The following is a 60750-nucleotide window of genomic DNA, read 5'->3' on the forward strand; positions in this document are numbered from 1 at the left end:
GCTGAAAGCGTTTAATGTGCATCAATATTTGAGGAACGCCGAAAGCGTAGTACCTCGATAGCCACAGGACTTCCATAGAACCAGCAGCCCGTTTAAATATATAATTGTTCGATTCGTTGTTCGGTAACGAAATGTAAAAATATTTTGTACATGAAGAGGAGAGTAGAGCGCGTATTTAATTTCGAGTCAATTTCGAACTACGACATTAATGTGTATTGATCGTCGCACATATAGGGTGAGCTATTTAATATTTATCGGAAAGTATTACCCTGAGAAAAAAATCGTCGGTATCACAATAATTGAACCACTGATGCAAACATATATTCCCGTACACATTTTCTCATATCGTTAGAAACAACGGAGATATTTCGGGTGAAAATCTTGGGTGACTCATTCTGTAGATAGAGGATGTATTTTTACTTTTATCGTGATCCACGAGCCTAAGCGTTCGCGATCAAAGTACCGCGGAGTGAAAATCAATCTTTACGAATCGTCTGGAGGCCGGTGAACCCGTTTCTCTCTATTATCGCCGGTTCTCCCGCCGTTCCTTGTCTTTCTGTTGAAACATATTGGACCCTAGCGATCGCACGCCATTCACCGTCATTTTAAGACCAATACCTTTGCCCAATGACCGTATTTCGATCGATCTTGACAGTGAATCGTCGTATACTTCCGTGATGTTAATGGAATTAACGGGAGACTGGTCTGAATTGGCGTTCCTAGTGCTGTTTTCGAAGAACTGACAAGGGAAGGACCCAAACTGTCCGACGTGTTGTTTAACTCTTTTAATACATAATTGACTTATATTCGTTATCTTGAAGATTCGTCACTTTAATTGTTTATATGCTTAAAATTACCAAGTGTCTACACCTAATATTTCATACATATCATTAGGAACCTTTATACTATTATCTTACAAAGCCCAATTAAAATTGAAGTCTGACAGTCTGGGTCTTTCCCTTGTGAGTGGTTCGTTTTAGGAACCTAGACTTCCTGAATATATTCCAACATCCATAATCCTGGGGGAGGTATTTGATCGGAATACAACCTAATCCATGTCTAAACACGATCCTGATCAGATCCAGATGTAACCGAGAGAGAGTATTTAGATCAAAGCCTAAACCAGATCTGATCATAATCATACTCGATAAGACCTCGTATACCTAAGACGCAACTATGTTAGTATTAAGCTATCCAATGCATGACTCAAGCCTAACCTCGTTATTCCCCTCAAGTCAACACAACCACAATTTGCCCGAGTGTTGTCTAAGCCGGCGTGCCTGATTCAGGGAAAGCTGACCCTTCCGAAAGCAAGCAAATACAGTGTATACATCGTGCTTCGCCAAAGCCCAAACGATCTGGCATCGCTCGATCGCTTCAGGAGGTAACTGGCTATATACTACGCGTGTGTAGTGGCCATGGTGGCCTGATTACTCGAGGAAATGCTGACTGATTCGCTACTAATGACGGGTGAACAGGAATCACAGGTGTCTAATTACCTTCAAAATTCTGATCGAAACGTATAAATGTCACTGCTGATCTATCTAGAATTTCAATTTCGTTTAAACTACTACCATTTAATATTAGTTTCATAAATAGACTGCGGATTTTATGAATTTATAGCCTATAGGGCTCTGTGAAATGTAATAAAAAACCAAATTTTCATCGGATCCAACGAGTTTTCGATTTTATTCTGAACGCAATAAGATACTTAAGAGAAAAAATAAATTTCTACATTTGCTCCTGTTTTTATAAATTACTTTAGAAAACGTCATTTTGCATAAAAATTCGCAGTCCATTCATAAATCATTAGTTGATTCGAAAGTACTGGTGCAACGAAACGGAATTAATGAGCGGTTTCTATGATCGGTTTCTATGGTCCCCTGAACCATGGAAAATCACTGCAGGTTCTCGTCTAGTTTCCCAGCCGGGGTAAACGCACGGAACGGTTCAACGACGCCTTTCGACCCCGACTTGATCGATGGTCTAATTTCTATTCAATTAAATCCGCCGCGGTACAAACTACTATTGTTCAAAGTCTGCCGCGGTTGGCTGGCTGGCTCGAAAGTCTCGCGAGTCAGCAAACTTCTAGGGGTTGCGGTTTTCCGATCACACGGGAAAAATCATGCGTTACCCCTCGTCACTCCACAATTTCCATCTTAATTAATGCCTGTTATCTACTAAATTTAATAATTTTTATAATACTTTTTATTTCATCCCATTGCAAAAGATTTAATTGAATTTAATATTGGTATCTCCGTTGAGATAGGCAGACATTCCGTTCCAAAATTACCCTCAGGAACCTAATTTTAGGTGTTGGATATTGTAGACCGGATAACTCGTTTCCGGGGAAGCAGTCGAAGAAAGAAACTTCCCGATAATTCACTTCCATCCCCACCGACGAGTCCCTATTGTCCCGGATTCATTAAATGTTCCCTATCGAGCGACTCGAAAATTCCATCTCGATAATGGGCCGTCGTTGTCCCGTCGATTTTCCACCACCCCCCACCCCCGTCCGAAAGAAAAGCGCGGCCACATCGAAAGGTGAAGGTCTGATTTTCTCGTCGGAAACCGCCCGCCAGTAAACTTCGAAATTTAATCTCCGGGGAAACTCGTCGGGGAATCGAACTCTGGCTCCGTAACTCACCGAAACTTAACTGGCTCGGGACTCACCCTTTATTATATCGGTACGTTAATTATAGTACACGGGTTGGACACCTATCGTGCTGCGCGAATGGTCGTCGATCGTAGGCTCTTATTATCGAATTACTTTAATATGTAATAATGTAATCATTTACTCGTAGCTATTTATAAAGAAGACATATAATAACACTGGTTGACACTTTGAGTGCCACGTCACTGAAATATGGGTGGCACGTAGATTGCAAAGAGGATTATAGAAATACCATTACAAAATTTTGCATAAAAATAATATTGGAGTATAATTTAAAAGAAGCCTGTATTAATTAAACCCATATATTTTCGGCGTTTTATGACTTAAAACATAAAGTAAAGTGTGTCTGGCTACGTACGACCCTTTTCACTGTGACAGTCAACGTGTCAGTTTGTTTAAACATATTACATACAAAGAGTTAAAATACTACATACATTAAATCTACTTTCTTACCTGTCAAACTCCTTCACTATATTAACAGTTTTCATCCCCCATCAATTATGTATTCCACATAGATCGTGCAACACATACTTTATATACATATTATATGCATATATTACGTACCTACTGTGACAGGTGTTATGTAGATTAATAAGTTTCTGAATAGAGGCCACGATGGCCGAGGTAGAATGAAAATCAGCAAGACTGCGAAGGGCTGGCCGAGATAAAGGGTTGAGATCTTCGGAAGGCATGGGTATAGCCGGTGGCTGCTGACAGAACAATTTCATCGTTCCATCGTGGTGGGGGTTAAACGTATCTTGCTTGCACCCTTCTGGTGTTTCAAGCTGCGAAGGAAGGGATGCAATCGATAACCTTGCGAGTTCTCGATCCCTGCCTTCGGCTATATTCCACAAGCCTTCGAGGTTTCTTGCATCTCGGTAAGAAGCGTGGCGTCCGAGCAATTAGAGAAATTTAGCTGACTAGCAAAGTTATCGGTGGCAACGGGGACAATGACAGTTTGCTCGTGGATCTTCGAGCCTTTGTACAATATTAAACGCACCGTCGATTTTTCGTAACTTCGTTTCGAAAGTTAGCCTCCCGAGACAGAGAGTGTAGCAAAGTTTTCTGACTTGCAGTCCGAAGGATGACTAGTTGGTGCTTGTATCAGGCAGGGAAAAGATACGATTACCTCGGATAAAGTATCGGTTATCGATCACGGGAACAAATCCCTCCCCAATTCGCCGGTGAAACGCCGGAAGGGTTGCAACAAAAGCGGAAACGGATGGCGGGGTCCGAGGGGGGAGGGGGATCAATGTCGGCGTGAACGGTAATTAGCTTTATCCGGAAGTCGATCGATCCCTTTCGAGGCGAAGTTGTGAAATACACGGGGGGAGGATAAGTCGATGAAAGGCTTGTCTGATCGAAGGCGTGGATAGAACGATCGGAAAGAAAACAGAGTTATCAAGGCAATACGATTCCCTGAAGTGTAACTGAATTCAGTAGTACAAGCCAGTGTTTGGTCGGGCATAAAGATCCTGCGATTTCTATCAGGATGATCTTAAAAGGATACACCTTCGGTTTATTTATTTATCAACTTTATTTCAATTTACTCCTTCAGGTTCTAGAATTTAATCTCGAACAAACTCCTTTGAATCACGTGTAACGCGTCGAGTTAGAAAAAGTACAACGAAGGGTAGGTTCGTTTTTGAGGAAATCGAATTTGGACCCACGGATACGGGGGGAGGATGAGAGTTAACGAAATCGAGGCCATCCCCGATTCTGCTACACCACTGGCCACCCTTATTCGATTCTTTCGTTAGGGGTTACGTCAGGTTGGCCGCGGGCCCAGCTGGAAAACGTGATAAAGGGAGGGACGACCCTTGTGAAATCATACACCCAGCCAGTCAGCCGTCGTTCGCTTCGCTACCTCCTATCCGAAATTTCGTTACCTTGAACCGGGTCCCAGTGGGTCTCTTACCATTGGACTGGACAGGTTGATAAGGGTCGAAGTGTTTTTGCGTATAACGCCGTACTACGACCCCAGGTGCTGGTATCCATTGTCATTTCTATCAATATCACTGCGGCAATTTTCTTTTTTCATTTAGACAGAGGTGTTCTAGCAACTGTCGATATAAATATACTAAGGTTTAGGGATGAAAAATATTAAATTTCTCCCTGCACCAGAATTTTTCTTCTCCCGCCATTGTTCTGCAAACAATTCGAACCCTCTGCAGTATAGGAAAAGAATAACAGGCAAAAAGTGACTAAAACTGAGGAATATTTATTGGATTATCGCAATATTCACAGACAGTACGTCCATTCGTCTTGACGAATTTCAGAAATACCCAAATTTTCTCTGTCTATCCAGGGTCCACGACAAGTGTTGCGGCAAATTTCCCGTCGGATAGATCGGAGAGGTAGGGTACCGCGAATTATCTCGTCCGTTCATCGTCAGCCTCGATCTATCTCGATGACGCCGTGCTAAATTAGTCCCAGAAGTCAGTCAAACCAGGCATGGCTAATAGAATTAATTTCCTTCCGCGTGCCGCGGCAAGCAGGCAGCCAGATCCTGTCGATGGGATCCTCGAGGACGTTTCGAAGCCATCGGAAGTCCTCGATCGGGCCGTAGTTCGTCGAGTTACATTGACGTAACTGCGAGACAGCCGGCTTTCGATCGAGCAAATTGATCAGCGAACAATGCTCGTTGATGGGACCGGACTGGGGGGAGCTGTTAGCCTTACTGTTCGGTTTTCAAAGATGGGCCAATAACGGGATCCTTCGATTGATCAGAACTGCTGATATTGGAGGTGTATTGACGACACGAATCCAATTAGACAGTACTAAAATTGAACTAGCTTTGACATACATATACTAGTAATTTGTTCAAGTAGCCTCGATTCATCATAACCCATTCTGTAAGTAGTCCAAGTCTACAGTAACTTTGTCCACAGTAGTATAAACGTATCATAAGTCAGCCAACGCAAGCTTCAGACATTCAGTAGTCTATGTATATTATACATCAGCCCTAAAGTCACGTTCGCAGTATATTCTACATTGAAATCACAATTGACGCGGACAATATATCTGCCCACAAAGAAAGAAAAAAGTAACTCGATTCTGTTAATGCTCGAACCTAAGGTGGACCCGAGAGCTGGCCACTAAAAAGAATTTTCCCGTCCCACGTAGCCGAGTTTCCCATTACCTACCCTTCGAACCGCAATTTCCCACCGGCGAGAAGCGTCGATGAATCGCCATTCAGAACCGGGTGTAATCTCGAATCTTTCTCGAATCTCGATTAAACCGACCTTCCCTTATTTTTCTCGCCGGGGGTTACAGACACACCCCCACCCACCCCAACCAGTTTGCCTCTCATTTTCGTGCACGATCGCGCGTAACAAAGTAGTCGACGGGGTTCGGATAATGAAATCCCAAGTCCGACTTCGATTGGGATCACGGACGACACTTGCATTATTAACGAACGGTGGGCCCTTGGGCGGAGCGGAAGGGATAGACTGATAAATCACGGAAATGGAATTTTTACCGTTTTCACTGTAACGAGAGAACTTGAGGAAAAACGATGGAAATAAGGCCGTAGAGTATTCTACGAAATGCAGCAGTGCAGCCAGTGAATTAATCTTTGTCGGAAATATCGTAAACTTATACTACTGTGGGATAAGGTGTTCGGTCAGTGCTGCCAGATTAAGCGATTTATCGCAATTTGGACGACCTCTGCGCTAAAATTGAAATGATTTTTTTTACAAGAAATCGCAAATTGCAAATTGGGCGATTATATATACCTATTATGTATATTTGAATGCATCATACCGAAAAAGGAATTTTATTTTCAAAGCACCTTCGAAATTTTTTCGAGGATCTTATAATAAATCTGGTGACATTGTCAATGTGTATGGTATACCATGAGTCTGACTAATGCAATGGCAAATCTAACAACTCGATCGCAAAGTTCACATAAGTACAACGCTAAATGAACTCAGTTCCATCTTCGATATACGTTAAACTAACTTTATAGGAAGACCTTAATTCGTATAGAGTTTCAGGTCTGTTCTTTACTGTTAACAAAATCCTGCTACGTCCGTTAATAAAGGACCACTTCGTCACCGTTAATATTACAAAGGACCGTGATCGTTCCTAGAAGCCTGTTTTATTAACGAACGTTTCACCGTTGAAACTTATTCATTATCTAAATGAGTCTCTACGTAGCGAGTCGGGGAGAGCGCGCGTCTTCCTAAACTTTCGAAACTCGAATTACCGATGTTCCTTCCGGCGGGTTGCCTGTCCTCTTTTCGTTCGATCGAAACTGTAATAAAATTCGGGAAGAACACTGCTCCGATTTCTCTAAAGGACAAAATTCCTACCCACACGTTTCCAGTTGCCATATAATCCACAATGAAGATCAGACAATTAGCTCGAAGAGATTCAGTAGTCGAGGTCCGTCATATCTCGAACGTATAAGGTAATTTAAAAATGATTTATTTATCCTATTTTTGTAGATTAAAATATGAGGCAAAAATCGTCGAATCAGCAACGACCATTTAAGCCCGAGGGGTTATCAATTTTTATACTTTTCGACCGCAGAACTTCGATTTCAAACACAATTCCCGTCCCCACGAAGCCGGTGAGTTTTCCGAGGGGCTGATCGACGTTAATTAACATTCGTTCGTTCGTGTCCGGAAATAAACGAGCAACACGGACGATGAATTCAATTAATTCCCGGTGTGATTTCGCGCTGACATTAATTAATGACGCCCTGCGGGATGAAAACCAGCTCGGAACTCTGGACTGCTGCCGCAGCGCGTTCGTTTATCGGACGAATACGTGAAAACGATCGTGAAACTGGGAGCAGGAGGGGGGTTGCAGGTACACAAATGACTATTAATAAAGGGATAGTTGGAAAAAGTTCGCACATACTGTTTGTGAGATGGAATGGATCGAATTTTCTGAAAAATAAAAATCGAACCCCTTCGAGTCACGTGATGCCTGCTTTTACGTATTATTCGGAGCCTGTATACATCGAAGACTACAAATCATTCTGTAATACGAATAATAATAGTTAATTGTTACTGTACATTAGCCGCTGAATGGTACATCGGGATTCTGTCACAGGCATTGTTGTGGTAATTCGCAAATAGTTCGAACGCTAACTATGCATATTCGTGCCGAAACGCTTGCATGTTCTTCTTGTATAACTTTCACTGTTCTTGAAAATATGCCTACATCTTCTATAATCAAGGCACTATCCTATAAAAAAGCGCACCCATTTTATTTCTATAATACCGTTGATTGACCTTATAAAAAAGAACTTTAGTCGCAAACAAAACAGAAAAATGTATATGATTTATGTATAACATTACATTATTTTTTTACATTTTCATAGCAGACAGAAGTGTTACTAATACTTTTCGATAGAAGAAACTTCCATAATAAAAAACTTATATTTAATTTTGTACTGGCATCGTTACAATGTAGGCCCATGGGATCGTTGGTTTATCGGTAGATAAGGTTAACACCGTTGCCGGTTTATCATGCAATAAAATCAATGTACACAACCGCATAGGCGGGTAATAAAGCGAGATGCGAGTATAGAGAGGCGTACTCGCATAATCTATCCAGCTGAGCCGGCTTGCGGCAATTACGCCGCCCCGAATCTATTCTCGCGTTTAACCGGATACCCCGTCCCCTCCCCCCCCCGCGTTCTGAATTTCGAACGATGAGTGTTGGCGGTGCCCGTCGTCCAACGGTGATTAATTCGATAGGGAAATTAGTGGAAAATATACGCGTGAGGGAGAGTCAATTGTTCTCCCGGACGCAGTTGGGTCCATTGTAAATATTCACCAATCGATCTCGACACGTTGTGGAATGTTTCTTTTTTGTTCAGGGAACAATACACTTTATAAAAGATACAGAATGACAAAGGAATAAATGCATAAGGTAGATTTCCTAATTACCGCCAGTGTCCATAATATTGTCACTCTATTTATATAGTATAAAGAACCGTGCACGAAAAATTTTGTTATTAAATTGGGAACTGATTTATATAATAAAACAGAAATACACCTGGTATAAGAAATTAATTGATATCGGTTAATAATTTGAGCGTCGACAACGGGTCTACGTAAGCAGGAAGTGATGGCGACATCGTACTAAAGAAAGATCCGTAATTTTACTGTTCAAGCTGTATGTATTGTACAAATTGAACTGGTGAAGTCTGAAAGAATTATTTTCATTTTTGTAGACATCGCAACTTACAATTAGGCTACTCTTAGTATCTCTAAAATACATTGTCGAATTTTGCTTCTAATATTAAATTTCAATGCATTTTATCTTTTGTCACCCCTACAATAGAATTACAGGAAGCACAATATCAATGTAAAAGAAATTTCTTTCACTTCATTGTGTTCGACAGACTTATTTGTTAGTCGAGCAAATGCATAGAACGTAGTCTAATCATTAGCATGACAGAGAATCCCGTTCGTTGAATCACCCTATTATATCCACACGGGGTCGAAGGCAACGGGATATTCTCCCGCAGGAAAACTTCCTCTTTCATCGAATTCACCAGCGATCCTTGATATTCGACGCCTCCTTCTCACCTATCGGCGAAAAACTCTTGCAAATTATTTCCGCTATAATGGCCGCGTAATGGAGGCGTTCGCGGCAGCTACCGCGAACTTGGTATCAAAAGATGGGGGGGAAGGGACGAATAAAGGCACGGTAATGGCCGATGGGTCGATTCTTTTTACCAGACGAAAAATCAGCCCTCTGATACGCTTGAAGTTTCGACCATCGATGCGTTTTCTGTGTTCCACCACGCTCGTCCAGTTAACGTTCGGTACCCTGTTAACGCTATCGGTGCATAATCGATAACGAGTCTTCGAATTCACGGTCCGAATACACGCAGTTAAGCTAATCGTAACGCGTTCGCCGATATTACGTGACGTCGATGGAACTCACCAACGATGATCGTGCTGCGATAGGGAACCCCTTGCTGATCGTGGAAGATCCGTTTCCAGAGAAATCCTTGCGAGCTTCACGCCATTTTTAACAAGTAAGAACCGACATCTCGGTACTAGTAATCGTTTCAGATTTCGTGAATCATAGTAGAAATCACTTCTACTGACAGTAGTGGACAAAAAAGTTACAACCCTTTTGATTTATTTTATTTTTAATAATGATAATATTTATTCATGAATAATGTAACTGGCGGCAAAACCGGAAAGGGGGTGATTCTACATAAAAAAATAAGTCAAAAGTGTAAAATATATTTTTTCTGTCACTCGTACACAGATGAGAAAACAATTTATGAGGCAAACGCTGACGACCGCAGGATCGTGGAATTCCCTTTGTCGCGTCGAGTAACGTCGGTCTCACGGAAACCGTCGTTTCGTGAATCCGATTAAGCGAATCCGTTTTCTTGTGGCGGCCTCGTGGATCCGTGGTTCCTGCCGCCGCAACCAGCTTCCGGTTCAAAGTACAACTCGTCCACGAACGTCTCCCGAAATCGCCGATTCATTCGGCTTTCTCGCCAGGGAAACGAATCCGAATCGGGTCTCACCACCGGGGACAAACTTCACGTGGATAGAATTGTCCCGCGACAGAGACAGAACGAATAGCGAGGACGGAGGAAGAACTGGATTCTACGACGATCTATCTTGGACGATGGTTTCCCGGAATTTTTCTTCCTTCCCTGAACCCCATTCTTCTTCGAATGGTCTTACATCATTTAGATAGTTTTAGGTAGTTCCAACTCATTCAACTTTCCTCGGAAGGTTCTTGTTTTGTTGAGAGGAAATATCATTCAACGGGAAAATAACGAAGAATAATGTCCTATAAATTTTCAGAAATGTATAAATTAATGAATGACCTACTCGGACATTTATTTTAAAGGAAGTTTACATAATGTTTATGTATGGTGGTTGAAATAGAAACGAACCACTTTTATCTAGGGAATGTAGTCTATTCTTTTCTAGAGAAACATTACTTCTCAACGCGATTTCAGACATGGTATACTTGGTTCATTTTTAGTTTAACCAGAATACATAAGAATTGAAAACTTTAGGATGGTTTTATAGGTATTTATGCCACACAGTGTATTGTATAATATTCTGACACGGTCTAATCTTACGGGTATGAAGCACAATCCTGGCAGTATTTGCTGGTAGCAGCCATTTGCCTCGCGAATATGCCCGCCAAGAATGTCTGCTTTAGGCACACGGCTACCAAGCTCCTTCTCCTCTTAACATTTTCTTCAGGAGTCTTTTCCACCACGCCAATCTGTCTTTATCGCGACGAAGAAACTTCCTCCCCCGATTACACGACACAGACTCTCCCCCCTTTTCTGGCGTCGTATAGAAGAAAGACTTTTAGCCGGAAGCTGCGCGCTGTCTTCCCTGTCTGGGAGCCGTGGAATGTCCCTTTTTTAACCAGGGGCTTCAATCAATTCCAACCATTCTTTATTAAAAAGTTTCCCTTCACCTTGAGAATTTCCGATTCTACGTTCGCCCGGAGTCGCGCGTTTGATCGTCACAGGACTTCATTAAACTCGGTATTCTTTGAACGATTATCGTAACTCAACAATGTTTTCAGAATTTCATACCGTAGTAAATCAACCCTTTCCATTCATAATGAAGTAACGTAATTAAATTTCCCTCTGTGATGTTGAAATATTCATCGAGCCATCCTCTTCTTTATTCTACGTTCATCAATTACCCCCCAAACTATTCTCGTAAATTTTTCAAACTTTTAATACATATATCCTTTCCCTTTATTAATTCCCATTCTACTTCCACTTTATTACGATCATTCGTTCAGATTAATACGATTATAAAGTATTCCAGAGTCCCAAGGGAAACCGAAGAAAAATCATCCTACGTAACGGGAGGTTCGTACCCGAGGCCCTTCGCGTGACTGCCAAGCGTTCTACCGCACGAGCCAAGAGAGGCCAACGGACTCTTCTGCCTTATTTTTCTGTTTCCCATACGGTAATTGAATTTCCCCGAAAGATTCACCGCACCATTCGCCGGTTACACAAGATAAATCGATTCTACGTAATATCCGACCTTAAAATACACCAACCTATAGGTACCACTAGCCTTGCCAATTTCCACGAGAAAAGTTACGTACCAAATTTCACGTTACGACCACGTATTATTATTCCTGACAATATTCCCATGTACAATCTCGTTTCCTACAAAGACAGAGATCACACTTCTTCTAGGTAAAAGAACTAGAAGTAGAAATCCATGTTGACGAATAGTGGAGGATATATATGTTCGTGGAAGACACAGAAAAAGGAATTCGCCAAGGGTTCGAGATCTCGAACGGCGGTCCCGTCTCGAAGCAACCGAGAATGGAAAGTTTCGATACGGTCGCGAAAGGATTTCCGCGGGCTATACGATATACACATATGTGTACACCAAGAATTCTCCTCCCTCGACGCATCATCTTCGCGATCGCGCGCCCGTAGCGTTATATCGGCTCTAAAACTTCCCACGGAAACGGCACTTCGTTTTCCCTTTATTGCACCGACGTCGTTGAGTGCACCATTTTCCACGCGTCCGCGCTTTAACACGCGCGAAAAGCGTCGAATTAAACGTGTGTTTGCGGTACGAGAGGAATTCTCGTTCGAATAAAGTCGTTCGAGACAAAAAAACGACACGCTCGAGAAAACAGCGATATCGATACGAAAGAAATATTGATGGTCTAACGGTATGAAATGATTAATGGCGAAAAGATAGATTAGGAACAGCCATACGCTTAAAAATGCTCTTATTGTAATCGTTCGTTAAAGTTAATCGAGGTTGGTGGAAGTAACCCTTACCCCACAGATATTCTCCAATTTTTTCTACAGATTCGTACACTTTCACTCTACACATTTATCCAGAAACCGTCAAGTTTGCTCTAGCCTTGAGTCACGTGTCTTCGATACAGTAAATACGCCCTCTCAATTCGTTCTTAATCCCGCCGATGTGGAAGCACTCTATCGAGACAGATTCAACACGATAGTAGTTCCTCGTTACGTTCCACGAACAATTCAGTAATTAAGATCTCGCGGTCCCGCTCGCCTCCCCTTCAACCACCCTCGATCCCGGTGGAACACGCGGCGCCCGCGAAAATTGTACGCAGATTTCATAATGGAACCAGAGGGAGAAAGACCGCGGGAGCGTTAAGGGCCGGTGGATCAGATTATTACATTAATCGTCCTCGTTTCGAAATTAATGAACGGGGTAGAAGCTCCGACTTCCGCCGCTGGAATTATTTCTGTACGCGACGATTTCCAACGAAATTCAACCGGAGACTCTGGTAACGCGTCTGTTCCTCTCACCAAAAATCAATTCACTATTAATACTAGAACGATAAATGTGGATCTATTTCGATCAGTCGAATAGATTTTATAATTTATAATGTAAATCATTTCGGTACTTTCTTACTATAATTGAAGCTGGGTCAATTTGACCCGATCCAATATTCAATCAGCTGTTGTTTAAAAAATATTTGTTAAATTAAGTCGCAAAAAATTCTGAGATTAAGCTGGAACATTGTAGATTATATTGTCGTGATGAAAAATTAACATTGAGAGTTCCATCATGTTTAGAAAACAATTCTTGAAAAAAAGTTTTTTAGGATATCTGGATTTACTACTGTACAGCGCCACTTCAATGATGCCTCAGAGACATTTTACTTCAACGGTAAAATTCTGAGCTAATCTGACCTAGCGTGACAACGGAAAGTTAATCGTCGTTATAAGAGTGTACTGACCAAGTCATTTTAACTGGTTCGTTAGTTCTAGTGTCAGAGACGATTCTTGTTTCACGAGACTTCTCCCTTTCATATACAGGAAATGGACCTTCTTATCGTTGAACAGGGGCGTAAAAAGATAATTGAGACTCCCACTATAATTCGAAAGAATCTCAAGCCTATCCACATATTCTTTCCATTTTATTTCCATCCAAAGTCGAAGAATCATAGTTCTACCCCACCTTGAATATGCGTCAATAATTTAGCCACCTTATACAACTAAACACTGCGTCCTTCTCGAAAGAATCCAACATAAATTTTTACGTTTCAATAGAATAGAACAGAATTATCAATATCTTACAATAGAATAATGACCAAATTCAAAATCAACTCCCTCGAAGATAGACGTATTTCTGCTGACATTACATTTTTACACGGATACGATCTACGAATCGTCGGATAACAGTTGGAGAACAGCAATAAATTCGAGTATGTCATCAAAGGAGGATTAGGCTAACCCATTGCCTCAGCAATCTCGATTGCGTCTCCTTCCTCGCGACGCGAACTCGATCGAACTTGGGCACGGAGTGACGCGTTTCGTCCCGAAATTCGTCGGAAAATACGGGAAACTTGGTAGCCGCGGGCATTTCTAGTTCCGCGAATCTGACTTCGCCATTATAACGGCTCGCGGCACCGCACATTCAGATTCAAATGACGCTCCGAGTCGACGTGGCTCGATACCCGCGACAATACGAGGGAGTGGGGCCTCGTAACAATTACCCAACAGGCCGCGCTATTACATGACACGCCACGAAGAGGCAAGTTTGTTCGATTCGATTTAAAAACTTTTGCGTGGCGTCTGTTCCAAGAAGTCCGTAATAAATCATTCGTGGCGAGAACAGAAATTGAGTCCATGCTGCGAGGTAAAGCTTGATTCACAGTAGATACTTACCGATCCTTTTTCTTATCCACAATGTCATTTTGGGGGATGAGTCGTAATACTTTTTGTGACTGATGTCATACGGTTCACTGTAATATCGCAGAAATTTTATCGAATATTCGTGGTCTATGCTTCTGTCGACTGTCGACCGTTCTCAGTAGACAATTAAATCGAATTCTGGCTGACACGTATACATTGGAAAGAGGCTGGACTGTTTAAATACGATTACGAAATTTTTCTATAAATAGTAATATTACAGTATCAGTTAAAACAAGATTAACAGTCACTGTTAATTAAAAGTACACGTTTCCAACGATTTGTGACTTAAAAAAAAACGAAATAAAACGTGTCTGGCTACGTACGACTCTTTCCACTGTGGCAGCCACCGTGTTAAATGTTCCCCTCGTGTACGGAGCTTCATTTCTCGAGATATCGAAAACTCAGGAAAAGTCGTGGCTGGGTCGTAAACGTGCTCGGAGTCGATTATCTCTCGCGAACGGAACGTCCTATAGTCTCACAGAGTGTCCTGTCAGGACCATCCGAGTCGATTCAAATTTCTTCCAGCAATTCAGCCCCCGAGGATCCTCGTAAATCGTGCTTTCTCCCGATGGACTTTCTTTTTTATTATTCGAACCGTCAGCGTTCGATCAGGCGTGGATCGTACGGAGACAGTCGTGGGAAATTTGACGAGCAGGGATCGAGATATCCTCAAGATGGATCGACTTGCGCGCACGTGGGTCGTTCGGTTTGCAGCTGTGTGCAACCGACAATCTGCTCCTCGGCTGGCTTCTGTCCATTTTCTCGGAGGTTCTCGACGCCTAGGGAAGACGTGGCTCGCGATAAAAGCGTCAGGAGGCTTTTCGTCCACGGGCCACGGGGGACAAAAAGGGCCACGGAACCACCGGGGTTGTATCTTCGTTGAAGCACCCCTTCCTACCCTTCTGCAACGGCATTCTTTATCGTGGAAATGATAACAAAAGCCGGCCAGAGGCTCGAGAAAAAACTCACGGTGAAAAAGTATACGACCCGCGAGAAAGAGAAAGGGTCGAAGAAGCATCGTCGTGAGGCGATTCTGATCTAGAATGTGTATACAGGGTGCACCACGAAACGTGATCAGCTTAGATTATTCTACCGCTAGGTGGTCGATCGAAAATTATTTTACCTAATGTAACATGATTTCAGAAAAGATATAGATCGCGCAGACGTTCACCGAACTTCTCCACGGACCTTTTGTCCCCCGCGATTTATTTGTCTCCTCGAAGAAAACGCCGGCGAGACCACGATCATCCCAGAAACAAATCTCCGCGATTCATCTCGTTGTTTGCCTTCTATTTCGTAATATCGAGACGCGCCGTTCGTACCTGGCGGTTGAAAAATCTCTCGAGAAATACCGGTTACTTGATATCCACGTTCTACCGTTTATTACGTATTGTGACCTCGGATGAGGGATTGGTATAATAATAATTATTAATAATTATATTAATAATTAAAATTATATAATATAATAATTATTATTATTCACTGAAAGTGCCCTCATAAAGGACTCTAAGAATGTATTTCTGATTGCTGGTACAATAATATTAAAAAAAAAAAATTCGACTCAACCGTCACTGATCGTTGTTTAGGTCTAGGGATCGATAATTTACGACCGTGTCACTTAAGTCCCGATGGATACCTTCTCAAAATGGATACCTTCGACAGCCTGAAGGTGAAATACAGTTAATAAAAATCATCTCTAATCCTGCATTCAAGGTTTGTTTAAGAGAAATAAATGTTGAAAAGGGTATTTGTCCGTGTATTTATCGTGGTGTCGGAACAATCTGTAGAATGCATGAGAGACAGTGATCGAACATCGAAACGGGGCTACCTCTCTTTAAATAAGATTACTCGAGCTACTTAGCGAGAGTTTATTTATCAAAATAAGGCTTTGGAAAAGCTTCTTTAGTTCTGTAAACGTATAGGGAGAGGCCGGAGAACGGAGTGCTCGACCGCCTCGGCACGGAACTTGAAATGGAATCACCGGGGACCGGAAATAAGAACGACCTATTTCTTTCCGCGGATATTGATCAACCCCGTTCAGAGGGGGCAAGGAGGGAGGGAAGGAAGAAGCGTCTGAGAATCGACGATGCCCCGTTAAGTGCTCTTGTGTCCGTGGAAATTCCACGAGTCTACCGGTCGAGCTTCCCCTCGAAGCTCGATGAAAGAATCGAAACAGCACAGCGATGAAAAGGGAAACAGACGGGAGCAGAAGACTCCCCCGATACCGATCGATCGAATCGACGTGACGTTTTCATGTCCATTTAGTTTTCTTTCTCTTTTTTTTTTACGACGAATCGTATCGAGAATGGCCCAATTAACTCGCTCTCGAACAGCCGATCGAAGGTCACGACAAAAGAAACAGAAGAATCCGGGTATTCGTTCCTTGGAAACGTTCCAGATCACTCGGCCGAGGTCTTCGAGTCACGTGGTCTGCCCCACGGTTCGAATCCTATTTGCTCGTGGACAAATTAGTCTCCCGATGGTTATCTTTAATCGACGCACGATCGTTGGTCGGTCTGGGGTGAACCTGGATAATTACTCGCGATCGTTTTCAGGAGGATCGTTCATCGTTACCGCTATGGGCTCGATTGTTATCGAATTTCGAAACAGCTCGATCGTTGGTCGACCGGAAGTTACACCGAAGTTGGCGACCTAACGATCTTTCCTCGTTTCGAAACGATACGAATCGTTTTCGATCTAGATCGAAAGGTTCGAAATCGGTTTGCTTGTTCATTTCAACGGGATCAAAGATGGGCTAGAAGCAACGCCCAATTAGAATCTCCCTTCCTATCAATCCATTGAGATTCTATCGCTACGTCCCGAAACCGAGAACACTCGTTCACTTGGTCATATATCCAATCAGGGGTAGATACACCTGTCCCCAACGGGAAAAACGAAAGGTCGTTGCGTGAAACACTTCCATTTTCCAGGTTGACGAGGAGAACGGAGAACACGATGAAAATATCGCGGTAATAACCAGAGAAACGCTGGCTCGTCGTTTCGAAAGGGGAACGGGGGTTCGCGCGAGCGCGACCAGGTGACAACGTTTATTACCATTTCGCGCCTCGTGACTTATTACCGGGCGCACGGTAATAACCGAGGCCGGCGGATTTATCGCGGCCGGGTGTTAACCCGATATGAATCGATATATACCCGGAGGAGAACCGAGCGCGGTAGTATCCTACGAGCCGAGGGCCGCGATCCGTGGAAGCCTGCCAATTTTCCATACTCTAGAGCGCACCGACACGGCCACCCCCACCACCGAGTTTATTCCCCGGTTAAGCCACGCTATCTCGTGCCAGATTCTATGGCTAACTTTCTGGCCGTACAACAAAAGGATTGGCCGTGTCCGTGAGCCTCCGATTAATGGTGCGGATGAAAGAATCGTTTGGCGGATATGATGATACCTGCTCGCGACGTTAGAAATATTTAACGTGTGGGAATTATTAGATAAGCGTTCCAAAAAAAGGCAAGTAAATGTCAGTGCCGAGGAGTCGTCAAATATTCATCTAGGATTTACTGTATTTCTTTTCTATAGATTGGTAACACAGTTCACGTATAAAATATCTTTATAACCTTTTCTCCTTTCGAAATGGCGGCGAATATCGAAGGACGAGGGCAAATATCACTGAGGCTGCCGTAGGCTTCTGATATATGTATTTCCTCGAAGATGAGTACTATTTTTTAAGAAATATAGTGGAGTACTTCCTGGTACATCCGATACAATTTCGTGTAGTCCAGAGTTACGTTAATTAGAAAATTTAAAGCAACGTAACGAGTCCATAATTTGATTTCGTTCGGAAAGTTCAACGGCAGGACCAGTTGCCATCGGTTACCACTTCCGTTCACCGTGAGTAATATTAATATCTCGATGATTTCTTATTGAAATAATCCTGTCCTAGTTGACGGTGGGGGCAGAAGAGAATATTAAATTTCCCACCGGATCCGCGTAACCATCCGTGGCGAAGCATTAAATAAAACTGAAATTTCAGCGTAGACAACGGTAAGGCGAGAAATAAACGGGGTAATAGAAGCGCGCCATGCGGTTCCCGTGAGGATTGTTCCCAGGCAGACGTCGCTGATTCCTCCCACGCTTTGCCCGTCACGGGATCCTGTGTAATCGAATCACGTGACCCGGGAAAACTGAAAATTTTATCGACCGCTTTCCCTAATCGACCGTCTTCCCGCTGGTAACCGTTTGGAACGAAACCCCTGCATGAATTTTTTAGCACGACGAGGAATCGCGTTTCGTGCGGTTCGGTATATTTCCTTGGGAGTTTAGTAGTAATTGATAAGAGCCCCGTAATAATCCATGAAAGTCTTCCACCTTTTCGAACTCTTCCTTTAATACTTCGACTGCCACGTCATTCAAATATCGATGACACGTACGTTGCAAAGAAGCTGGATTATTCATTGTTAAAAAATTTTTGATTTAATAATATGAACATTTCTGTACTAAAAAATAAAATCTCATCTTTTGCATCGCACCACGAAAAGAAACAACTGTCGTGCCGATTACGCGATATACAATTCAATAAAAAATCTCATCTAGTCTTGAAATTGTTACGATATTTTTCAAAACGATTCCGCGAGAAGGACGTGTGATGAAAGCTGGGAAATTAGGGGGAATCGAGATCTTCGGTCGGTCGATTGTTTGCGAGAATTGCAGCAGGGATTACCCTGTCACTCTTTACTCGTTATTGAGGTATCATGGCTCGATCGGGTCCCCATGTTCGTCGTAACAGGTAACCGGTGCAAAACGGATTACTTCCGTAAATCTCGTTCAGCGAACGCTGACTCTCGCGTTTCCTGGCGACGTATTCAACTTCCCCTTTTTTTCTCTCTCTCGAGACCCCGGATTTCAGCCACTTTCGTCGGATTATCATTTTCGAGCGTGGTCCCTCAATATATCCCGGATGAATAAACCGTGGGTAAATGGGATAAAGGAGAAGACGTACTTTGGCATCAGATGTGCTCCGCGTATAAATTACTAATCGCCTCGAGTAAGCAACCCTCGTCTTATATCGTCTTATTACTCGTGGGGCTCGTCTGAGCAACCATTCTCGTGAATATTTCATCTTAACAGTAGTTAGACTACAAGTAACACTTTGCACTCCAAACTTCTTTCCTATAGGAAAACACGAACTCCGTGATATTTTTAAATAAAAAATAGAAAAAAGAGTATATGTACTTAAATTGAAAATAACATTTTTAAACATTCATTTGACCTCAACATTCTTTAGTGTAAAGAATAATGCGGTGAGTGAGACTCGCCGTTAAAGTGCACAGGATTAACTCCATACATGGAATAACGAACCACTTCAAGGCTCGGTGTCATCCCCCATTGAATTCCGTCCAGGATAGTCCGCGTGTCACACGTTCGAAAGAGAATTCTCGAATAAAAATGTCATATCGTTCAGCAATGGCGTCGAGTTGTACCAGTGATTGAATTCCAGCGACAAGGAGAAAGAGCAGCAAACTCGTTGGAAATAGTATTTCCCTTTTCTCGATTTTTTTTTTTGTTTTCCACCTGGCGTCCTCGAGGGGAGAGTAGGTGGCGCGAAGTATTTATTTCCAGTGCCCTCAAACCGTTTAATTTTCCGCGTGCACATCGAGTGGACCGAGTAATTGGCCTCTGAATTCTCGATTTTCATCCCTCTCGCCCTTCCGTCCACCACCCTCGTTTCCTTTCTCTTTTTTTTTCACTCTGCTCGCCTCTCGGTTCCTCTCGTTTGCCTACGAGTGGCTGTCTAGCGGTGCTTGGAAAGAAATTTCACGTTCCCGCGGCGGATCCGACGGAAAAACGCGGAGACCGAAGTCAGTCTCCGTTCACTCCGAGTTCCATTTATCCAAGGATCGGTGAGAATTCGGCCGGAATTCTTCGACAACCTTGGAATTTCACACTTCACGGGACGTATTCTTACCGAAAATTGAACCCACACCATTTTCATCTAGATTCGACTGTATTTCTGGGAAAGAAAGAATATACGTTTCGCGAGTGAAACTAAATTATAGTACAACGGTGGACGATACTATGGCTTCTGAGACAATATTGGGGGTTCGTTATCCTTTTTCCTAAACTTTTATATTAATAATCTAACTTTACATGTTTAGCATTTAAATGGTCTCTGTCAAAAGAGTTGTTAATGAGGATTTTATTATCGTATTTGGTCGGTAAAAAGTGTCTCGAAATTTCTGCTCCATTCTATTATTGACTCTGCTTCGGTGATTAAGACTACTGTGCATTTATTATCTGAAATTCTTAAACTTCTCATAAATTTGCCCACCCTTGTATTGTGGAACTTCTCATAATCTTGCAATATTTCCGCGATTTTCTTTTTTTGCTGAAGAAACGATTAAAGTTTCGTCGAATTCTGCTTACTCATAGCACGCGGAAGAAGTGAAATTACATCGAGTCTGAGAGTGTAAAAACGAGATGGAAAAGGAACAGAAATGCGATTCTACTTTTCTTCACGTCGCTATTCTTCCGCGAGCGGATAAGTTTTAAGCGGCGAGGGACGCGTCCAGGGAACGCGGAAGAACGCCTTTCTTTTCGATCCTCCACCCCGACGTTTCAGCTACTTACGAGGGACTTTGCATTAAAATTTCGTCAGCGGAAAGCCTGGAAATCCCGACGAAGCGGCTGTCCCTTACGTCCCTTTTCCAGGATCAGAAGTTAAATATCCAGCGAGTTTGTTTCGACGAGTTCGCGCAGTCCCTAATATCCCATGGATTTAAAAACCAGTCATGAAAGATCCGGTGTCGTCTATAGATCGTTGGAACGTCGCTGAAGAAGGTATACAGCCGGGCGATAAAGTTTATTGGCGGCCGATGTTGGAGGAACATTTCGGATTTAGTGGTGCAATCGACTTTTGCAAACCTTTCTATCTTCGGGGAAACCAAATGTACAGGGTGAACCGAAAAAATGAGTACTCCAGATTGTGACCTTGATCATGACAATGGATGTAAATTTAGAAGTAATTTCAGAGGTCTGGGTTTGGTCACATCTTTAGATCGAAATGTCAAATCTAGTAAAAAAGTAGGAGTTCCCATTAAAGAAAATCGAATTGACCTCGGAATGACTTCTAAAGTTGTCCCCTAATGATCAAGGTCACCATCTAGATGCCCCTTTTTAAACCCTGAACCGTTTGTATCGAACATTCATTGCTAAAACTTCATCCTTCCGAGTTAATCTGGGGTACTCATCTTTTTGGTACACCTTGTATACAAAATGGTACGATGGGTTTTACGATCTAATTGAATAGTTATTAATAGTTAGGTCAGGTCGTATGTAGCAAACTTCTAACACACGTGTGACCTGGATTTCAAATCGAAAGGGTAACGAGCTGTCTGGGGAATTAATTTGAAGGGATCCCGTATACGTCGAGGGATCGTGGAAACCAGATACGTGACCGAAGAAGGAGAGTCCGAAAGTCAGAGGAGAGACGAGAGCTTCTGTGGATAACGTCAGAAGCTCCTGGGGGTGGTATCTGGACTTCGTCGATCGAACGACGTCGACGACGCTTTCAGACGATGCCGGAAATCGAGAGGACGTGCCTCGATATCCGTTCCTTATCGATTATTCTGGGCTCCTGCCGGACCTTTCTTCTTCTCTTTTAATTTCACGAAACACACAATTCTTCGGATCCTGTTTCCTTGTGTTTCTTTTCTCGCCTTCGGCTTTTCCTGAAAACTTTCAGTGAAATTGATCGGAAATTTTTGATCCTGAATAGTGTTGCTCGAAGACACACACTGGTGGCTGCTCCACAAAGGTCTCGATCCAATTCTGCTTAAGTTTTAGGATACTACAAGATGCTTGTTACAAGAATATTTATTAGATTACTGGACTTGGTGGAAGAATTGTTCGCTATAAGATCTGCAATGCGATAGAGCATCGTCCCCCGTTAATTTCGAAGGCGATTTCCTTTCGACCAGGAATTCCACGGAAATTCCTACGAGATAAATCGTCGGGGGAATCCATTTCGCCATCAATCAAAGGACGAAACCGTTTATCTTATTCTTCAACCCGGCTGGAACGGGCGAATACTACAAACAGGGGTGGAGGGGGTTTGAATCAATCCGCGATTCCGGCGAAGATATTCGAAGGAGAGAACTGCACACACGCGAATGATAAATTTTTCCGCGTTTTCTCGCGAAACTATGAAGACGAATGCGTTGTTTGCTTCCGGGGACAGACGAACTTCCCGAACTGTACGTAAATAATGCTTCTGCGTTCGCGCGCGGATCGTTCGACGATGATTTGAATACCCGTCCTCCGATGTTGTGCGCAAACATCGGAGAATTTTTTCGGGGAACTGCCGAAAAACGGGGAAAACAGTTCTTTTCTACCCCGATGGAAATATCGTTCGTTACAGATTTATTCGGTGAGAATTGTCACGAAAGAAAAAAACGTAACTCCACTGTAAATAAGAGGCTGTTACACATTGAACCTATTATTAAATCTCCCAATATAGATTAGGGTATCCAAGATCATTTTATTATAAACATTCTGGTTATATTGCGGTATAGACAATTCCAGTCGTGTCGGTTCGACGCTCACCAAAGACGCGTTAACACGCTTTTAACCTAACTAGTCCTCGTGTCTTGTTTCAGACACGCATTGGCCGGTATTCGTCTGCGTTCTCATGGCGACGACGGTGCTTTCCTGTCGGCAGAGCGAGTTCCAGTGCGGCAACGGTCGCTGCGTCGCCCTGAACAAGGTGTGCAATGTCATCGACGACTGCGGCGACGGGACCGACGAACCACGTCAGTGTTCACGTGAGTAGAAACGTCTCCATTGTACGATAATTCTGTCCACGGAACAGTTCGCAGTTTCGATCGACTTCCGACGAAGAGTTCGTCTTCGGAAAATTATTTGCCTGTTTATTCGGAAAACGTTGACGGAAAAATGTAACGACGCGACTTCCGGATTAGATGGTAAGGGTGAAAACTTTCATAAAGAAAACACCGAAGGGACAGAAAGCCATCACTCGGACAGAGTTACGAGAAAATTCCCTTTTCCACGTCGTAATCCATTTTTTAATTTTTCATCGTTTATCTTCTACAAATAGTACATAAACCTTATCTCGACGAAAAGAACTTTCCACCATCATTCCAAGTTTCATAAATCCATTCTATTTATTTATTTAATATAAATATTTATTTACATAAAACAAACACAAACATAGCTCCAGTTAATGCAAGAGCATTTCGCTCTAATTCAACCAGAAATCATTGTTGACCAGTTTCGACCATCGTCCGACGATGGTAACAATAGCAAGTGTTTCGCAGGAAACGATAAGGAGCTCGATAAACGCAGAATAATTTATCGAAGTCGTAAAGCAGTCCGTGTCCCGGGGACCATAATTATTTCGCAATAAAGCCCCCATCTCACCGATCAACGTGAACGAGACCATGGCCCGGTAATTTATCCGACGTTTCGTGAAATAATCATTTTAATGGCGGCGGTAAGAATACGGGAGGTGCTCGAGGTCGGTGGGGAGGCGGCGATAAATCATCGTTATCGCGAAGAAATATACAAGGGAACGAACGTAGTCACGACCGCGAATAAATCTGCGCGGCGTTTAGCCGCGACGCCCTCGTATACACACGCATTTCCAACCCCCCTAGGCGTCTGTATAAACGAGCCTCGTAACTTTTGTTAATTATGGCGTGTTACACGCTGCACGTTCTGCGATTAAAGAGCCGCCGTTCGGTAAACGGAAACCTGGCCTAATCGTGTTAGGTAGGGGATCAACGGTGACCACGTTACTGTTGTTTTTTCAATGAAATTTTCTTTTCTACTATCGTTGGTGCACTGCAGATAATTATGCAAATTCAGAATTTTTTACACTAATACAGAAAGGCAAGAACTAGGCGAACTTATGCCCGAGCAGTGGTCTAACTTCGGCCACTTACTAGGGAATTGATTCGCGTCGAATCTCTTAAACCACCGAACGAAACTCGGCCAGAGGATCGTTTCATGGTTGGAAGAAACTCTGAGCTGAGTCAGTACCTCCAAACTCCCCTGTTTTTATACCGCGATCGTAATTCAACTGGGTGGAGGGACGAGAAACGTGTAGCAGTAAAACCCGCCGCGCTACCTGATTCGAATGTTGCGACGTTTTTATTAAATGAACTCTCGGACCCCCCGAGTAAAGCATCCGCGTGAAACGATCCGGTATTAGGCGAGGCGAACGCCGACTTCCGGTGTCCCTCTTCACGAACACGGGAACAAGGTCTGGATTCTGGTCACGTGTCGATAAAACCAGGGACGAAGGCTGCCTTGGCGCGAACGAGATAGAAATCTAGGATTCGAGGGGAGTTGTCTACGAAGAAATTGTCACATGGACCAGGAAATGTTTGAGTAGGATGATGGACCAAGATGGCTGACGAACTCGGTATATAAATATTTTTTTTCCCCCGTTGAGCGATTAAAGTGGACAAGCTTCTCGAACGAATGGGAAATTTTGTTTGTACTTGGAAGATTTCTTAGAAGTCCTGCTCGTCTTATGGAATAATTAAGTTGAAAAGTATATGCAAACTGAGCGATGTTAACGAGAAAGGTGCAAAAGTTCGGGAATTATAGCCCCGTATCCGCTCTGAAGTCTTCGCGAAATCCTCTTGCATTTTTCATCGGCGGGTAGACCGTAGAATTATGAATTTTCTCGAGCATCTCTGTTTCTCCCTTGAACTTCGTCTTATTAAATTCTCCGATTTATTTTTGTCCTGGACGGATAGGGAAGTTCGAAGGCAAGCCGGCCGAGGGAACGTATCGACAGTGCTTGCGAGTTGAACGCCCAGCACCCACTTTCATAAGCCGCATTCATAACGAGAAGTCACCCCCCACCCCCTCTAGCCCCAGGGAGGGAAAGTTACGATAGGCAATAACAAACTTTCGTATTCTTGCCGCGACTCGAATGAATTCCAACCTCCTCGGAGTTAATTTATATCAATTATACCGGTTAAAGTAATTAAACGGGGAGAGAAGAAGGAAAAAGGGTGGTGCATCAACTTTTATTAAAGAGTTATATTATCCATTGCTCGGCGTATTCCTTGCACGTTCTCGCGGACGGAAAACTTTCTCCCTCAAAGGGACGTAACACGAGGCGGAAGAAATTCGTTTCGAGCTTCCTTACGGACTTCTACTTCTTCTTAGTGTCGTCTTTCCTTCGTATTCAGGGGAATAGTATCGTTAAAGCAGACTCGACGCTTTCAATCTTTTCACGAATCTTCGGTAACACTATCTTCACAAATACTTTCTAATGTTCGAACGAAGAGCGTATAGTTACGTCAATGGGTACGCAAACTGAGATACGATATCCAATATGGCAGCGAACTAGGAGTCGGGCGAAGGATTCAAGATGGCGGAAGTGTCCTCGAGCAGGCCTCTCGACTTTCACCCAATTATATCAGACCACTTTCGGGGGGTTCCATTCAACAACTTTCGCCGCGAATAGAGTGCAAACTGGGAGATATCAAAGCGCAGCCTGGGAAACCGCTAAAATCCACAATCTCGGACGACCTCGATTCTCCCATTCGTCTGACAGTTTATCGGGCAGAGTTGCCAACTGAACGAATCCTTGTTCAATTCTCCCCCCAATGTTCTCTTATCAATTCAAAGCTAATCAGTCCGTATTCACGCAACCACTGCGTACGATTTCTCTCTCCCGACGATGTCCGTAAACATCTCCAAGCAGGAAGATTAAATGTCGGTGGCAATGGTCTTTAAAAAGTGGCTCACTGTGGGGACGCTTTAAAGGACCTACTTTCAGTCGTCGAGTCGAGTACTCTTTCTTTCTCTCTCTGCACGTTTCTCCGTCCTTCATCCTCCTATGTCGCGAGATTTTCATGTTTCCTTCTACCGGTTTCTTAGAGCGGAAGCGAACAGAGACCAAGCTCGACGGATGCTTTTTAGCAGACTACGACTGGTGGAAATTACAGCGGCTCGCACGGAGTACGCGTAATTTCGCTCGAATATTATTTAGCTCCACCGTCACGCGGGAATCTCTCGAACGGAACACTGAACGCTCGGTGAACGCGTGTTAAACGCCTCTGGGGGATTACTCTATTCGCTGGAATACGGTTGAAGGAATTAAGATTTTCATCGAGGGAAGAAGATATCTTTCGTCGTTTCAATGATTTTATTTTTTACAACCAAAATAAACAGGACAAAGTCTTAGTGGAATTGATCGTGGATGGAAACAGTATCTCTCGATGGAAATCCTTCAGAAGAGATTATTGCGTGATTTGTTGCCCTTCAGAATATTCGCGAAGTCGAATTCTGCGGAAGAATAAAATGGATAAATGATAAATACTTGGAGAAGCATTGGAAAAGAAACGTCGCAATTACGTGGAAAATTCTGAGTTCTGTTAGACGGTAGATTCATTTGATTGGTCCCAGCCACTGGATCCGATTCCGTGTTCCTCACCGGGGTTGACAAATTGGAGCATTCGCAGAAGTCACGAACAGATCCGTCGTACAGTGACAATTGATCGTCTGTCGGCATAAAGAATCGTTAATAATACAACGAAGACTGAAGGGACCTTTAGTACCTTTCAGATTGTTGTCCACAGAGAAACTCAAATTACTGTCGGAGTACTCGTAATGTCCAGGCGTGAACATACTGGCGGGATTCGGATTGGCCTGGTCGATCTTCCTCATCGGGGACACGCCGTACGGAAGTTTTTCCATCTTGGTGATCCTCGGAGCAGGAGATCGATCGGGCAGCTGACTGACTTTCGGTCCAGGTAAATTGTTATTCGAGGAAAAACTCGAATTACCCTTATCGGGGTATCCATATTGAGACACGCCAGGGGGATTAGGCTCGGCCCAAACATCTTTCTTCATCGGCGATACGCTGTAACGAACCGTTTCGATCTTCTTGATTCGCAGAACGGGCGACGGATCGGCCAACTGACTCCTCTTACTACCCAATCGAGTGTCTTTCGATGTAGTCGCCGGTGATCCTCGAACTTTCCCCGCATCGGCCATCAGCTTCATCCTCTTTGCGACCGGATGATCGTCTTCCTCCTCGTTACGTTCGTATGCTTGCTTATCTTTGCTAATGTTCAACGAGGACGTTGGTTCCTCGGCATCTTCTTGCTCCGATTCCACGTCCATTTGCTGCTCCGGTTCATCGTCGACCGTTCCATCGATCGCTTCCGGTTCTATGTTTTCCTCCATCTTGACGGCTCCGTCGTTGTGCCCTATTTCTTGGTGTTGGTTGCGGGGAGGACTTCCGGTATCGATCGCGTCCTCTGGAGTGCAGTTCTTGCTGACCCGAGCCGAGGACCGATGACGCTGTTCGACGGAGTTCTCGTCCGTTATGCACATTTCCTCCAGCATCACCGTGTCGACGGACATGGAGTCTGCGAGTTTACGATCGGTCTTTAGTGAACGCTTCGGAGATTTGAAAAGTTAGTTGTACAGAGTTTTAGTGAAAAAGAAAGTTTGATGCACCTATGGAATTCTCGTAATTTCGTTTCCAGGCGTCCAAGTAAATCGATCTCATACGGGAATGATTAACGGATGGCGGTGGCATTTCTAGCATCTTTAACTCTCGCACACGTTTCTCCTCTTCTTGCATCTTCAATCGTATCGATAGCTGTGCGAAAAAAAAGCAATATTGATAGAGAGATGTCTTGGTAAAAGTGAAATGTTATTAGTAGACTGTTGGAATTTATGCAAAATAATATTTTTCGATGTGATTTGTGAAAACAGATGTGAAGAGTCAGCTTTCTTCCATTTCTTCAGGATTTTATTATGGTACGAATAAGACAGAAAATGTATTAAACCTGATGTTAGTTTTACCATTTATTACATTTCACATAGTCGTATATGATATAGAAACCTCTTTGTCGATAGAATTCAGTTCCTCTTTGCGATCGTCTATGGTTTTATTCAAATCTGTCAGATTCTTGTCGAGAGCCATGTTGTGTAACATTGCTCGGGAAAACTCGACGATTTTTCCGCGTAATATCAACCACGCGATGTGCTCCTGTTGTCTCGATATCTTTTTTAATCGGTCGATCTTGTACTCGACCACCATCGCTTCGATTCGAATTTTCTGTAATTTCACCTTGGCTTCTGTTCTGGCCTTCGCCAATGGAAACTCTTCGTATTTGGCCTGCGGAACGTTGCAATTGTGCTTGAAAGTATTCGAGACTTAACAGATGCTTTATTGTAATTGAATATAATCAAGAAAATTCATGTACACGATAAGCTTGCCACGTGTTCTCGTATTCTTTCAGAATATCTTCGCGTTGTCTAGACTCCAATCTCATCAATTTATAGTCGTTGTCCAAATTGAGCTTCATTAGATCGTTCTTATTGGATAATTCGATGATATAATTGTTCTGTCTGTTGAAAATATTTTAATTGGGAAAATAAGACGATCGACGCCCGTAGAAATATAGGGATTATTTTCATGTATTTCAAAATTGAAAGAGAACCACGGTTCGTCATACTTAGTCAAACTAGTGTTCAAAACCATAATATTTTCCTGTGTATTTTTAATTTTTTCTTTCAGATCCCTCCTCGCCTGCAGTCCTAATTGCACTTTCGCTTTAAAATCAGTTATTTCAGCCTCGAGACCTGCGAAAAGTTTCTTCGTTCAAGCATAAGTATTAAAATAATGAAACAAAACACGTTTTCCATACCTAATAACATCTTCGTTGCTGCCGCGATTTTCTCTTGGAGACAGGTCTCCAGCATATTCATGAATTGCGGATCATCGCAACTGATCTCGTCCTCCATTTTCACGTTTATAGCAAAACTTTTTCAAAAGAATCACAATTTCGAAACCTATTTACGGTAAAAAAACAATGAAACAACCGTCCGACAACAAAATTGTACACCGTCTCTTCGACCAGACTCGAGAAGTCACGTGTCTCCTCTTGAGATGCTCTTTCTGATTGGCTGACGCTCATCCCGTTCAAATTCGCGCGGTAAATTTGAATCGTTCTAATCGAAGATTCGAAAATACATAGTCAGAATCGTCCGAATGCCTTGGAAAAAAACATAAATCATACCATAAATAATAAAGATCGTTCTAATCGAAGATTCGAAAATACATAGTCAGAATCGTCCGAATTCCCTGGAAAAAAAAAACATAAATCATACGAGAAATAATAAAGAAAGAAATACGTGGCACATGATATGATATATCGGAGGCTATTATCGGCATGATTTCTCGCGAAGAGGGGAGGAAAAGAAAGTATCGGCAATTCGCCGAGTGTCTGCACGACGGGGACAGAAGTGTCGAGGAAAAGGGATGGGCGTAGTCAGGGGGTTGGGGGTAGGAGTTGTGGTAGTTGCGGAGGAATTCGCGAATGCCGGAATGGCATGGCAGGTTGCTTTGACCCAAATGCCAGGGACGGTTGGCTTTCAGCCAGTTCCGTGTCTGCACACTCGGCATCGAAACCTTATAATTCTTTTTCTGCAAACGAGAACCGGCTGATGGCAATTTCCATCCGCGAATAAATTAGTTCTCTCGATCTCTTCGGCCGATCATTCCTGAATGGAAATTTCTGTTAATTAATCCTTAACTAGAAATAATATATCGACTGCTATATAGTCTAATTCATTACTTGCGAGCTGTACGCCAAACAGAGTACGGATAACTGTCTGATAGTAAAATTTAAACACGTGCCTCCTTTTGAGACCATCTTTCCAATTGGCTGACGCCAACCGCTTTCAAATTCACAGTTAAAATCGTCCGAATTCCCTGGAAAAAAACATAAAATAATACAAAAACAAAGGAATTCTTGGAGAACATATTTGGTCCAAGAGGTTCTGATGACTATACTGACGGATTTTATTCATTTACTGTATAAAGGAGTATGTAAAATACAATTGAATACGAAACTTCCATCGGATTAAACATATTTTTTCTTTTATTCTTAATACGATAATCTTCATCAGTTGAAAGCAGTTGCTGTTCTCAATTCTGTCCTTGCAAATTGCTTTATAAAATGACGTTTCGCATAAAGATCCGCAGTCCACCAATGACAGTATCGTTGTCATTACCCGGAGAGACACCTCGGCGGTTGCTCATCCGATTAATTCCGTGGACCAGCCCAGTTTTTGTTCGCTCGTTGACAGATCCGACCAGGAATTGTTCACGAGGTCTCGATCACCGGGATACACGCGAAGCGGAGTGCTTCCGGTACGCGCAGCAAACGAGATCCATAGCAGACACGCTTAATGACGCGGAAATCAAGCACACGAAGGGGTTGAAACGAAGCCACTCTGGTCGCGCGATGCCATTCCTGCGACGTCGCGATCGCCGTTTTTCACAGGTGCGAAAAAAAAAACGAAGCCACTCTCTGGCGAATGGTTTCCTCGTTTGCCGTCTCTCCCGACCAAAAAACCCCAATAAGTCTCGAGGCTGCGTCGTCGCAGCTGAAAGCCAGAAACCGAAGGAATTGAAGGCGATGTGCGCATTCTTTGCGCGCGCACAAAAGAACGCACCGTTGCGCCATCGTCGCGGAACAAAACGTGCCGTGTCCCTGCTTAAATGCAGCCACGTCACACGGTTTATTTAATACGAACTCGCGAACATCGCGATGGATCCCACCCCCGTTTCACGCCCGGTAGAACAAAGGGCCGCCCAGCAGCCACCCCCATGCAACAAGGTTTCGGTTGTGTTTCTCGGATCCTTGGAGGAAGGTTTCGGGGGAAAGGGATGGTACGTTGTGCAATACTGGGAACACAATAGTGGCGTTTGAATGGACTGAGAAACAGAGAGTGCCCAGTAAAATATGATACTCTGGCGGAGAAGATAAGAAGTTGGTTGGGAATGAGAGGATTCGTGTTTTTTTTTTGTTTAAAGAATGTTGAGGTTGGTACGGTTGTAATTATCGTTGTTTTACGTACTGCGTTGGAATGGTACCTTTCTTTGTCCCAGTTCTATGTAGAACTCCTGGGTGGATGGAGTAATTAGAAATCTGTTCGTATACAATTTAACCCTTTCGATGTTTATGTCGAGGATACTCGTCATAGGTTAAAAATAATTAAGCATACAAATGAACGTTTTCAAAATGGAATGAAACACTTAAAGGATTAAGTTGCATGAGTAAAGGAAGGGATGCGAATTGCAGGTGTAATCGGCAATACATACCGAGAGAGTGGGGCGCCTCCGTCGACTATCGAATCGCGGGGAGTCACAATGTGTTTCGGAAAATATACATTTCCATGGAAATATATTTAAATTCATACGTGTTAATTCTACCCCTCGGGGCGCGGGAGTGTACCGTGATCCGTTTACTCGAACAACGACGAGCAGCAGCTGTGGATCGCATGCCAGAAAGAGGGAGAGACAATCGTTGTTCGTTTCGTCCCTGGATCGCGAAACAAAACGCGAGAGGGTAAATAAAAAAATCGATCGAAACCGTGTTTGAAATTCTCCCGAGGATCAAAAAAAAAAAAAGAGATAATGAAACTTCTGAAAGGCGTACCGCCGAGCAATCAACCATTTTAACGGGGTGGCGATGCACTTTATGTTCGAGGTAATAATTTAATAGAATGTGAGTGACTTTTTATGTAAGAATAAAAACGTACGCATATCATTCGTAGTCGTAAAACTAAGCCCATACAGATACCTGGCTTCTGATATTTCGTCTGGTAAAAATGGCGGCCTTGAAAGTCCTTGGAATATCCTAAAATGTTGCAAATTATTCGTTAGTCTGTTAATACATCTGCATCAGACAGTCGAAACGAATTCCACAATAACAAGATCGAATAAAATTTGAATTCTCGGGCGAACCTGGCGAGGACAAGGCGATACGAAATGAAAAGACGCGAACGTTATGGGGAAAAAAAACAGGGGGAAAGGAAGATGAAAGGGGTTGGATACGCGTGTTTGTGCGAGGCGGGTTTTTTTCGCGTGCTCGACATTAGCAACTGCGCACAATTTGTGACGCGCAACGTCGACGTCGGTGACGAGTGCTCGACGCCTTTCAGCCCGCGTAAACAAATGGGGACGAGGACGAGCCGCGAGGAAGAACGGGCCGTCGTTTTTCAATGGGTCCGCGCCCACAGGCTTGCAGCCACCCTTCCATTCGACGCTTCGCGTCCGACCACCTTTTGCCTTCGATCGTGAAAAATTAAACGTGCAGAAGATATAATCTAACGTTCTTCCTCGACTGATGCTTCTGGAGAATCGTCTTTCGGTGGTTCTAGTTCTAAACTATCCCTTTTTAATATTATATGTACACTACCGCTCGTAAATACAGTAAATTATCGATGAATGTTCGAAGGCTCTTTGACACCGAGTGTTTAGATGTCATCCCCACCACTGGACAATTGACAGGTTCCCCCCTTCAATGTTGGGAATATTTTGAACACTCAAAAACAGTGTCGAGAAGCCTTCGAACATTCATCGACGATTTACTGTATTAGGACACCTAGTCTGTACGAGGAAAACATAAAGTCACGTAAGAATTCTACACTTTGATCCACGTTTATTACTTCATAGATTTTAAAAACTTTGTCTATTCAATTTTAATATCTCCTAAACAACATTTATTTCAGACGTTCAACAATTTCATAATATTTTCTAACATCCCACAATATATTCGATAAATGTCCTAGTACTTATGACCAGGAGCGTAAACCCGAACAGGAATCCCAAAATTGCACGAGGGAACGGTATCGAATCGATTCCGTTGTTTCCGTCTAAAGGGACAGGAACGAAAAGCAACGGGGCGAAATTAGGCTAGCCGTGGGTGTGTGTTGTAGCGAACTCGAAACAGAACTCTCCGAGGCAGTGTCTCGCGTGGCTGGCTGTACGCCAATCGCGAATCGGCCCTGCTGTACTTGCCAGATGCGACTCGACTGCGCGCAACGTTCGAACAAAACAACACGAACCCTCCACCCGTCGTTTTCGAAAACTCGCGAGTTTAACTGGGTCTCTCCTGCATCCCGATGCATATAAATCGAAAGAAAAACGAATACGATCGAACGCACTAGACGATGGAAACGTGACGTCGACAGAGATGCGCCAGACGGCTCATCCTCGGGACGTCTGTCATGAAAATCCGCCGGATATACGCGAGACTCGTCTGTTTTTTTTTTTTTTCTTTTTTTAATTGCAGTGTCAAGGCTGCTGCGCGTCTGTCGCGAGCGTCGCCTTAACGCGTCACACGGAAATTCCATTCCAACCGAGGGGGAAGGAAATTCGTCGGGCGTTTATCAGAGACGGGAAGCACGCGCAGCCGCTGGCTAAAAGGGAATTCAGGGATCCGTTTTCGTTTTTCTCTTCTTCTTCGTTCGAAGCATCCGCGCCAGGTGAGCGAACGAACTTTGTACAGGGATCGACGCAACGCGTAGAACAGAGAAAGGAAAGAAGCTGGGGAGGGAAATGGAAATAAAGTACGAGCCTCCTCCCATCCCTCCGGACGGATAAACGACAGGGGAGAAGCTGCGAAACAAGCCCTGTGGGCTGGCTTCGTTTTTGAAAAGGATAGGGAGGGCTTTCGTGGAACGTCATCGATCGTGGACGGGAGAAATTTCAATTGGGATTTGGTACAATCTGCAGACTGTTCTAATACCTGACGTTGGGGATGATTCATTGAAACGTAGATCATGCAAAATCTTCGAACCGATTCGAAGATTGTCGAACCCAGTTACGTCGAGACTTGATAACCCATTTTCTTTGTCGGCGACTGACGGGAATCCAGTTTCCCGTGAAGATCCGTTCGCAAGAAAGATGTCCCAACGCCACGAGGGAAGCCAATGGGCGATGCCATGCGATCAGTGGCCTATCAAGCGGAGTGCTTTTGCGGCTTCCCGTTCGAATAGAGAAAGAAACTCATTCCGTGGTTCGTTTGATCGGTGGTCAGGCCTTCTTCGAAGTACCTGAGATCATTTGGCTTCCACTATTATGGAGAAATTTTCCTTTTCCCATTCATCATGGTCGCCTAGATCCAGGGTCAAAGTGTCTTCCTTGTTCCCGCGTACTCCAACGAACCGAACGAATTTATTCGTATCACATTCTGAACAGTATAATTTTTACAAATCCGGAAAATCTTGTGAATACGATCCCAAGTAAACCTCCACGAACGTGAGGTCGTGGTTTCCGGGCACCGCAGGAGTCCTCTTCCGGCTGGAATACTATTTCATATCGCGACTTTCTCGCTTCCCCCCGAGTTTCCCGCGGTTTCGTCCGAGAGTAATACACCAAAAGGTTTCTCAAAGCATTCGCAGAACGGGAAATGACTAACAGGTAATGACTTCCTTGGTATCAGCTCCTATCGAGCCAAGGATGGGCTTACAGGGAAGAGGAGGGCCAAGTCTTTTCCGATCTTCGTGCTCTCGAACTTCCTTGGTTCGTGTGAACGGATCCATGCATCGTTGGCCAAGAAACTGCATTCAAAATGGCTGTCTCGTTTCCCACATTACACGGGGCAAAAGCGTGTCACGCTGTCGTGGAAACGAACACAGCAACCACGAAGCCACGACACACATTTTGTTCAGTCGGCACACGTTCTTCTTTATCTCTCCACTTATCTGCCTGTTCGTCTTCCCAGCCCTGGTCTGTCGAGCTTGGAATCGCGAAGTATGTACAAATTTCCGGCTGGACAAGCCGCACATTTATTTTTTGGCAAATCATCCCCCTTGCAATAAAACCTCGATGCTTCGTTCCATGCTGTTTTATCTGCGCTACGCCACGTTTCGGAAATTGCTTACGGTATACAGACTGGTTCGTCTGAATAGAAGCCCGGCCACGTCAATGTGCCTCTTTCTTTACGAAACCTCTACCTATCTGGCTTCAACTGGAAGCCAAAAACGAGGGAAGAACAGAGGATCGAATACGATCTCGCGATTGGAACCGCCTAGGGAGCTTACAGCGAGGTAATAATCTACTTCAGAACTTCGCGAATAATCGATAAAAGGCACACGAAGCTTACTAATTCTTGTAACGATACCAAAAATGGAGATTGCAGAGAACCTTACTTAATCTGTGGTCGTAATTTTTGCTAGTAGAATATGGGCTGTATCTGGTCAGACATACCGAATTTACTCGCAGGCCAGCAGACGTATTCCCTCACGCTTATCCCTCGGTGGTTCTTTTTTATTTAAGAAGGAAGAATACTACGCGCCACGGCTGTACAAGCGAGGCAACGATCCGTGATTTAAGATTTCTAGCACGCGGTATGAGACGAAGGGGGGCCGTAATCTTCCGTGCGATAAACGGCGCAGAGCACTCGCCGCGAGGAGTCCATATTTTATTGCGTAATAAAATATTAGCCCGCTGGGAGAGTCGTGGGAGGGCTGGCTGGGTCACCTGTCGAGGATTTATTGCGACGGCGCGCGACGGGGGAGGCTGGCTGCGGCAAAACGGGTCAGAGCGCTTTGGAGTCGTGTGAAATGATCGAGACAATGTACAGCCTCGAACTACTGATGGAAAATCTTACATTGAACAGCGTCAATTCGTGTACGCTCTTCGCTTTGTAATCCATTCATCCAATATATCGATTAACACTTTCACTGCCACAGTAGAAACGACCGTACGTAGCCAGACACGCTTAATTCCAGTTTTTTAACTAGCTAAACGCATTTCGACGTACTTTAATAACTAAACCTATATATGTTTTGATGACGTGGCAGATAAAGACTGTTAAATATTCGCTATAATTTCACACCAAACGTCTGAAACACTTGGGGTATTCCATAAACACTTAGACAACACACATTAAGGAGAGACGCGAATCGTTTATTCGATTCTCATTTCCGCAAGAATCAACGCTTAAGTAATCCTCCGCGACGGGGCAATTAATAACGGGAGAGGAAATACAATAGTTCACAGAGAGACCGGCGAGTCGCAAAAGCCAGCAGAAATACTCACTGAAAGAACGAAAGCCGGACCGCGAGTGGAATTATTAATCACGAACGTTCCAGAAAGTTTCTCTGTTTTTACACGCGTTTTAAAACATCGCGGAGAGACAGAGAGAGAGAGAGACAGCCTGTGTGTGAAGACGGTCGACTTCGAGCAGTGACAAAGGTCCAGTAATTCGTTAGAATTCTCTCTGGGCACGGGTACACGCTTGCCTGGACGCATCCTTGCGAGAAGTGGTTGATGCCAGTCATTAGTCAGCCGCGAGACGTTGCCACGGGAGAAGCGTTCGTTCTGCAGAAGGGCGGGGAACTTTCGTAATTTGACGTAACAGATGCACACATCCGTTGAATTCGTAATACTCGGGAGGGGGAGGGACGTATATCGGTTTCCAATACCGAATGCTGTCATTAAACCTAACGACGACGTATATTGAATTACAGCCAGGCCGCCCAGCGATTGTTCCCGAACACCATGGTCCCTGGGAAACCTTTCTCTAGGTCCTTGAATTTTCATTCTCCACGTCGTCTTCGGGGCCACACAGCTTCTTCGATCCATTCTCGAAGCTTCGCGGAATCCTTCGATATGAAGAACGATGGAACTGACTTTCATTATTTCTCGAGGGTTTTCGTGTCGTATTTCTTCCTTTCTGAGAAAGACGATCTTATTCTACTGGAATATGCAGATGTGGGTGAAGATGGTAGACTTTACTAGATGATATAATCGATAAAGTGAACCTCGATACGATGATTTTTTCATGAGGTTGCACCCTGACCCGAGAGTGAAACCACGAACGATTCGTGTGGAATCGATTCATCGGGGGAAATTACCTGGTATCGAGTTACGTGGCGGTATTAGAACGGAGATAGGCGGAAGACAAGGTAGCGAGATTTTAGGCGCGCTATTAGCCAGGCAAACTGGGGGATTCTGATTAGGAGTGGAGACCGACCCGATGCCTGGAAATGGCGTGCATTGTGTGCTCCCCCGATCCATTCAGCCCCCTTCCCCCTCTACTTCGTAGCCAGGTGTGCGTTGGCCCACCGACTGGTAGCCTCGATTTCCATCCTATACGTCCGTGATGAGCCCTTGAAGCCCCACAATGAACTGGTATTGTAATCAAGCCGTCCTGCACGATGTGATTCTGCAGGGAGAGGCATGCGATAGGAAGCCAAAGCAACTCGAATCGACCACCACCTACGTTTCGGTTACCTTTCGAATACGATCTGGATCCTTCAGCAAATCACTCTGCGACGACGTGTCGAAATGAGGTTCATAAACGGCTGTCGTTGATACGGCTCAGAGTTCTCTGCTGAAAGCACGAGTAATACTGGCGATCATAGCTCTTTACGTTGAAACTGTTTGAAAAAGTAAACCACTTAACGGAAGCTCTAGCGAATTTCGATCGCCTGTTCAACGAGGGCCCACAGTGTTCGACGCAATGCTTAAAAGTAAAAAGTCTTTGATCCATAAATTTTTTTTGTACCTTCAAAATGTCCATAAGAGAACGTAGGTTTTAATGCTACCCGTAACTTTTGCTAAATTTACCAATTTGCTGTCAAAAGTGGTACTAAAAAAAAGTAAATACTACAACCATTGGTATTTTTCTTTTTTTATATTAAATGCATATCTTCTTTAGAGGCTTTTTCACCAGAGAGAAATTAATAATTTTCGTCCATTTTCTATATCCATCGAATACTGTGGGGCGACAGGAATTAATCGAAAGAAGACGATATATATATATATATATACATCGGTAATAATCCGCGTGAATCCACGTCGCGGACAGTCGACAGTTGGACAGGTTTCAAAAACGATACGGGTATTTACCGTGAATTAGCGTCGGGCTTTTCGAGTGCCTCGATATCCGGCGCGACGATGATTACCCTCGATAAACACGTGAACAATATTACCCTGAACGAGGGAACACAATGCCAGGAAATTCACCAGAGTTTCTCCCTTTCCTCCTCCCTTCAACTCCTCTGGATCGAGTGAATTCGACCCATTTCTTTTTTTTTTTCGCGTGGCTTTCGCGATTAAACTTGAACGAACGGAAGACGAGCTACGTCGACCGGACTCCTTTTCTTCGGAAGCAGCCCGAGGGGCATCGATAATTCATCGAGCACTCCTGTCGATTCCTCGTCCGTGGCATTCTCTTTGGAATCGGTCCCGATAATCCCTCCGATCGAATCAACCCGCGATTACACGGGGCCGTTGCGCTCTTCGCGTTCGGGCGAGATTTTTATTGGACGGCAAATCGAATATCGAGTTGACTTCTTCGTCTTTTCTGTCCTAAGAATCATGCTCGAGACACGATACTCGGGGTATCTTCTACGTTGAAACGACTTGATTACACTGTTCAACGAGTCTCAAAAATTGATGGAAGTAAACCTGGTTTTTGGTGTTACGTGAAGGCTACTGGACACGGTGATAGTTTTAGTTTTTCCTTTACAGGTCACGAAGTCTAGGTTTTTTAATATAAAGTTGACGCTGTTCGGGTAATCTGAAACGTGTGCATCAATCATTGTATTAAGTAGAAACAGAATGCAATGATCAGACACAAGCTAGAGAGCACCATGCTTTTATTACGTCCTGTATAATACACATTGTCTGTGTATGTATACTAAAGGGCATATTGCCTGTTTAATAAGTAAATAAATATTTCATACAGCTTCGTACTTAAAATTTTAAAAAAACATCCTTACGCCTATGGTCAAAATTGAGATTACCATTGCAATCAGCGATTCATAATCAGGTATATAAACCCAGTTTCGCTCCACTCGAAACTGAAAAGGGGCCTTCCCTTGTTGCAGCCTGCAACAAAACCTACTACGGCGACGTCGGTAAAACCTACGACCTGGAGCTTCATCGACCGAAGGAGGATAAGGTGCCTTACTTTTGCAAGCTCACCTTCAGCGCGCCGGGCGGCGAGTTGGGCGACATCATTCAGGTGAATCGGTGACAGAAATGTCTTTGAAAAAAAAAAGAAGTAGCACAATTCCGTGGTCATTCGAAGAACCATTAAACGCTCTCATCCAGAAGTAGTAATAGCTTTCGTGTCCGAATGAAAAAAAACAAAGTTGTTCCACAGTAAAGAACAGAGCCACCCGTTTGGCAGACGAGCAAGAATCAACGACGGGAAATTTTTAATAACGCAAATTGCCCCAGCCTCAACGGCCAAGAGACAGAGAATCCATTCCGTGGATAGCTTCGTGCTCGAAAAGTTTTTCGCCGCTGAATGAAAGTCTCTACCCGGGGCCGTTGCCAAATTATTTACAGCCCCCGTAACATCCATTCCCACGTGTTTCACTTTTTTTTTTTTTTTTTTATCAAAAGACACTTGACCAGTTCCCCGTCGAATCAGAGAGACCCTTTACCAACTCGCCGTTTACAAAACCACACGGTTCCTCCATTTCTCTTCGGTGATTCATGTACCATTACTAAAACGAACTATGTGGAACCTACGAATATTTTAATCGCCTAAATCCAGAGACAAGCGTCGAATGGTAAAGGTGAAACGGAAACACGCACAGATGTGTGTTTTGCACAACAGACGAAATTGATTTTTCTCGATTGCACGAGACAACTCCCCACCTTCCGTGATTCCAGTTGACGTTCGACAGCTTCACCCTGGGGAAATTCGTGTCGTTCACCGCGGAGGGCTGTCCGGACGGTTCCCTGCAGATTTCGGAGGCCCAACGGCCGGACGTCGGCGGTCTATGGTGCGGAACGTCGTGGGGCCCAGCGATCTACTACAGCGAGACACCGTCCGTCACCATATCGCTGAAGCTGCTCAGGCTTAGCAAGGATCAGACGGGATTCAATTTCGACTTCCGAATGGCGTACAAGACGATCAGGAAGTCGGACGCCGTGGTGCGCTACGGGAATCCGTTCGCCGGTAAGGTATACAGGGTATCCCAAAATAATTTCGATTCCTGTAAATGAAAAATTCCTGGGATGATTTGAAACAACTTTTTCCTTATCAGAAATATTCTCCGAGGCTTTGTTAACGAGATATTAACGAAAAACCCTGACCAATCAGAACTCGGCCGGCAGACTGGCGCTCTGGATAACATTTTTGCTAAGGAAAAACTTGTTTCACATCACCCCAGGAACTCCTCATTTCCGGGAATCGGAGCTATTTTGGAACACCCTGTAGATGCTCGAACGATCCTCGAGACGCCTTTCTCCTTTTCCACCCCTCCAGCTACCAACCCCAATCCATGGAGAACGATCTGTTTCCACGTTTCTGATCGCGAACGTGAGGAAACGGAGTTATTGAAATCGAGGAAACATTCGATGTCGTCAATTTTCACCTGGTACGAGAAATGGAATTTCTCTGAAAGTGTCAGCCTTGTAAATTGGGAAAATTTTCCGATCCCTGTTCGAACAAAGTAAAGCGGGCTCTGAATATTTAGTGGTAAAAAATTATTTCACCACGTAAACGGGCCTCAAATTTGCATACCCAAGTCGGTTTGTGCAAAATTAGTGCAACCCTGTAAACAGGCTTCAACGATACAATCGCAGTGTGGTTCATAATTTTTTATTTAACCACTGCTCTCCCCGTTACTTCACCTAATTTTATTTGCTTCGTCGAAAATCCCAATAGATTATTGCCAAACATTAATAGGGTTCAGGATTAGAATATAGGCGTTAAAGGATCGTTAAAAATCGCGATTGCAGGAATAACGCAAACGACAGGAACGCCAGCGTCGACCGAAGCGACGTCGTCGTTGTCCTCTTCATCCTCGTCGAGCGAATACGCGAACAGCTCGATGGCGATGCAAATGGTGGAGCAGCTACCAGGCACCAGCACGAAACCGAGCTCGGAGCAATACCTCGGAGACCTGATATCCGGGACCTATTGCTCCCGCATATTCAGCGACTGCGACCGGAAGAAGTGCAGACTCCAGTCGCCGAACTTTCCTGGATTATACCCTCGGAATCTCACCTGCTACTACGCGGTAAGTCCCACCTGGGGGAGGGGTGTGGGGGTTGAAACTTTTCCCTGCCACTGTCGTGATAAACGTGGAATATCGTAAAGGGTAAAAACTCGTGGAATTATCGGCGTTACAGCTGAATTATCGCGAGAATTCTTCAGTCTGAGGTTCCTCGAGGACGTAACTCTATTACGTGAATCGAACCAAACACGAGCATCGAAAGTTTTCTTTATGCGGGGCGTAACAAAAATGTTGGTGGACCCGGAAGTGCGGGATTCGTGAGGTGATTGGTCGGGGTTTTTCGTTAATGTCTCGTTAACAAAGCCTCCGATAACATTTTTGCTAAGGAAAATCTTGTTTCAAATCATCCCAGGAAGCCCTCGTTTTTGGGAGTCGAAGCTATTTTGGGACACCGTTTATATGCGAATCGGATGGGTTCGAATATTCGTGAAAGAGAATCGACGGTCCGCGAAATGGAGCGTTAAACAGGGAATAGGGATCGTTCAAACGGGGGAAAATGGATCGATCAAACAGATATCTTATTAAGGTTTCACGATTCGAAACCAGTCTCCAGAACAGGGTGTGGACGGCCTCGAAGGTGTCTCCTAGATGATCCCGCGGAAGATTCGCAGAAGCAATTCCGTTCCACGTCGATGGACATAAAACTTGCCGGAAATAGAAGAGGCGTTCGAGACCCGTTCGACGAATCAGAAACGCGTGATTATGAGGCTCCTTTGATCGTGAAATAATTCGATTCGTCACGGTTCCGCGAGCACGTTCAAATCCCCGCTCGAATCGATTCTCGTTAGTCGAACGGAACCAATGAATCCTGGCTTTACAACAATTAACTCCGGAATATCGTTCTTTCTTAATTCGCCGCGGGCGCTGTCGGCTACTAAATCGGTTCCGTAATTTACATTTATCGCTCTGAAATATACAACGAAGTCATTTCTCGGTGGAGTGAATTTGTAACAATATTCGAAATTAGCGCAACCATCTTCATGCGCAGTTCCATATCGTGGTCGAAATAACAAGCAAGCGCCACTGTCCCTGGTTTTCATTTTAATCTCGTATGTGCATGTGTGTAATACAGGTGAGACAGCACGACGTACCACCGGGAAAACACGCTTTAATTTCGGTGAAACAACCCCGTGGCCAATTGGTGGCCATAAGGGCCAGACCGGCCACGCAGGCGGAGTCCTCGCCCCGTAAACTTCAACTCTGGAAGGACTGTGACCTGGTGCAGGTACGTGAAAAAGGTCGCCCATCCCGGGAAAATTCGATTAACCGATATAAATTCGAGGCACCGAGGATACGGTCGAGAACGTGACCATGTGCCCTCCCCGCCGATAAAACCGAACACTGCGGCCGTTACTTCGCATAATTCCGTTCGGGATGGCGGTCGATTTCTTAAATCATGAATAGGTACCTCCCTCGCGGAAAGCCCTGAAACTCGCAAATTCACCTTTCTGCCACTAGAGGAAGGTGGGGGAGGGTAAGTAAATTCGGATCATGGGATGATACTTGTGCCGTGTGCTCTACGGTGATAAGACTGATTTATCGGCAGTCTATATAGAACCACGTTAGTTAACACTAGAACTGCCGACGATGAACGTGTATTTATTTCCGTCGAATCTGTAATCATGAGAATTTGTTAAATATATTCAAATTCTTGAATTAATCAATTTCTTCATTTTCATATTACAATGAAACTACTGAAAGATCTGAGAAAGTGTATTGTGGTAACATTTTAATCATCGTTAGAATATTCTACTAACCGGTCATTTTGAGTGATTTGGTAGTTCTAGTGTTAACCTGGATAACGTCGAAAGTGTGTAGGAAGTATGTAAAAATGGATTGGGGAAGAATGTGTCCTTTCGAAGATCTCAGCAGATCTATGTTTCGTGCATTTAGCGATTGACGTGTGCCATAGGACGTCGTAGTTAGTTTTCAATGTCGAGTTTGTGATATAAGAATCGATGATAAATAGACTGCGGATGTGTGCGCAAAATTAGAGTTCAATAGAAATTTGACAGCCTCTATTAAGGCTTTTAGAAGTGTCAAGGAAATATAAAAACCTCGGCAAACTTTATTAAAAGTTTAACTGTACCGAATGGTAGATAATTGCGTATACGATAAATACGAAAAATCCGCAGTGTATAAGATTAGGATTGACAGGTGTATATCCTGTGTCCGCTAACAAGGGATGTCCTACTTTTATACATTAAAGAAGAAACCGCCTCAAACCGTGGTTTCTCCCTTAGTGTCTAAAAATAGCACCAACAAAGTTACAAAAAAAAATTCTTAGCCTGGTACCCTGAAAAAATTGGGCAAACTTGCAGACAAATCGGCATGTATCACTCCGAGAACATCCCCTGTCAGTCATCAGGATTAATACTTGCGAGGGGACAATCTGAAGGTCGACCCACTGACTTTTAATTGAAACGAATCCCGCCGTTTGGTGTACGGAGATCAGGGGGTGGGAGTCTAAATGAGAAATGGAAATTCGCCGCAGGACTACGTGACCGTGTACGACGGTTACACGAAGTTCACCACGTCTCCTTACGGCACGTTTCTCCACCCGACGCCCCCGCACTCGCTCCACGGCTTTCAATTAGAAGTGCAAGTACGTGGTAATTCTCTTCAAACATTCAGAGAACGGGGGAGAGCCGGAACAGCGTGCTTTACACCTTGGTCTGAAGGGTGGGGAGGGGCGGAGAGGGGATAAAATACGGTCTGTTCATGGATCGCATTTAAATGGATAGCTGTGGGCTTCACCGGCATTTTTTCGAATGAACGCGGACATACGCTATCGGCGCAGTCTCCGACCACTTTGATACTTTTAACGAACACGTGAATTAATTAACAATTTAATGGCAAGGTCCGTTGTTCGTGTCCGGCCCAAGTTATAGTTCCCCCGCTCTATTTTGTTATCATTTTTTTAGTATCCTGGTTTTGAAATATTTTGTATTATTTAGTAATTTATTAATTTATAACACCTACAAGTACTGGTCCCGGAAATTTAGAGTAGACTCGCGTTAAAGGAGCTGTGCGGTGCTCTCGTGGCGGGTTTTTTCTGGAAACGCTACTTTAACGCGAGCCAATGGGCACTGATTCGTCGTAAATCTATCTGGATATCGAAATCTTGTGGGTTACATCCTCTAAATCCTGATCTTCTTATTCACACGTTTCAAGGTAAGGTTCGTGGACGCGGACTCTCCAACCTACGCGAAGAACAAGCACTGCGAGTTCTGGCTTCAGGGAAGCGGCGGCGGTGTGCTAGCCTCGCCACGGCACACTTTGCCCAGAAACAGCACCTGTTTGTACCATCTTCGAGGCGCTGGACCGACGCTTCCTAGTCCAACGCCACCGCGTCCTCTGCCCAAGTTCCCCGAACAGAGGCCTGGGACCGTTTGGAGGAGACCGGCTCCAAGGCCCGCGCAACCGCAGTTCCGTGTATGGCTGTCGATTCTGAAGTTCCACGTGGGCACCAGTTTGTCTAGCACCGACGGGGACTGCTCGACAACGCTGATGGTCTGGGACGGCGAGATGATGCCATTGGCGGAGTGTAACGACCTCGCCTGGTCCGTTGAACAGACTTTGATTAACACCTTTGGGGTAACGGGCAGGTTTTCCCGTGACTTTCTGTATATTCGGGTTAGAACTTTTATATACAGGGTGTAACAAAAATGTTTCGTCATAGAAAAAGTCGTAGAGCCAGGGGTTGACGTGGATCAGGGATATTGATTTGAATATCGAGACGTTCCGTTCAGTTTGTCTATGTTTGAGGACAAGATGCTTGGAAAGGGTAATTTAGCTTTAGCTTCTATATGTATACTTTTCGGTCGATTTTTCTCCCATTCTTTTAATACATCCCCCATCTTTCTACGTAAGTTCTCCAGTTTGACAATGATTCGTTGATGGTGTGAACAGCGAGAAGGAGCAGCAGAGGCACGGGGACAAAGTGATCGAGCCCTCGAGAACATTGGTGGGTCGTCCGTCGGGTAACACGACACTGTTGGCCCGTTACTGCAAGGACAAAGTGCCGAGGACCTGCGACCACGCAATCCTCCAGAACACCAGTCGACCGTGCTCGTTGGGCGAGAGTTTCGTCTCGAGCGGGAATAGTTTGACCATCGAGATGCGAATGGTCGAGTCGACCGCTCTCAGGCGAGTATGACTCGATCGAGAAACGTTGAACAGTAGGGGGAGAAAAAAAAAAAAGAGCGGTTTCCGTTTCAATTACAGGCAACCCCCTCCTCACTCGAACGCGTGACTCGCGTGTGCCGTTTTATTCCCCGCCTGCTCGTGTCGTTCCAACGGCGAAACGCGCGCGCGGTCTCGCGTAGTATCGATCGACAGGCTCGTATTATGTTTTCTCTCCAGCGGAGATGTAAAGTGATTTTCACCGTAGTATCCCCGGGAAATGAGCTTTTATTACCAGCGGCCTCGTGAATAGTACACAGAAAGAGAGAAAGAGAAGAGTAAAAATAAAAGTAAAAAGGACAGGCAGCCTCGTAATTGAAATTTTGCAGTAACAGTATGTACTACCTCGACACCGAATCGTGTATCTTTGCCAGGAAATGTTAAGTGAAAGTGAAATATTCCTAGGGGACTAGTAGCGAGGAAATACTGTTGTTAATACAGTAAATCATCGATGACTGTTAGAAGACTCCTTGGCACTGAGAGTTCAGACGTAATCCCCACCATTGAACGTTTGACTGGTTCCACAAGGACCCCCACACACCCAGTGGTGGGGACGACGTCTGAACACTCGTTGTCAGTGGCGAGGATCCTCCGAACACTCATCGATGATTTGCTGCGTTTCGAGTTATCTTGGAAATTTATACCGGGCACAACACGAAGGGAATTCTCCTTAATCTCAAAGGACTTTAATCTACCGACAACGTTCGTTTTTTTTCTGCATCGCCGCCAAGAGGGTGGTTGCTCGATCAAGAATTTACGCGTTGACAGGGGAGTTGATAAAGGCATCGCGGGATAGGACGATCGTTTCAAGTGGAAAGGATTAACTAGACCGTGCGACGCAACCGTGTTCCGTGTGCTCCCGCGTGTCGGATATCACACTCGAGCAGACGACCCCGTCCACCCCCCTGGGCAAATAAAAAAGAAAAAAAAAAGAGTGCAAATAAACTCTTTGGTGTCCCTTGTCCGGGGGTGAAGGAACGCGGACAAGCCGGCGAGATAATTACGGGAATATCGAGCACGCTCGTGGACACACACGTCACAGTTTTATTTTCTGGTTTAATTCTGCCACGCGTTTTATTTAAAGCTTGCCTCTGTTTCTATTTTCTTTTATTTTATGTTCGATCGACTTGCTTTTTGCACGGAATCTCTTCTGTATACCGTGTAATTTCGACGTGAAGATTAGCGTTTATTATAACGGTTCGACGACCTTTATTTTTATCTTGCCTTATTCTCTTTTCGTTTCACAACGTTCACCGAAGAAATTCTATGCTTTTCAGAATGAATCGCGAGGGCATGCGTTCGTTAACTCCCATTTAGATCGAATAGAATCTAAAGCCTCAGAATGTCCTGAACTGTTCGTTTCTCTTCTTTTCTTCCGTTTTAAGCGTCACTTCCACAGAATTTCCGTGGATCCCCGGTTTTTCCCGCGCACTGCTCTACAGGAGAAATCGTTTCTTATAAATAACTGATATCGGGGAACGGCGAAAGGGGCCGAGAAACGGTAGGAACGCGAGAAAGAGAAGGAGGAACGAAAACGTGCAAGTGCGGCAGATATTGCGCCACGTCGCCATAAAACCCTTCGCATTCTTCGCGTGTAACGTTCTGTATCGATTTCACCGAGGCTGGGTGTCACGAGCAAATTTTCGTCGGAATTTATATTCAACCCCCTGGAACTGAATTATTGAATTTCAAAAGCGAAAAAAAAAAAACGAAATGGCCGCTCGCCGTTTCCCCGCCCCTGATTTAACAGACATATTTCACCGATGATATCGGCTTCGCGGAGGAATCACGATTCCCCATATTTAAACGGTATTCCATTTCCAACAGTAACGATCGTTCCAACATGGACGAACCCTTCGATTAATTCGACTTTTTAAACAACAAGGTCTTACCCCACATAGCACACGACGCCTTGAAGACGCCCATTTTACGGCTTTGTTAGGTCTAAAGCTTAAGCCGTCTTCAAGGCGACATTGGACGTCATGTGCTATCTGGGCCAATGGCTACCACTCCAATTATTGTAGGAATTAATTAAGATTACAGTTCAGGAATTTATGCAAGTCTCTTTCCTGAAGTAACACCCGAAACAGAGGGTGGTATTGGAATATTAAGCGGGGTTTTAGTCTTCCTTACTTGATTTCAGAAGTCCACGATTATTCAAACCGAACAGACGTTGCCTATTATAATGCACAAACGTTTCCAGACCAACGGGAAATAATTCATTCTATCCCCCCACGTTGGACGAACTAACAAGCTGAACGAGACTGAACGATTACCCTGTTATTCCTCTTTGTCCCTCAGGCCAGTCAATTTTCGCGCCCTCTACGAGTTCGTCGATCTTCATCAGGACGGCGATCCTTACGGTAACGGGCCGTGCTCGAGGATCTTCTACAGCCGGAATCGGGACCATTATCCTGATCGTAGATTCCAGGCTCCGCGCGATATTTTCCTTTACGGCCGCGGCGGGGCGAAAAATATTAGGTGAGAGAGCACTTCCCTTTCAGCCGTTCTCGTCGTCAGCAGATAACGGATAAGAGATTCTTAAAGTCTCCGCTCCCAGGGACTTATTTACCATTTTTTTTCCCCCGTATATTTTCAAGCCTCGAACGAACCTTTGCGTGAATATCCGAACGAACATTTTAAAAATGACGACATCCGCATATTCGTTATTCGTATCTTTTTATTTATCCCCGTGTACCATATACGCGGACAGGGGAAGAGACAATGCGTCTGTCCGCTCCGAAGCGAAATAATCCGCTGTAAGTCCTGATATCGGAATCACTTTGCACGCTCGTCGATCGCGTTCGATGCCCCCCGCGTGTTATCGGAACGGTAAAGCGTGTTCCTTTGCGTGGCCGGCCGGCCGTGTAAATTCGATTAAGGCGGTGAAAGTGCAGGCTAGAACGGTTTTTTTCCAGCTGCGTGTACCGATTCGAGGGCGAGCACGACGAGATCGTTAAGCTGAGGTTCAACAAGGTACTGAACGGGAATCGTACCTGCCGCAGCGTCTCCAGTTCTGACTTCAGTCGATTGCTCTGTGTGGGCTCGAAGAACTTCTCTGTTAAGGTACAACTACACTACTGCGTGCAGTGAATGATCGATGAGTGTTCGTAGGCTTGTAAGCCCTGAGTGTTGAAACGTCACCCCCACCACTGAGGTGGTTCCTGTGGAACGAGTCAAGTGCCCAGTGGTAGGGATGACGTCTGACCACTCATCGAAAATTTTACTGTACTCGCTGCTTACGGTGTGAGACAAAAGAAAGGACCCTGTAAATTTCATTTCGTGAATCAGTTTTTATTTTATTTAGAAGCTCGATGGGACTTCCTGTCGCGACGGTATCAAGGACTATTTAATACGATCGGTAATTAACGAAATTTTCGTGGAAACGTAGGTGTCGGATGTTTCCAGTGTAAACAACAGTCTGAACGTTGCACAGTGGTCGCCGGGTTCGTTATCGATCCGCGAAATTCATTAGGACCGCAATGTTTCAAGCGTAATTAGTAATCGCTGATACTCGGAATGCCGTATTCACGGGTTGTTGTTTGCGTAACGATTGTAATAATCCACCGGGCTAATTGATTCTCGCGAACGACACACGGAATCTGTTCGGTGTGTGTCGACAGGTGATGGATCAGCCGTGGCTGAACGCGCCCCCCGTGCAGAGGGATTGCTTCTGTTCGAACCGATCGCTACCGATGAACGTCAAGTCGACGTCGAACATCGTCGAAGTCCACTTCACCGTGATGTCCATGGACGCGCTCGACGACTACAATAATCTGTTCTTCGAGGCCACCTGGGACTTCATAAAGACCAATCCTTGCATGCAAAAGCGACGAGTCAGAGGACCGTCCGGCGAGATCAAGTACATGTCGCCCATCGTCGACGAGGATGAGGTGGGTGGTTCAACGTTCATTTAGAAATAATCAGGTTGTCCTGTAAGTAATATGGCAGGGTCTGCTAGGTAGCCTTACCTACGAGTCCACTAGCAGTCCACTTCTTCCCTTTTCACGTTATCCCCACCGCTGGGAAGGGAGGGGGCGTGGAACCTCGAGGCTCGGGCTTCGAGCAAAAAACGAATTTACTATTACGGATTACTACGAATTACGGTCTAAAGCATTTCTCCCTATAACATTATTGTCCCGGCGCAGACCCAAGTGAGAGACGATAATCGAGAGAAGTCTGTGGATTGATTTCATTGATCTAGAATCTAACACATTACGCTCCTGACGTCTTGCAGCAAAACTGCGAGAAACATCCGTGGCTGATCGAACCGGGCCCCAATCAGTACCTGTACGTGAAGTTGCACGGCACGATAATGTCGAACACGAGCAAATGCACGACCAAAAATCGTATCGTGGTGCACACCGGTGGCGCGATCCACGTGTCGGTGTGTCCCAGACCGCCGTCGGAGTTGCGGCATCGCGTGGTCGAGGTGTTCAGCGACGGCTGGGCCGTCAGCAGTAACGCGTTGATCCTGTCGCCGGGTCTGGACCCAGTCAGAACCATCGCGGTGGAATTTATCGTCAAGGAACCGGATTCGTACACGGTCACGTGGCTCGAGCTCACCAGGAGGTAACGAAACGACAACTGGGCCAAGTTATGCAAAAAAAACTAGCAACCCTCGATGATCTGAAACTAAATAAAATTTTGAAAATTTTTATTTTGTAAAAAAGTAGCTTCATTTCTATTGGGCATGCTTTATTTCTTGTTGTTTCAGAATGTCTTTTAACGGCTTTTAATTAATATTATTTTTAATTGTACACAGTTAATTGTAATTTTATTTTCCATTTCCTATGGCTTGGGTAATTTATTGCGAAACAAGGATCACAAAATTACGAGATCCATATTGTGTTTCGCTAATTATTTGTTATTTTGAGGATTGGTAAGTTTCCGCATAACTTGGCCCGATGATCACGATCGGTGGACGATTAACGAGACAGAATTCGATCGATCTAACGATACACGTCGTGTTTCAGGCCATCGGTGACGTCCATGGCGGGTCTGCAAATGCCACGGGACTGTGAGCAACGTTGCCCCGAGCTGGACGCGTGCATAAACGCGTCCCTCTGGTGCGACGGTATTTCCCATTGTCCGTCTGGTTACGACGAGGCGTTGACGCACTGCTCGATGCTCCTTCAGCTACCGCCGCTCCATCTGGGTCTTGGTCTCCTAGCGATCGTCACGATCCTCGGTGTGATCTGTTTCGTGCTCTGGCGTATCTGCCGGCAACGAACGAACCGTTCGATATCCCAGCATCGGCTGAAGAGCATCTCCTCGGAGACCGCGATCATCGACGGGAAGGAGGTGATCTGCTGACACAGCGACAGTTCTGTGCGATACGTCGAGGTCGATCGGGTGACCACCGTGTGACGATCACCATCGGTCATCACAGTCGGTCGCCGTGACCTCGTGCTCTGGCTGGTGTCCTCCTGAAGGGGACACCGTCGTGGCAACCGCCGCCTCCGCGTAACGCGCAGAACTGCATCACACACGCGTAAACAGAAATATCAGAAAAACATGCTCGAGTCATTGACACGGGTCACCTATATATACACAGAGTTGCGTTCTCTGCTCGATCACTCGGACACGATCCTTGGCTGTCCTCTGCGCAGAGGTCTGACAGCAGCAGCAAGGGACATTCTTGGAAGCCTCTGCTTGAGAAAGCCTCTTCCTGAAATCCTTTATCACGAAGTAGGCTCTCGACCATCCCACGCAGCTAGGGCTAGTTTGGAGGTAGACACAGGACGCTTTTGTAGTCATACCAGATCGGGTACTGTTCGAAACACCGGGCTCTCTCCTTATGTTTCGCTGCGCGGCTTGGGAATTCGAGCTACGGTAGAAGGTCCGATTGTACGAACTGAGGTATAGAAATAGAGCGTTCGTTGCATCGAGGACTGTGAAAAGTCTACGTCGTTTCCTTTACGAACCACTGACACTAGTGCCTGGTAGTACAGTTCGTACGATAAATATCCTGTGTCGCGGGATTCTACGTTTCCTCGCGATAGAACGATCGGAATGTTCGTTCGACCTCGTTACTACACACAAGTTTTCCCAGATCGTAGAATCCGTATCATGGTTTCCATATTATTTTCTATGTCGAGACTAGTCTCCACGGTACAAACACAGTGCCATTGATCTTAGCCTCGGTCTTTAGCCTGACGACAGAGACGCGTCACGTTAGCGCGAGATGGTATCGAGTTGCTTTAAACGAGAGGACAATAAGTAATAAATTCTAGGTGATATCGTTTCGCTGGTAGTTGGTAGCGCTTAGCAGCTGACCATCGCGTCGCTGTCGATGATCGGGTCACGATCGAGCGTGTCGCGATCGATCGCGGCCGGATCGTCGACGTTGGGCATTCGAGAAGCCTGAGATTCTGTTGAACCTCGTGCTGGGATCGGACGTGAGAAAGGACACTTTCGTGAAAGGAAATCCGAGTGATCAAGCGGGGAACTAACAAACGAAAGTCGCGCGCCAGTCGTCGTTCAATCGTTCGTCGAGATTTTCGACGGGCACGACGATGGGACACGATTTTTAGCACGAGTCAACTGACACTGGTGGGCTCTCTCTCCTATCTCTTCACTTTCTCCTTTATCCTTGACGTTTTTAAGCGCGAAGAACCGATCCTCTGTACGATATTAAAATCGGTCGACGGACCGTTCTTCAGGTGAACCGGACCGTTTTCCTTTGAGAGCGACGGGAATCGAGGCTCTCGCAACTTCTTGTTCCTTCGTCGCGAGATAATAGATCCTCGAGATCAAACAGTCCGGGGAAATGATTCTTCAGCTCTTTGGAGGACACGCGACGCTTTCAAACTCTCTCTCGGAAGAGGCAGCCTTCTTTCTTTTTTTCGCTCAGCCGCCGACGGAGTTCTTCGGTTATTATAGTTGGAAGACACTCTGGCTTGGTCCCCAAGTACCACTAAATGGCTATCTCTCGTTGGATCGTTTAATTATCCTTGTTCCGTACACAGGGTATAATAAAAATGTTCGAGGACCCGGAAATGGGAGACTCGTGAGGTGATTTGAAAGAAGTTCTTCCTTAGCGAAAATGTTATCTGTTCCGTCGTAGACCAGAAACGACGGCTTTAGAGTCTGACGATACCGTTATTACACCAAATCGTCGAATCTGAATGATAAAAAATGGAAAATGGATCGTGTCGCCCTCAAAGGAAAAGTCCCAACAGACCTTGAAACTAGAGATACTGACCAAACTGTTTCGAGTGATTACCGTTTAGGCGACTTACGTATAAATACTTATGTACTAGCGATAAGACTTCGGGGAGAAACGCGTATGTGAGAAGAAAAAAAAAAGGTAGAACCTATGGTAGCCTGAAATTATGTGATATATATAAATGCTGTTTTCCGCGGAGCTGTGCTCCGTTTACGAATTGTTACGCCCGGCCCCGAAGGCACGGTCGACGAGGATCTCGGCGCCGGGAAAATCATTCGATCGATCCAGAATCAACGCGCGGCGACAACCGAAACGCCGTCACTTGTACACCTTGTTCATAATTGTACAGAATTATTTATTCTATTTGTATCGGGTATCGATCCTTGGGCAAACGTCTCCGTTCGCGCCGGTATCTTGCGTTAGTCGTCTCCTATTTTCTTTCTAACTCTGGACCCGCCGGAGATTTCACGATTACAAACCTGTTTACAAGTCCCGAATGTAGAATACTCGATTGAGGAATCGAAAATTTTCAACGATCTGACATTGTTTCAAGTTTTTCAACGTAAACAGAAAGTAACTTTTACTTACGGTCGTGATTATCATTGCTAACGGAGACCTGTACAGAAAACCGCTTTATTATTATTATTAGATAAGCATAGGACACACGAAGAATAAACGAAAAACGAACCTTCGGATACGACACGAATAATATATCGCAAAGAAGGTACGAAATCAAAGGAAAAAAAATTGCGAAAAAAAAAAAAATACATACAGCGTGCGATCGAAGCGTCGCTGTCAGCTAGCCGGAAGCACCGCCATCGTTTCTCTCGCTGTTTTTCACCGTGCACGCAATCGCGAGAGCAGAGAGGAAGGCAAAATCCGCGAACGAACGAACGAAAGCCACAGTCGAACCGTGAAAACAATACGAAACCGACCCTCCATTGTTATACGTTCACGAAAGACAATCGTTGTATAATGTGTTCCGGATACGTGGAGCCGAATTTCTTCACTTGATTAATATTAACCGTATAATTTAAGCAGTGCCAAAAAGGCAGCGATCGCTACGGGAAACGCTGGAACCTACGGATCGGTTTCTGCGCACGGGAAAAATTCGAATTGTAAGCTCAGACAAGGTGCTCGAACTGTAATAGAGAATGAGTGTCTAAAGTTTGGTAAAGTTCAGATTTACGAACAACTGAGAATATTTGAATTTCGACGGTTGATTAATTGAAAGTACTGAAATTTTTCTCGTATGCAGGAACCAGTTGTTCTGCCTCAGCCGCGTTCCCCGAGTGCGAAACGTCGCGACACAGACGTGGTATAAGATTAGACATTTCATCTTATGGGAGTTGGTGGCCCACCTAAATTGTAATACCGACACCTTAAAAAGCCTGTGATTTTAGCGACCTTTACGTTATGAGAACGGTGAATCTGCGGTGGGTAGTGACACTAAAATGGAAATGGGGTGACGTCGCCCCAGAAAAATGGGCCGAAAAAATACATTGGATGAAATGTCCACTCCTAAACCTCGTCTGTGGTCGCGACAAGAGAATACATTCACGTTCGACGCAAACACGATTTCGTCCTTACGAGAAGACTTGTCTTTTGCCGGTGTGTTGTCTGTTTCTTGTTTCGCGTACGATATTCTATTCCCCCGATAACACGGAATCGGTGTCTGATTTCTGTACAAAATGTGATCTTGCTCGATCGTGCAACGAAACAACTCCCCTTTTTTGATACCCATAACGATCGTTCCGCGAAGTATCTGTTGCATTCCGGGGACCAATACGCGCGATCCGCCCGTGGATCGGCCTCGGTTCGGTTTGGCTCGCGTGGTTCCGGTCCAGGTGTGATCAATCAAAAATCTCCCGTGATAAGACGACGCAGAGAATCGAAGACTGAATTATTTTCGCGACGATGCAACAGGAACGGCGGTACATCCTGGAACTGGGACTAACATTCACTGCCACATTTGGTTTCTTCTGTACTGTTAAGATTCATTTCCAACGAACCGTGTGCAGAGATGTTGATTATATACGCGAGAAAAAGAAAACAGATTCCGAATAATCAAACATTAAAACGAAGATAATCACATCGTTTCAATCATTATTTTAAGTAAAGGAAGACGAGGGTCGAAAGGGAATGAGCATGATGAAAGAAATATACAGGTGTAATCGCGACAGCGAATTAATTTCGCTTGATTTATCGTCGTGTATACATACATACATACATTGTCCAAGGAAACAGCTCAACAATCATCTCAAGATAAAACTCGTTTTATCGATTAACCAATGAAATTGAGAGTTCATACCCTCCGCCGGACGAATCGCGAGCGCGGTTCACTTTCCTCGAGTGTGTCACTTTCATTGACGAGCCATCGCGAATAGTCGATCAGGATGATCATTGCACCGACGATGTTTATGCGAATTGACATTTTTCTTTCTTCTTTTTTTCCAGTATCATTGCATTAGAAATTAAACGGCGCGTAAATATCCTGGGTTCGATTAATCATCGCCACCACGAATAATGCCATCGATGATTTCACGTGCACGCATAAGTACTATCATCGATACAAATCATTCCCGTAAACCTAATTATACTGGATGAAATCGTTTCAACGACGAGGTGAGCTAGAACGATCCTTGCCACCTATCGACGAACAACTGTAGGTATTTACGCGAGATCGAAGAGGTTTTTGAACGCAAACCGCACAAAGGGTCTCCATATTAAACGCGATGTGTAACAACGATACGAAAGAACATAGAATCAATTTGTGCGACAAAGGTCCCCTATTTGGCTACGTTCCGATGCACGATGGGGGTGAAGCTTTCGATGGTTGTTACAATTTTCATTCAAGCTGAGTTCACACTTGTACAGAAAGACTCGTTAAAGCTCTCTAAAAATTCTATTTCCTTGAATTTTCCACTGACAGACAGCTGAACAATTGCATTAATAAATGTAGTTATTTTATCGAGAAAGTGCATTTCCCTTTTTAGAAATAGGTCCGTAAAATCGTGAATCCGCATAAAGATGCAATCCTGTACGATCATGAATGGTACAAGTGTGAGAGCAGCTTAAACGATGGTGTGCAAAAATCAGGGCGCCAGCGATCTCGATGCAATTTATTGGCGAACCTTTGTTGACATCGTGCACGACAAACGTGGCCGGTGTTTGGAGACAGCCGCGCATAAGGGTCGTCGGTCAAAGAATCGTATGGACAATAAACGGACCTGTGCCGCCCAGTGCTCGTAACATTTTTGCGATATGGTCCCTGCATTAATTTCCGGTGCACCTCTGCTCTACAATGCCTCTTTTATCTTTCACCTTTTTTTTTCGCATCGACAAACAAACCAACGCATGTTCGGATCAATATGATTTTAAATGGTAAAGATAGTAAATTAAGGATTAATATATACTTAGGAATTTTGAAATTAATTACGGCACGTAAATACTCAAGCACTACCCGGTTATTTATCGTAGCCGTATTGGTTCGAAAATTGCATGGCACCGCGATTTCAGGCCGATGGCCCAAAACCACGAGCGGCGTGTATGTACATAAATAACAAAACGGTCGCGAAACCGACGTGCGACACGATTGTAAATAAACGTAAACTGTACACGTATGAATTTTAAACTAATTCTAGATCACGATCTAAGTTACCGAATAACTAACGTAGCCGATTAGAGCGTTACTGATTACGATGTAAACCATATCCATGGCCAAGCAGCCACAGTGAGACGGAAAAATAACTGTCGTCGATTCGTTGACATCCATCGTTCGCACGAGACATCGGAACAGTAATTTGAGAAACCGCTAGAAATTTTGAATATTCAAAGTGACGATAATAAAAAGACTCATTATATTCTTCTCGACAAGTGGATCGACTGGTTCAGTTCGGAAACTGGCAATATTTTATTAGCAAGTTAACCATCGTTTGTAAAATTAATAGTTTTCTTTTTAAAAAAAAAAAAAAAAAAAAAAAAAAACAGAAGTACGCGGTTGTTATTGTCGTGATCTTTCGAAACGAGTACTGTTCCGACAGTTTCGCGATGAATCGTGGCCATCCTAATGTCTTCGATGAAATTCGTTCTCGCGCAAAGCGTATCGAATCGATTAAGCTGGCGCGACTCCATTGTACATAAGTAACCGAAAGTGTTGTCGATTACGATGATCGGTGAACACCGATAAACTGCACAAGGCGATTAAGTTAATCATTGAAGGGGAAAGAAACTAGACGAACAGAGAGAAGGAAATCGAACAAAGAGGAAGCAGTAACGTAAACAGGGAGTTTAGAACTTCATCGACTGACTCGCGTGGGATCGTTCATCTCGGTACGTTCAATGAAATCATTTTGAAAACAAAATTGAACTCGTATAAAGAATTAGTAGACTGCACATATGTATGTGTTTTGTACATTATTGTTGTAAAAAGATAAAACCAACAGGAGGGGGGGGGGGGTCTGAACGAGATGAACGATTTACACACTAAACGGGTGGAAACGTGTGAGCACGCTTCATTTAATCGCACAGAACTTTTCTGGGTTCCGAACTCATCCCGAAGACTGCCAAAAACGCTTATTGTTACGAACGCTTCGGCGTTTCGCAATAATCATCGTTCCAAACGATTTAAATAACATGTAAACATTAAATACTCTTTTTCTCCAGCGGTCGACGTTGTCGCGGGTAATTTCGAAATATGAACAGCAGCTGATAAGTCAGAGAAACAATGTTACCTACAGCTGGTACACGAAACAGCACCGGATACTGAAATTCCCGCGCTATTTGAACCACCGTCGACAGCTTAAAGCTCTTTCTTTCCATGCGCAACCTCGAATCGATTTTTGAGTTTCATCCATTCTAATCGTCCAGATCGTATTTCATTTGCACGACTTGAATATATAACCGGCGAATGGTGAATCGTTTAAATAATTTCTTCGAATATTTTTGGTATTCTCACAGCGCACGAAGTTTGCGAACGAAAAGAAACATAAGAGACACATCGGAATCCTCAAATACTCCCGATTCCTCGCGCTGATTTATTCCTAGACTGCAAATATATATGTGAATTTACGGCTTTTAAAAATTCCTATTTACTATTAGCTTTAAAACTCTGGCATCTTCCAATCTCGGCTAGAGAAGTAGGGACACAGCCTCTCAATGGATCGTGGTGTCACTGAAATTATGTAAATTCGATTAATTTACATACCTAAATGGTGCTTGATTATATTCTTTGCATATTAGGCAAGGACAACATTGTCCATCTTTATTTATTCTATATTACGTAGTTGCACATGCCGTAAATGCATAATATCCGCAGTCTAGTCGGTCCAAAGAAGCAACCATAGGAATGCCTCTAATAAGAAATCGTTCCGTATTAGGAAATTTTGCGGTGAACGTAAAGTAAGGGACAGGCTCGACAATAACACACATTGCAAGGCATACATAGGCATACACGTATATGTATACGTATATGTAGACGAGATACAGTACGATGTGTTTGCCAGGTCGACGACACACATATCTAACATTAGAAAGTAGAAAAAAAAATTAATGACTGGCTTGATGGTTCATTCGTAATTAGTGATTCATTTGTAAACGTGAAACCTCTCTTAATATCTCAAAATTATTGCTACAAAATGAAAGTACACAAACGAAAAGAACTAAGACTATTTGAAAGCAATGAATTCAATATTATTTCATTAACGCTAATGAGATGGTGTCGCTCGACCTGAAGTACACTTTTGTGGGATTATTAACAAGAATAATAGAGGATCGATCACCGCCAGACGTAAATCTGAAAGAAAACCACCGGATACATGCTCACACGACATGCATATAGTTACTAATTATACCATTATTGATTACCGATTCGAATACCGAGTATGCGACATTTTTAATAAATTATTTTGAAGATTGCTCGAGTAGTCTTGTCCCTAGTACCCCACCGTATTCTATGATTTTTCTTATTCACGGCTTTTCACATCGATGGAAAATGTTTTCAACACACTATACAGTACAGTAATATGTACAAAATCACCTCATCCAGTGATATTCTTAAAGAATTTCAATAAATAATCTGACATCATTAAAAGAAATATGTCACATAATTATTAATACACGTTTATTCTTGAAGTTCTTTATTACAATGTAATAATGGCAATAATTTTACATAATTTAACAGTGTTCAATGTCAAAAGTAATTACAGTATATTTCACTTCATTTTTCGTCTGACAAAAAAAAATAATCTGTCTTTGCACACAAACAGAAACACGAAATATTAAGACTCAATTTATAATGTACTTAAGAAGCAATCTCGTAAAAATGTGTATATAATATATTTTAATACAGTTACAGTACCGAAACATATTTACATGTACAAGATGTTTCACTGTTCTACTTTGTATGTGGTCGTGTTTTTGCTTTTTGTCTGGAACACTGAGCATGACTATGTGCTCGTAAGCTGTTGAACACTTTGTTATTTAATTTGACATCAAATCCTCCTGTATCTCCAGTATCAATACCAGGGGGGAACTGCAGTACTCTACAGGCATTTATCCGTGAGGTCATTAGCATGTCATGTTTTGTGACAATTTGAGAACCTTCACCCATTTTTTTATAACCACAGCGTGGAATTGAAGCATACTCCTTCTCTATGCTCTGAAAGATATGAAATATAATTTAAATATTTTATAATATTTAGAATTGTATTTAATGACAAAAGTGAACAATATAATATTCTACAAATCTCATGTTGCAACATCAACTTCAATGGAATAGGCAACTGTTACATACATCTGTACAAATACAAATAGTAATAACTAATTACCACAAAACGATCAAAATCCCTTTTTGCATCCTCAATGTCTGTATTATCTTTGTCATCCTGATCATTGGACACAGATGTTCGATAGTTTGTGTAAGAAATATTAACTGCAATAATCGGTAGAATCCATAAGATTTATATTATGTATGATAAAAGAACATTATGTCACCTTTAGAATCTCGATTAAATTTTTCTTCTGTGCGTTTTATCATAAGGTCATATTCTTTGTTGTATTGATCTTGCATCATATGTGCAATCACTTCATCACTGTCAGTGTCATTGGTTTCAAATAATGCACAGTCTTGTATATTTACATCATTCACTGATTCCACTTGGTACTTCCTTATTTCTCTGTAATTGGAAGCAATATATTTTTATCTTCATTGTTTAAAAAAGATAGAAAATAATAAAATATATTACTTACTTTTCTTGCAAACTATTAGCTAGCTGCTCCGAAGTTATCTCTAACAGATTAACTGGACCTTCTAGTGGCTGAATTTTTGCCCAAGGTGTCGACATTGCTATAATAATAAATTAGATCTAAACCAGAAAGGAAACACTTTACAAGTATCCGTAGAGTACTGATCGCGAACAAACCACTTAAGGTTAAGTTTTGTCAAACAAAGAATGCAACCATATTGAATGTACAAATACCAAACTTTAACGTGCAATAGCTTTACCGAGTTTTTTCAATTCCTTATGATCAAAATATTTAGACAGTCATTACAAGGATTTCTTTGGTCATTTTTTATGTTGGAAACGTAAATGTCATTACAAGGTGGCATCAAGGTTTCGTTGATACAGTTAACAACATTGTTCTGAGTAGAAATAAAAACAAAAATTCAAGAACTACCACGTACCTTAAAACTAGGAGAAATAACTATAAAAAATTGGAAGACCAAAAAACTGATGAACACATAAAAAGTATGAACAGGAATCCAATAAATAATAAGATGTGAAGTTATGTCAGTGTAAATCCACAGGAGAATCGATAAGGCAGGGTATAATACCACAGACGACATATAGAATAGACCTAACATTAAATATAATTTTCTGTCACACGCATAGGGGGCTCCAAAGACCCCATGCCAAAGGATACCGGAAATAAAGGAGCGGCCCACAAGGGATACCTTCTATATTTCGGGGTTCTATGACTTCACGCTACCCGACACACGGGTCGCTGACCCAACCACCAGGGGGTTCTATGACCCCACGCACATAATCCACGTGAACAAAGGCGCCTCCACCGGGGTCTCCGTGAACCCGCGCTCACACCGCGCAGCCACTGTGGCGCCAAAACCAGGGGGTTCCGCGACCCCAAGCGCTCACCTCACGTGAACAATGACGCCTCAACCGGGGCCTCCGTGCAGGGTCTATGGTGCCTCCACCGGGGGCTCCGTGACCCCACGCTCTCCCCCACGTGAT

General features: G+C 44.0%; 2 protein-coding genes across 4 annotated transcripts; one reads left to right on the forward strand and one right to left on the reverse strand.

Annotated features, from left to right (window-relative positions):
• The first annotated feature begins 21095 nt into the window (after positions 1-21095).
• LOC107192529 lies at positions 21096-50712 on the forward strand. Its single transcript, XM_015581808.1, has 14 exons — positions 21096-21144; positions 22962-23126; positions 38998-39134; positions 39794-40082; positions 40868-41148; positions 42218-42370; positions 43640-43750; positions 44320-44708; positions 45058-45294; positions 47632-47811; positions 48249-48396; positions 48954-49223; positions 49568-49902; positions 50307-50712. The coding sequence occupies exons 1-14, from the start codon at positions 21096-21098 to the stop codon at positions 50644-50646; spliced, it is 3084 nt and encodes a 1027-aa protein (XP_015437294.1). The 3' UTR covers positions 50647-50712.
• An 8183-nt stretch (positions 50713-58895) lies between these two features.
• LOC107192606 (serine/threonine-protein kinase RIO3-like) lies at positions 58896-60320 on the reverse strand. 3 transcript variants are annotated; one of them, XM_015581901.1, is made up of 5 exons: positions 60186-60320; positions 59750-59846; positions 59495-59676; positions 59329-59432; positions 58896-59159 (listed from the first exon to the last, which is right to left on the reverse strand). In XM_015581901.1, the coding sequence occupies exons 2-5, from the start codon at positions 59842-59844 to the stop codon at positions 58896-58898; spliced, it is 645 nt and encodes a 214-aa protein (XP_015437387.1). In that variant the 5' UTR covers positions 59845-59846; positions 60186-60320. The 3 variants fall into 3 exon arrangements, with proteins under 3 accessions (XP_015437387.1, XP_015437388.1, XP_015437390.1); XM_015581902.1 differs by having other exon boundaries at positions 59750-59865; positions 60186-60226; XM_015581904.1 differs by lacking the exon at positions 60186-60320 and having other exon boundaries at positions 59750-59984.
• Between the last annotated feature and the right edge of the window lie 430 nt (positions 60321-60750).

Source organism: Dufourea novaeangliae, unplaced genomic scaffold (assembly GCF_001272555.1).
Source record: "Dufourea novaeangliae isolate 0120121106 unplaced genomic scaffold, ASM127255v1 scaffold355, whole genome shotgun sequence".
Taxonomy (NCBI): Eukaryota; Metazoa; Arthropoda; class Insecta; order Hymenoptera; family Halictidae; genus Dufourea; species Dufourea novaeangliae.

Excerpts from the sequence above, each read along its gene's own strand:
- LOC107192529 (XM_015581808.1), top strand. The coding sequence starts at position 21,096 with ATGAAAGATCCGGTGTCGTCTATAGATCGTTGGAACGTCGCTGAAGAA. Across the intron at positions 39,135-39,793 it reads AGTTGGGCGACATCATTCAG|TTGACGTTCGACAGCTTCAC; the intron begins GTGAATCGGTGA and ends CCGTGATTCCAG. Across the intron at positions 49,903-50,306 it reads TGGCTCGAGCTCACCAGGAG|GCCATCGGTGACGTCCATGG; the intron begins GTAACGAAACGA and ends GTCGTGTTTCAG.
- LOC107192606 (XM_015581901.1), bottom strand. The coding sequence starts at position 59,844 with ATGTCGACACCTTGGGCAAAAATTCAGCCACTAGAAGGTCCAGTTAAT. Across the intron at positions 59,677-59,749 it reads GCTAATAGTTTGCAAGAAAA|AGAAATAAGGAAGTACCAAG; the intron begins GTAAGTAATATA and ends TTCCAATTACAG. Across the intron at positions 59,160-59,328 it reads GGGATTTTGATCGTTTTGTG|AGCATAGAGAAGGAGTATGC; the intron begins GTAATTAGTTAT and ends CATATCTTTCAG.